The sequence below is a fragment of the Dendrobates tinctorius genome, unplaced genomic scaffold (genome assembly GCF_039654945.1).
Source record: "Dendrobates tinctorius isolate UK_male_01 unplaced genomic scaffold, ASM3965494v1 ptg000059l, whole genome shotgun sequence".
Lineage (NCBI taxonomy): Eukaryota > Metazoa > Chordata > Amphibia > Anura > Dendrobatidae > Dendrobates > Dendrobates tinctorius.
In genome coordinates this window covers 13414755-13486843 of record NW_027361727.1, presented here as the reverse complement: position 1 = coordinate 13486843, position 72089 = coordinate 13414755, and the positions used below count along the sequence as shown (strand labels likewise).

Below are 72089 nucleotides of genomic sequence, written 5' to 3'. Positions count from 1 at the left end.
ATGGGCCTGAGAGAATCCTTCAGTGTCCTCAAAGTCTGACAGAGATTCCAATTCTCCCCAGCCCTCTATAGACATTTTTTACACCATCAAAATTCAGCCTGTTATATAGAGGTGTAATATACACTGGGCCTGAGACAATACAACAGTGTCCAGAAGTGTGTAAGTAGATTCCAATTCTCCCCAGTCCTATATAGACATTTTTTACACCATCAAAATTCAGCCTGTTATATAGAGGTGTAATATACACTGGGCCTGAGAGAATCCTTCAGTGTCCTCAAGTCTGTAGAGAGATTCCAATTCTCCCCAGTCCTCTATAGACATTTTTTACACCATCCAAAATCAGCCTGTTATATAGAGGTGTAATATACACTGGGCCTGAGACAATACAACAGTGTCCAGAAGTGTGTAAGGAGATTCCAATTCTCCCCAGTCCTATATAGACATTTTGTTAGGAGTCTGAGTTCTGCCACGTCTATACAGGAATCTAGATCCTCACATCCTGCAGTCTCCTGCTCATTATCCACTGCTGAGGAGATTGCAGAGGAGATTTCCTTTCAGCAACTCTCCCCGGAGGCTAAGTCCTTCTTTCCTCCATCTGAGCATGCTCATGGGATGATCTCCCATTGGAGTTCGGGAGTCAGGTGCTCAGGTCCTGCTCCTAATTCCTTTGGTTCAGCTCAGAGTTCTGGAGACTTCCGGAAGGTCCCATTTGCTATAAAAAGCGCGCATGGCTCTTCCCCCATGCGCTAGTATAGTCATACTTGCTGCTGTGTGTATGTTGATGGATGCATGATTTGGTGAATGACTCATGTGAAACCCCCATTCCTTTGGTATTACGTCTGTGTGAGGGATTGAGTTATAGCCAGTACCAGCGCCAGCTGCCATTGCTCCATTGCCACAGCTCCTAAGCGTCTACATCGCGCCTGCGTCATAGCGGTGCCTAGTCAGCGGCTCAGTTCAAACGCGACATGGTGTCCGATAACGATTGAAGCTAATTTTCCATTCAAAAAGTCAAAGAGCGCTCCTTCCCTTCCGGACCCTGCCGTGTGCAGAATGAACGATACGGGGCAGAATGGATGAGACATGGGGGCAGAATGAACAACACAGTGGGCAGAATTGAGGCACAGGTCAGAATAGATGACACAGGAGGCAGAATGGACGCAAGGGGGCAGAATGGACGACACGGGGGGCAAAATGGACGACACGGGGGGGCAAAATGGACGACACGGGGGGCAAAATGGACGACACGGGGGGCAAAATGGACGACAAAATGGAGGCACGGGAGCAGAATGGAGGACATGGGGCAGAATGGATGACACGGGGCAGAATGAACAACACGGGGCAAAATGGAGGCACGGGGCAAAATGGACGACTCAGGGGGCAAAATGGAGGCACTGGGCAGAATGGATAACACAGGGGGCAGAATGGATGAAACGGGGCAGAATGGATGACACAGGGGGCAGAATGGATGACACAGGGGGCAGAATGGATGACACAGGGGGCAGAATGGATGACACAGGGGGTAGAATGGATGACACAGGGGGTAGAATGGATGACACAGGGGGCAGAATGGAGGCACGGGAGCAGAATGGATGACACGGGGCAAAATGGATGACTCAGGGGCAAAATGGAGGCATGGGGCAAAATGGACACAGGGGGGCAGAATGGACACAGGGGGCCAAGAATGGACACGGGGCCAGAATGGACACAGGGGGGCAAGAATGGATATAGGGGGCAAGAATGGACACAGGGGGAAGAATGGACATGGGGTCAGAATGAACACAGGGGGAAGAATGGACAAAGGGCAGAATGGACTACATGGGGCAGAATGGACACAGGGAGCAGAATCAACACGGGGGCAGAATGGACACTGGGCAGAATGGACACTGGGCAGAATGGACACTGGGCAGAATGGGCACGGGGCAAAATGGAGGCACGGGGGCAGAATGGACTAAACGGGCAGAATGGAGATGGGGCAAAATGGAAGCGCGGGGCAGAATGGAAATGGGGCAAAATGGAAGCACGGGGCAGAATGGACATACGGGGCAGAATGTGACAATGGAGGGGGCAGGATGGGAGACACATGGTGCAGGGTCATAGGGCAGAATGCAGACGGATGGTGCGGCAGAATCATGGGACAGATGGGCCAGGATTGGGAGATCATATGGGGCATAACGGATACTCATGAGGGCAGGACGGGAGAACATATGTGTCAGGAACACCGCACTGCACTTGCTCACTGTGCCAGTGCGGGTGTCCTGAGTACAAAGACAGTACTCACAGATACCTGTGGAGCAGGGCAGCAGCGGTAACGATGTGTGCTTCAGAGTATCAGGACCTGAAGCACATGACTGCTGGGGGTGTGGCCTAAGCTCCACAGATCTAGGAGCTGCAGTGAAACTCCTAGAAAGGTAACTACGGGGCAATGTTACCAAGGGGCATAGACAGAGAGAGAAACCAGACGAAGCCAGGGTCAAAGCACCAGATAGCAATACAGTACCACGGGGTTTAGACAGAAAGGATAGTCAGGATGTAGCAATAGGTCAGAAAACCAGAACGGGCAATAGACGGTACAATAGGGACAAACTGTAACGGAGTAACGATAGCCAAGCCAGGAGGTCAGAACCGGAGAAGACAGTAGTACCAAAGCGAGAGACGGAGTACAGAGTGAGGGAACAGGCCAGGTCATACACGGGAATCAAACAAGCAACGCAGAATACACGCACACCAGGGGTCAGACACACCAGAACAACAGTATAGCTGACAGAGAACCCTGGTAAAGAGTGAGTATAAATACCCCTCCCAGATCCAGAAAGAGGCCACGAACACTTAACCCTGTGAGTGCAGGGCAAGAACCCTGTTCAAACCATGACAGTACCCCCCTCTTAATGGGGGGCCACTGGACCCCCAGGCTTGTCTGGGTATCTGGCGTGGAAAGCCCGCACCAGACGATCGGCATGCACCGAACTGGCCGGGACCCATGACCGATCCTCCAGAGAGTACCCCTTCCAGTGTATCAGATACTGGAGTCTCCGGCGCACCCACCGGGAGTCAACAATGCGCCCTACTTCATACTCCAGCTGCCCCTCTACCAGCACTGGCGGAGCATTTGATGAGGGATCCTCTCTCACTGTCCCCACAGGCTTTAACAGGGACCTGTGGAAGACATCAGAAATTTTAAAGGAGGTGGGCAGCTGCAGTCGGTAGGCTACTGGGTTAACAACCTCCACAACTTTGTATGGGCCAATAAACTTGGGGCCCAGCTTTATAGAAGGTATCTTAAGCTTGATATTGCGGGTGGATAGCCACACCTTCTCCCCTACTGCAAATGCTGGACCTGGCCCCCTCCTCCTGTCAGCAAACCGCTTATAGTTTTCCTGGGCCTTGGAAATATTCCTCTGAACCTCCCTCCAAAGAATTCTAAGACGTTGTGTCACATCCTCAGCACCAGGACAACCTGAATCCATACGGGAAAACTCTCCAAAATGTGGGTTAAAGCCATAGTTGACCTGAAAAGGAGACTTCCCAGTAGACTGACTCACACGACCGTTGAATGCAAACTCTGCCATGGGCAATACCTCACACCAGTCCTCCTGCCTGGAAGAGGCCAAGCATCTCAGAATCTGCTCCAACGTGGTTCGTGCGCTCCGTCTGTCCATTAGACTCTGTGTGGTAGGCAGAGGAGAAGGACAACGAAATCCCCAGCTTTTTGCAAAAAGCCCTCCAGAACCTGGCTACAAACTGTACCCCTCTGTCTGACACCACATTCATAGGCACTCCATGTAACCTAATTATATGCTGCATAAATAAGGGGGCCAGGGTTTCAGCAGATGGTAACGCGGGGAGAGGTACAAAGTGAGCTTGTTTTGAAAACCTATCCACCACCACCCATATCACCGAGTTGCCCCTGGAAGGGGGAAGATTTGTGATAAAATCCATGGACAAATGTGTCCATGGTCTATCCGGAATTGGCAAAGGCACCAATTCCCCGGCCGGCCGGACCTGAGAACTTTTAGAACGAGCGCACACCCCACATGCAGTCACAAACTTTTTAATATCTGTTACCATAGAGGGCCACCAGAAATCCCTCGCAATTGCCCCCGGGTAGCTGCAATCCCAGGATGAGCACTCAACACAGAATCATGAAATTCCTGCATAAGTCCGAGACGGAAACGTTCCGGTACAAACAATTTACCCGGGGGTTTACCACCAGGAGCCCGAGCCTGGGCCTCCAAAATCCCTCTCTGTAACTCAGATGAGATTTCGGCCACCACTACTCCTGGCTGAAGAATGGAGGAGGGAGGTTCTGGAGGGGACACCGAATCAAAGAATCGGGATAAGGCATCAGCCTTGATGTTTTTAGATCCCGGGCGGAATGTGATGGTAAACTGAAAACGAGAAAAAAAAAGTGCCCACCGAGCCTGTCTGGGGGTCAATCTCTTGGCAGACTCGATATAGGCCAAATTTTTGTGATCAGTGATGACTGTAATGGGATGAACAGACCCCTCCAGGAAGTGCCTCCATTCTTCAAAAGCCAACTTTACCGCCAACAACTCTCTATTGCCGACATCGTAATTTCTCTCAGCAGAGGAAAATTTTTTAGAGAAGAAGGCGCAAGGCCTCAGGTTAGTAAGGGTAGGAGGGCCCTGAGACAAAACTGCCCCCACCCCCACTTCCGAGGCGTCAACCTCCACGACAAAAGGTCTTGACGGGTCGGGTTGTACAAATACAGGGGCTGAAGAAAAGCATTTTTTTAATGTCATGAAAGAGTTTTTTGCAGCTACAGACCAATTTTTTACATCAGCTCCCTTGAGAGTGAGGTCCGTTAGAGGCTTTACCACCTGCGAAAAGCCCTTAATAAATTTCCTATAAAAGTTGGCAAAGCCCAAAAATCGTTGCAACCCTTTCAAGTCATGAGGTTGCACCCACTCCGTAACAGCCTGGACTTTCTTAGGATCCATGCCGAACCCCTCTCCTGACACAATCAACCCCAGAAAGGATACTTCTTGCATGAAAAATGAGCATTTTTCCAGCTTGGCATACAAATGATTCTCCCTCAGTCTCATGAGAACCATCCGCAAATGGTGCAAGTGAGATTGACTGTCCACCGAGTACACCAGAATGTCATCCAAATAGATAACCACAAAACGTCCGATTAAATCAGAGAAAATTACATTAATAAAATTCTGAAAAACAGCAGGAGCGTTGGTGAGACCAAAGGGCATAACCAAGTTTTCGAACAGCCCTTCAGTCGTCAGGAATGCTGTTTTCCATTCGTCCCCTTCACGGACTCTTATAAGGTTATATGCCCCACGTAAATCCAGTTTAGAGAACCACTTGGCCCTGGTGAGTTGGTTACATAAATCAGGAATTAGGGGGAGAGGGTATTTTTCACAGTAATTTTGTTTAATTCCCGAAAGTCGAGGCACGGCCGCAAACCACCATCTTTTTTCTTAACAAAAAAGAAGCCCGCTGCCACAGGTGAAACAGAAGGCCTAATATGCCCTTTGCGGAGACTCTCAATAATGTACTCCTTCATGGCTAGACGTTCGGGCCCGGACAAATTGAACAGGCGAGCCTTGGGTAACTTGGCTCCAGGGACTAGATTAATGGCACAATCAAAGGGTCTATGTGGTGGTAGCGCCTCAGCCTCACTTTCAGAAAATAAGTCTTGAAAATCTTTCAGGCACTCCGGAATACCTTCCAGATCGACAGACGACACTGACACAGATTTACTGGGGTGACAAGGGTTGTCAAGTTACAACATAGACCATTAGCCATACAACCCCACTGAATGATCTCCCCTGTGACCCAGTCAATAGTAGGATTGTGACGCTGAAGCCAAGGCATACCCAGTATCAGTCCAGCCGGCAGATTATTTATGACAAAACATCTTAATTTTTCCACGTGAGTGGAACCCACTTTCAGAGAAAAGGTATCAGTCATGAAACAAATTCCCTCCTGGGTGATAGGAGAAGAATCAATTGCCACGATTTTAACAGGATCTTTTAACCTGACTGTCCCTATCTTATGAAAAGTCACAACTTTGGCATCAATCAGATTAATAGAAGAACCACAGTCAACAAAGGCGGTAGTCCCAACCGGACCGCCTGTAAGTTCCAGTTCCACCGGAAGCAGAATTTTAGTAAGTGAGGAAAAGGGTACCTGGGAGTCTGGGCAACCTCCTCGATTGTTACCCAGACTCAGTCGTTTTCCTGACGGCTTCACTGAAGAAGGGCAAGAAGGACAGTTCCTTCTCCAATGTCCAGCGGATCCACAGTAAAAGCACAATTGGTTGTTTCTTCGGTGTCTCCTCTCTTTTTCCTCCAATGACGTGGCACCAACCTCCATGGGCTCAGGACTAGATGCAGAGTCTCTCAGATTGGAGAATAAAGGGGTCTCCTGCAGCATGACTAGTGGCGGATTATAATGAGGTCAATTTGGGCAGTTGCCCCGGGCCCAGTGGGGTTAAGGGGCCCACAGCCCAGGCCAGTAAATTGCCCCATTATAATCCCCCACCGCACGCCACACGACTGGACCGACCGACCGCTTAGGCTGACAGTTCCGCTCCGCCCCTTTCTTCCTCTTGCACAGACGAGACCGTACGTCATGACGTCACGTGACATACGAGTCCGACGTGCAGAGGACGTTGAAAAGACCGCGAGGTGAGGCACAGTCAGATGCGCAGCCCGCCTCAGTCTTACCTCACTCGGCCATAGAGGATCTGAAGACTGAGGAGAGCTGGCTGCTGCAGTGCTGACAACCTGCTCCTGGCTGTGCTGCTTGCTTGATTCTGCCGGGATCCTCTGAGTCCTGCTCCAGGAGGATCCAGGGCAGAAAAACACTTCCTTGGCAATTGCAGACAGGCTGACTGAGTCTGAGACTGACTTGTGACTCATTGCCGCCCGTGACCCACCGACCTTCATCTCCTGTTATCTCCTGGGCCCTCGCCTCAGCCTGCAATAAAGGGAGTCTGAGGAGAGAGGTACTGTCCATCCCCCAATGCTGACACGCAGCACAGGGAACGTGAGTGAGTGATCAGTCCTCCTGACTAGTCCTGCCCTGCTGCAGCAGCTGCCTGTGGCAGTGCTCTGTGTGTGCACTGTCTGCTGCCAGCCAGACCTCCTGGTGGCTGCTGAATGACAGAGAGGACTCAGTCTCTCAGACTCATTGAGTGTAAAAAAAAAAGAATCCTAAGTAATTAAATGATTTGTGTACTCAGGTTGGCTTCAGACTTGCTGATGCCTCCGCAGCATTCTGCGGAGGGCATCCGCAATCCCACCGCAGCTCCATCTGTATCATGGAACGCACGGTGGCTGCAGACAGCTGCGCGTTCCTATTGCCGGCAATGAGTGATTTGTGCGCATGCGGATGCTTGTGCACAAATCACACACTCTCGTCCACGCTGAGAATGTGACATGTCGTGTTCTCGAGAGTATGTGATTTGTGCGCAAGCATCCGCATGCGCACAAATCACTCATTGCCGGCAATGGGAACGTGTGGCTGTCTGCAGCCATCTGCAGATACCGTGCGTCCCATGATACAGATGGGCCTGCGGTTGGCTTGCGGACATCTTGCAGATGCCCTCCACAGAACGCTGCAAGTGTGAACCCAGCTTAAAGGCCCCGTTACACGCCGCGATGTTGCTGGAGATCTCATGAACGCGCACATCGCTGCAACATCGCTGAGGAGAAGTCGCTGAAGACTCTCCTGCGATGTTGCGCGCAGAGCTGCGTTCAGTGATCCAGCGATCCTGCGGGCGATTCCGGTAGCTATCTTTATCATGGCACTTCCTCTGCAGAGTTGCCTCTTAGATCGCTATTGTGGTGTCACACTCAGCGATGGGCCAGATTGCTGGAGTTGATATCGCCAGGATCCCCAACATGCACAGAAACCTGTCAACTCCAACCACCAACTTATCAGGGTTGAAATCGTCCTGTTACACGCAGCGATGCAATGTCGCTCAAGCCGTGATGCAGGAGCAATGTCGCCAGCGATATCGCTGTGTGTGACGGATCCTTTACGGCCCTTTCACATCTGAATTTTTTTTGAATTGCGGCAGATTCACCACATCTGCTGCCTAACGGCCGCACTTCCGGCGCACTTGTGCCAAGCCCCATGCATTGTCTATAGGGCTTGCGGTCGGGTGTGGCAAGTTTAATTCTGCCGGATGCGGCAGATCCAGCACTTGCAACAGTGAAGGAAAACTGCTGCTGACCACGTTGTTTTTCACGAACGCAAGTGCCGGATCTGCCGCATGTGGCAGAACCGCACTTGCCGCACCCGACCGCAAGCCCCATAGACAATGCATGGGGCTTGCCACATGTGTGCGGCAAGTGCAGCCGTTAGGCAGCAGATGTGGTAAATCTGCTGGATCTGCCGCAATTTGTAAGAATCAGTGATGTTAAAGAGGCTTAACTAAGGCTGCTTTCACATCAGCGTTTAGCTGATGTTTGCGGCCGATCCGGCAGGTGACACCACATGTGCTGGATCGTCCGCCTAACTGGGCAGATCCGGCACTTGCGGACGCGAAAAAAAAACGCTGTAAGCTGTGTTTTTTTTTCGCGGCCGTAAGTGCCAGATCTGTCGCACCCGACAGAACTGCACTTGCTGCACCAGACCGCAAGCCCCATAGACAACGCATGGGGCTTGCCGCATCTGGGCTGCAAGTCGGCCGTTAGGCGGATGAACTGGCGCCACCTGCTGGAATGGCCACACATAAGCTAAACCGCTGATGTGAAAGGCCCCTTAATCAGTGGAGTGGTGAGGGAGGGTGAGGAGACAATACGGGACAGAGGACTGTCTGTCGTGAAACTACATGGGGCAAATGTACCCCATGTAAACTGTGCCCCCCCTCTTGGATAACACAAAAGCATGTGAAATTGCTGTACATGCTGTATCATGTGCCACTCTTAAGTGGCCATCTTCCTTGGATCATGTATGCATGGAGTCCATACATACATACATACATTAGTCAAGCAAAATATCCACATAGTGGGGCACATTCAGCATGTAGAGGTATTTCACATGTCTATACAAGGATGGAGGGGTAGTGGGTGTGCACGTTGTGTATTTGGTGAGTTTGTAACTTATTATTTGTAAGGTCTTGTGCAGATGTTCAGTATTTGGTCAGTTTGTCCCTCAGTATTTGTAAGGCCTCGTGCACACGCTGAGTATTTGGTGAGATGTTACCTCAGTATCTGTAAGGCCTCGTGCACACGCTGAGTATTTGGTGAGTTGTTACCTCAGTATCTGTAAGGTCTCGTGCACACGCTGAGTATTTGGTGAGCTTTAATCTCAGTATCTGTAAGGCCTCGTGCACACGCTGAGTATTTGTTGAGTTGATACCTTAGTATTTGTAAGGCCTCGTGCACACGCTGAGTATTTGGTGAGTTGTTACCTCAGTATCTGTAAGGCCTCGTGCACACGCTGAGTATTTGGTGAGTTGTTACCTCAGTATCTGTAAGGCCTCGTGCACACGCTGAGTATTTGGTGAGTTGTTACCTCAGTATTTGTAAGGCCTCGTGCACACGCTGATGCTGCATTATAAGACGCAGGCTATTATGCCCTGAATGCTCCTGTACACAGAATAAATAACTTGTAAAAATCTAGTGCCCTGTATTCTAACCTGTTACCAGTCCAAAATTCTTGCTTGCACATTGGTCCACCCAGTGTCACGTCACCCACTCAGCTAAGGTCCACGCCCCCAGGACCTACTGTATAACCAGTCCCAGATACAAAAGGTGTATACTGCTGAGCTAATGTTCCCCTTGTATTCCAGACTCTGCAATTCCCTCCTCCACCTGTGACTAGAGAGGCACTGCACCTTCAACTTAGGGTGCAGTACCCCCCTGTGGCGCCTCGCCATAGGGGTGCCACACTTTTGTTAACTGTGCTAATGAGCGCGGCAGCAAAACGCATGCCCACAAAATCGCGGGAAATGCACACTGTGTGAGCGTCGCGTATTGTTTTGTGATGTCTATTTTTTTGAGTCTCTCGTTCTTCCACTAACGTTATCTTTTTGGGGTCTTTTATCTACAGGAACTTTTCTCATGACTAGGATAATGAAGGGAAAGGGGTCAGGAGGCAAGACAAAGAACGAAGCTGCTGGATAAAGACAAAGCTAAAGAGGAACAGAGACCCAGCAACTTTCTAGTAAGTGTATGCTCATACCACGTACACACACCAAAGCCATTAGGTGTATACAGATATTAGAAACTTAGGCCAGTTTCAAATCATGATTTCTGAGCTTCCAAGTGTATCCGTTTCAAATCGGATACACTCGGATCTGAATTCGGCTCCCATGTACCCCTATGGAGATCAGATAGGATGTGTGCCTTTTGGCATCCAATTTTTGCACCATCCGATCCTGTCCGATTTAGTCACGGACACAAAATCGTAGCCTGCTGCGATTTGGTGTCCGTGCCTCAAATTGGACAGCATCGGATCCGTGCCGATCCGACCACCGATAAAATGTGAGCCTATGGACATCAGATCAGAGTTTACCTCAGATCTGATGTCGGCTCCGTGAGCCCTGTCTGTCCGTGTCCTCCCTGTTCTCCTTCCTCCATCTCCTCTATTCTGCTCCCCCGCTATTCTATTCTGTCACCCCGCTACTCTTCCCTGTTCTATTCCCTATCCTGTCCCGTGTTCTCTCCCCTCTTTTTGTTTAAAAAAAAAATAAAATCTCCTCCTGGAGGATACATCACCTTCCCGCCGGCTCCGGGGATGCAACGGTCACCAACAGGGGAGAAGAACCTCTGGTGATGTCACAGGGGTGATCAGCTGACCTGTCATGTGATCGGCTCTGTGACATCACCAGAGGTCCTTTAGCCTCGATGGAGACTGTGGCATCCCCGGAGTCGGCGGAAGGTGATGTATCCTCCAGGAGGAGATTTTTTTTTTTAACACACGGAGTGAGAAAACAGATGACAGGATAGGGAATAGAACAGGGAAGAGGATAAAGGAGAGGAGGGAAGAAGATGGAGGAGGCAGGAGCAGGGAGAGACAGGGACCACAGGATCCACACGGAACCTGCATAGACTCGGATACAGGTGGCTATTTGCCATCTGAATGCAGGGATCCGTGTGGATCTGTGGCTGTTTGTGGGATCTTGCAAAAACTCAGATCCCCACGGACAGCCACAAAATCGTGATGTGAAACTGGCCTTATAGTTCTTGCTTTATTTCTTTTAGGTATTCAATACTCAAGTACACACCATTGTGCGCTTCCTCTGGAAAGTACCAGCCAAACTGTAAGTTCTTCACAAAAAACACACACAGGCTGACACAGCATCCATGTTTAGTTTACTAAATGATTCCTTCTCTTACACTGTGTCATCCTATGCCCCTAGATGCATTCTTTACACAAATCGGGTGCTCAGAAAAGAAAAGAGCTACGACAGAGAACTCAACAAATGCACGAAGAGATTTCCAAATTTCCTAAGTTAGAGACTTTCTTTAAAAGGAAATCTACAGAATCTGACGAGCCAAGTCAAATTGATGTAAATAACAACAGCTGTGATAAATATACATCTCCGACTCCATGTCACTCATCTGATGACACAAATTCTTTAATTACATTGCCCCAAAAACCTGATGGAGAGACAGAAAATGTAATGGATGAAATTGAGCATGCTCAGGAAGGGGTGGAGGATGTTTCAGAGTGTGCATCAGATATTGGGCTGTGGGGTGAACACATTTCAAAAGAAATGCAAGAATATTGTATTGCTAAAGGAGCTACTTTTTTCCAAAATTCTGAGGCAGACTTGCACAACTCTGCTGTGCTTACCACTGGTAACCATCATAGGTACTGTAATAAAAAATGCTTCACACATGTAAACCCCAAAACTAATGAAATTTCATCACGAAATTGGCTATGCTATTCACCATCTCAAGGCAAATTGTTCTGTTTTCCATGTAAACTGTTTTCTAGCAGGCGTTGTGCATTTACATATGGTTTTAATGATTGGAAACATGGTGAGGACAGGCTAGTTAGGCATGAATGTAGTGAGATCCACAAACAAGCTGTCCTGTCAGTAGTGAGCAGACAACAGACAACATCTCGGTTAGACAGTCAGGTGCTTTTGCAAATGGAAAGCGAAAAAATATACTGGCGTAAAGTCTTAAAGAGATCCCTTTCAGTTATAATGTTCCTTGCTGAAAGAGGGCTTCCTTTTAGGGGGAAAAATGAAACAATTGGTTCTTCTCACAATGGGAACTATCTTGGGTTCATGGAAGTAATGGCGAATGTGGATGAATTCCTAGATGAACATATAAAGCTACATGCAAATAAAGGCAGGGGGCATACATCTTACTTGTCTTCGACTGTGTGTGAGGAACTGATACAGATTTTAGGAACCAATGTCCTCTCACTTATTGTGCAGGAATTGAAGAAAGCTAAATTTTTTTCACTGTCTGTGGATTCTACACCAGATGTTTCTCACTGTGACCAACTAACATTTATTGTCCGTTATGTTTTGCCTTCTGGACCTGTTGAAAGATTTTTAGAATTTATTCCTGTTATTGGTCACACTGGCCAACAAATAGCAGAGTTGATTGTTGGTATTCTATCTAAAAATGATATCAATATTAAAGATTGCCGTGGCCAGTCCTATGATAATGCTGCCAATATGAGTGGAAAATACAATGGGGTCCAAACACATGTCAGGAATGTATGTCCTTATGCCACATTCATTCCTTGTGCGGCCCATTCCCTTAACCTGGTAGGGAAAAATTGTGCTGAAAGTATTCCAGAAATTTTCAGATTTTTCAATGTTTTGGAACACCTTTATGTCTTTTTTTCGTCATCTACTGGGAGATGGAGAGTGCTGGTAGACAAATTAAAAGCCCTTGGGCTACCAGTTGTAAAACAGCTTTCTGCCACAAGGTGGTCCGCAAGATATGAGGCAGTTTTGGCTTTGTACAAAGGTTAAGAGCCAATATGTGATCTTTTACACAGCATGATTACAGATCCAGACTTCAGTTCATGTAAAAATGAGGCAGAGGCTTTGGGTGAGAAGTTAAGCGAACTTGATTCAACCTTTATTCTCGTGGTATGGCATGCAATTTTGGATCGGTTTCATAAAACCAATTTGTCCCTTCAAGAGGCAGGTTTAAATTTAAATACTGTTGTGGCTTTACTTCAGTCTTTGTTAGACTTTGTCAAGAGTCTGAGAGAAGAGTTTGATAAATATGAAAATGAGGCTGTCAACATTTGTGGCCATAATATGTATAATTCTTCGGTACATCGATTTCGGAAGAGAAATCGTCAGTATGATGATGGTAACTCCGAAGCAATTGTGTTATCCCCAAGGGATAAATTCAAAACTGAAGTTTTTTTTGGTCTCATAGACAATCTAATGAGTGGCCTGTGCCAACGTCTTGGAGCATATTCAGATGTTTGCTCCAAATTTGGCTTTTTGTCTAATTTGTCAAAACTTTCTCCATTGGAGATTAAAGAGGCTGGAAGCAATCTTGTTTGTTCATATCCTGAAGACCTAATGCCTGGTGCAACCGAAACAGAGCTAGTTCAGTTTTCAAAATTTTTATCCACCTCCTTTATAAGAGAGAAGACAGGAAAAAACGAATTGTCTGAACTGAATTTGTTCCTACTTCTACACGAACATAATTTAACTCAGACATTTTGTAACACTGAAATTATACTCAGGATATATTTGAGTATGATGGTGTCAAACTGTACTGGCGAAAGGTCTTTTTCCAAACTCAAAAGAATAAAAAATGAGCTAAGGAGCCAAATGGGCCAAGAGCGGTTAAACCACCTTTCTCTTTTAAGCATTGAATGCAAACTTTTGAAAACCCTTGACTTATCCAAAATAATTGATGAATACAGCGCAAAGAAATGCAGGAAAAAATTGTGTTAATTTAGGCTAAAAAAAGGCTTATTGAGGGTTTTACATTCCGATGACACATAAATTAAAAGCGTTATGTTACCCAAAGCAGGAAGAGAGGATTATAATGCATATAGAAATAAGGAGGGAGGGGGAATGTTTACTGTGGGAAAAGCATCCTGATAATATATTTGAATACTGACTTTCATCAGACTTTGTGAATTACTTTTACTTGTATCAAAGACTTTATCTAGTGTTTGGTATATGGTATTTTGTGTACTGTATTACACCATGTTCCAAATTATTATGCAAATGTTCTTTTTCTCTGATTTTCCTAAATGGTCGTTGCAAATGACAGTCAGTGTAATAACAGTCACTTAATATATACCATCAATGCATTTCATTGACAAAAAAAACCCCCCTATGACACTGAAAAAGAACACTTGCATAATAATTTGGAACATGGCGTAGTACTGATGTACCTGAAACTAATGGTGCTGTGCTTGATTTTAGATATTTTCAGAGGATACTTGAATATATAGTTTCTGGTAAATGTGTGTGTATAAGTAATATTTATATAAGTTATGCATTTGACACTTTTGTCATTGATATGACTGTATTGTAATAGGAATGTGACAATTTCAATGTATTTTCCACTGTTTAAGTTGCACTTTTGATGAGAAACCTGTGAAAATTGTCAATCTTGTTTACAGATTAAAATTGGACTGTTCAATACTATGGCTTAAATTTTTTATTTTTTTTCTCTTCCTAAATGAAGGGTAAATTAACTAGATCAATGGATGTTTGACAGGTTATAGCTTCACTCAGCAACAATTTTTCTGGAATAATCTATTTCAGGTATATCGTGACCCCCGTCACGTGACGAGGGGGGCCCACAGAGTCTGAACTGCCCCGGGCCCTGGCTACCCTTAATCCACCCCTGAGCATGACCCCTCTTGCCCGCAGCCTACGGTCCATGCGGACAGCCTGGATCATAGCGTCCTCCAAAGAATCCGGTGGAGGATGAAGGGCTAGGGCATCTTTCAAACGTTCGGACAGGCCTCTACAGAACAAACCCCGGAGGGCAGCGTCATCCCAGGAGACCTCCGCTGCCCAGCGTCTGAACTCAGAGCAGAACCATTCAGCAGAGTTCCTCCCCTGTGTCACACTCATCACCATATCCTCTGCCAGACGCACTCTATCAGGCTCATCATAAATGTGCCCCAGAGCCTCAAAGAACAAATTCACAGACATGCGTTCAGGAGCAGAGGAAGAGAGAGAGAGAAAGCCCATGCCTGTGGAGCCCCCCGAAGTAGGGAAATGACGACCCCCACCCTCTGGAACTCATCCCCGGAAGAGCGGGGCCTCAGAGAAAAAAAAAGCTTGCATCCTTCTCTGAAAGACCTGAACTCCTTTTTATCCCCTGAGAAAAGGTCTGGCAATTTGACCGGAGATTCTGGGAATGCCAATGACACATCTCTATCCCCAGCACAAGAATCCCCTGTAGAGGCAGCCCCCTGTACCGTATCCACCAACTGTTGCTGGGTCTGGGCCATCATGCGCTGTTCCACATTAAGTTTGTGGAACATTTGGGTCAGGTGCTTGACCTGATCAGCCAAGGCTTGTATGGGATCCATGAGGATAACACACTTTTTTTTTTTTCTCAGAGGGGGAGAAAAAAAAAACCTGAAATGGTCAGCTATAATGTCAGGAACACCGCACTGCACTTGCTCACTGTGCCAGTGCGGGTGTCCTGAGTACAAAGACAGTACTCACAGATACCTGTGGAGCAGGGCAGCAGCGGTGACGATGCGTGCTTCAGAGTATCAGGACCTGAAGCACATGACTGCTGGGGGTGTGGCCTAAGCTCCACAGATCTAGGAGCTGCAGGGAAACTCCTAGAAAGGTAACTACGGGGCAATGTTACCAAGGGGCATAGACAGAGACAGAAACCAGACGAAGCCAGGGTCAAAGCACCAGATAGCAATACAGTACCACGGGGTTTAGACAGAAAGGACAGTCAGGACGTAGCAATAGGTCAGAAAACCAGAACGGGCAATAGACGGTACAATAGGGACAAACTGTAACAGAGTAACGATAGCCAAGCCAGGAGGTCAGAACCGGAGAAGACAGTAGTACCAAAGCGAGAGACAGAGTACAGAGTGAGGGAACAGGCCAGGTCATACACGGGAATCAAACAAGCAACGCAGAATACACGCACACCAGGGGTCAGACACACCAGAACAACAGTATAGCTGACAGAGAACCCTGGTAAAGAGTGAGTATAAATACCCCTCCCAGATCCAGAAAGAGGCCACGAACACTTAACCCTGTGAGTGCAGGGCAAGAACCCTGTTCAAATCATGACAATATGGCTGGAGCCAGAAATGAGATACAGGAGGCCAGGATGGGGGATATTATTACCATAGGGGCTAATTAAGGGATATTATTACTGCAATGATGTATTTATTTTATTTTTTTGAGGATGCTGTTTTAAATGGGGGGAGGTCCTGTTACTGTGCAGAGCGACATTGTTTTGTTTTTTTTCTTCATCTTGGTGTAGTGTAGAAGTTGGGAAAAAATTAAGTAATGTGTTCTGCAAGTGGAGTGTCACGGTCCAGTCCGGAGTTTATCTTCTGCTGTCTTCACTCCGGACTGGTCATGTGGGGGTTAATCTCCTCAGCCTCGTTCTGGAGCTAGCTGGGCTATTTCAATCCCTCACAGCCTGCTGACCAGTGTTAGTGATAGCTCAAGCTTCCAGTTTAGAGCCTCTGACCCTTGTACCCTGGTGATCCTCCTGCCTTTGACTGATATTCACGTGTATGACCCAGACTGATTTCTGACCCCGTCTCTTGGTATTCGTCTCTGCTGTTACGTTCCCTCTCTGGCATCTGACTCCCTGGCTTGTACCCCGACCACATATTTCGTCTCACGTTTTGGACCCCGTGCGCATGTTCTGGCTTTCTGACTCTCGGCTTTGGTATTTTGACTACATGTATTGCTGCTCCTTCTGGTACGTCTGCTCCTGCTAGTTTCTGACTCGGTTCATCTGACTATTCTCTCTCGTTACCTGTGGCACCTGTGCTGTCACGCAGGGTTGCTGCTCTTAGTGTGTAACCTCTCTTCCCTCACCAGCTCCCCCTGGTGGAGGTTTCACTACATGGAGCTCTAGATAACTCTGCTAATACCTGCAGAGACCAGCCCTGGCTGGAAGACGGGATGGCGGTCAGTGCTAGATGAAAGATGAAAAGTGAAGCTGAAGGACCTCACCTAGAGACGTCACTGGTGAGTCAGTGTGTTACCTGTACACTGACACTATACACTATAAACAGAGTTCCTGTGTACATGTCACCAGTGATTACTGTATTACCTGTACACTGTCACTATATACAGAGCTCCTGTATAATGTCATCAGTGATCATTGTATTACCTGTACACAGACACTGCATACTAAGTACAGATCTCATGTGTATAATGGCACTTATGGTAATAGTATTGTGTTTTTTTTTAATTAATGATCAGTATTATAGTATTCAGTCACCATGTGGTGGTAGTATGTGGTCTGGACATGGTGTGGCTGAATTTGTTCTTTGTATGTGGTATTACTATGAGTAGGGAAGGTGACCTGACGGACGGACGGACTAGTCAGAGTGAAGAAGGAAAGGTTTGCACAGTTTAGGTAGGTGTCAGTTTATTACAGTGGGGAACAGCTAGGAAAGTGTAGTGGACGTGCAGTACCTTGGGTTGACCATTAGATGGCAGGGAGGAGTGTGAGCAAAGGACTTGACAGCAGCATAGGGCTTTAGAAACCGTTGGTCATGGGGGCGGGGTTACAGTGACAGGGGACCAGGAGAGCTATAAATACTGAGGGAGGGTTCCAGAAAGTTCCAGTCCCCAGGGGGAGCTCCAGTGACAGGAGGACTGCGACAGTCTGTGCGCTGTGAGGAGAATCTAAACCAGGGATACTGAGGAGAGGAAACGTCAGGGGGGTGGTCCTGACAGGAAGAACCGCAGAAGGGACGAGGCACTGGGTGTGAGACACCGTATTTGACACGACGACTGATCAGTGGAAGCGCTGTTGGTTTACGGGCCTAAGGCGGCCACAGTGACGGACCTGTCAGGAGCGTCGACGAGTGAGGAGGGGACGGTGTGTGCATACATGTCCCCAGTTTAACATACGGTGTGTGAGAAGCGGCCCTGGAAACGGAGGGCAGTGAGTTGAAGAAAGTACAGTGTGCTTTTGAGGCCGTCAGGCGGACGGCGAGCGTGAATAAACTTGGACCTGTTGCACCCAGAACCTGCCTCCATCTTGTCTCTGTTACATCTCTGCGCGGTATAAAGAGGGACCACCCCCCAGCCCGGCCCACCGACCCTACATGTGGTATTACTATGTGGTGGTAATATGTGATCTGGACATGATGCGGTGGTATTTGTTCCTTGTATGTGATATTATTGGTCATTTTAATAATTGAAAAATAAATAAAAATATACATAAATTGTATTGGATATTGTAACAAATGTTTAATAGGTTAGAGTAGAGTAGGGCCTGGCCAAAAAAGTCTGCCTTGTGGTGGTGGATTTAAAAAATCTTTTGGCCAGAACAAGAGCTGCTGGCTATATGTGTGATCTGTAGATGGGAACTGTTAATGTGTGATAGGTGAGAAGTGGTTTTTACAAGAGAGAGTGGTGGGACTGTGGACAGTTCGAAAGGTGGAAGCGGGGCTGGGGTGGAGCCTGGGCAGAGTCTCAAGGGGGCCCCAAAAATTTTGCCAGTATGGGGCCCCGAAAATCCTAGTGGCAGCCCTGCTGATGAGAATTGTATTTTCTCAAGGTCCTCCAGCCAGTTTTGCACCAGGAGCTTATTTCGCCAAGAATATCTGATTTCTATCAGTGCCGGACAATCAGTCCCTATATAAATCAGATCTTTTGGGCCAAATAAGCTTCTGGTGCAGGACTGGCTGGAGGACTGGCCATTTTTAGTAGATGGACCATCCCTATAATTTTTTCTTTATGTGGTGATATCATTAAGGACTCGTTCACATGATTGATGACAGAGAATCGGATCGATTATGGTAATGACATTGTTCACATTCTGATCAGAGTTTGATCAGTATCAGGATACTGTGATCTGAATCTCTCACATAAAAGATAACGGTATCACAGGTGCGGAGGAGACTGAGAATCTACATTATTCCATCTTCTCCATTCTCTGTATCCGCTTAGATCAGACTGTAGTCTGATATGTCACAAGCACCCATAGACTTGTATCGGTGCGCATGATCTGATTTGGGAGCCACTCGTAGCATGCTGCAATTTTTTTTTTCTTCTCAAAACCAAAAATGTCAGCAGGGTCACGGGGCATATGTGCAGTCATAGAATGCCGTATCTCCCAACTTTTAAAGACAAGGAGGGACATATATTGTAATTTTTCACCTATTTAACTCCCTTAGTGTTCTCACCCACAAACTGTACAGAAAAGGTTGCATAGAAGAAACACTCCTATTTAATTGATTTGAATGTGGGCTGCTTTGGCTTGTGTGCCAGGGCTGATTTTCAGTCCCAGTCTGGCCCTGACATGCATGGATGCATCCTCATGCTAATACTGCTGCATGCCTCCCAGGCTAAAATTTACCAGTCATCCCATTACCCATCTCAGATGTTTGTGTTTAACATTATCCGGATAATGAACTGCAGTAGAAATACTATTTCAGTTAAGTTTGTTGAACTTTTATTATTTGCTGGTCTGGTGGATAATGCTTGCTTGTTTTGTATGTAAATGTGTTAAAAATAACACATCATACTGGTAGTAAACCCATAGAGGAGGACGCTTTGACCTCATCTCTGGAGTCGATGTCTCGGCAGGCTGCATAGTCTCGGACATTGATGAGGCCAGGGACCACACAACAACTTAAGTCTCTGCGGTAGATATTCATACCATGGACATCAAACCACTTATTTGCTGTTTCATCATAGCATTCAACAATGAATGTGGTGGTAAGTCCAATGTTTCCACCTATAACAAAAAGAAGGTCATCCATTACTGCCATTCCAAAGTTGCTACGTGGTATGTCCATGCCTGGCACCTCACGCCAAGTGTTGTCAACAGGGTTGTAAGCCTCTGCACTTCTTAAAAAAATTGTTCCATCAAAGCCTCCTACCTGAAAAATAAAATAAAGATAATTTGATTTGACTATTTAGGCTTTTTCTGGTTATTGTGGGGTCCTATTCTATAATGCCACATTTTTTGTATTTAGAATAGGTTATACACACCTGGTCAAAATTGTTGGTCCCCCTTGTTTAATGCCAGAAAAACCCACAATGGTGACAGAAATAATTTGAATCTGACAAAAGTAATAATAAATAAAAAATCTATGAAAATGAACAAATGAAAGTCAGACACTGCTTTTCAGCCATGCTTCCACAGAATTTAAAACAAAAATAAAACTCATGAAATAGGCCTGGACACAAATGACAGTACTTTTGAAAATAATGTGACAAAAGGGACATGTTAAATCAAAGTGTGTCCACTAATTAGCATCACAGGTGTTTACAGTCTTGGAATCAGTGAGTGGGCCTGTATAGAGGGCCACAGATACTCACTGTGCTGTTTGGTGACCTGGTGTGTATCACACTCAACATGGACCAGAGGAAGCGAAGGAAAGAGTTGTCTCAGGAGATTAGAAAGAAAACTTATAGAGAAACATGTTAAAGGTAAAAGTTATAAGGCCATCTCCGAGCAGCTTGATGCTCCTGTGACTACAGTTGCACATATTCAGAAATTTAAGCTCCATGGGACTGTAGCCAACCTCCCTGGACGTGGCCACAGGAGGAAAATTGATGACAAATCAAAGAGATGGATAATACGAATGCTAAAAAAGAGCCCAGAAAAACTTCTAATCAGATTAAAGGTGAACTTCAAGCTTAAGAAACATCAGTGTCAGATCGCACCATCCGTCCTTGTATGAGCCAAAGTGGACTTCATGGGAGCCGACCAAGGAGAACACCATTGCTGAAAAAAAATCATAAAAAAGCCAGACTGGAATTTACCAAACTACATGTTGACAAGCCACAAAGGTTCTGGGAGAATGTCCTATGGACAGATGAAACAAAAATAGAGCTTTTTGGCAAGGCATATCAGTTCTATGTTCAAAGATGGAAAAATGAAGCATATCAAGAAAAGAACACTGTCCCTACTGTGAAACATGGAGGAGGCTCTGTTATGTTTTGGTGTTGCTTTGCTGCATCTGGCACAGGGCGTCAAAAATCTGTGCAGGGTACAATGAAATCTCAAGACTATCAAGGGATTCTAGAGAGAAATGTGCTGTCCAGTGTCACAAAGTGTGGTCTCAGTCGCAGGTCATGGGTCTTGCAACTGGATAATGACCCAAAACACACAGCTAAAAGCACCCAAGAATGGCTAAGAGGAAAACATAGGACTATTCTGAAGTGGCCTTCTATGAGCCCTGACCTAAATCCTAGTGAGTATCTTTGGAAAGATCTGAAACATGCCGTCTGGAAAAGGCAACCTTCAAACACGAGACAACTGGAGCAGTTTGCTCTTGAGGAGTGGGCCAAAATACCTGTCGAGAGGTGCAGAAGTTTCATTGAAAGTTAGAGGAATTATTTGATTGCAGTGCTTGCCTCAAAAGGTTGTGCAACAAAATATTAAGTTAAGGGTACCAACATTTCTGTCCAGGCCTATTTCATGAGTCTTATTTTTTTTAAATTCTGTGGAAGCATGGCTGAAAAGCAATGTCTGACTTTCATTTGCTCATTTTCATAGATTTTTAATTTATTATTACTTTTGTCAGATTCAAGTTATTTCTGTGACCATTGTGGGTTTTTCTGACATTACACAAAGGGTACCAACAATTTTGACCATCTGTGTACATGGTTTCACATGCGTACATGGTTTCACGTGCTGCCCCATAGTGGCTGTTCATCTAATGAGAGACAATCTTCTGCCCTATTAGGATTGGTGAACCTGCAGTCAAGATGAGGATTTAAGTAACCTGGGAACACCCTCTTTATATAAGGTCCCTATGTGACTTAGGTCATAAAGTGGAATCCAATAGATGTGCATGAAAGTAGAGACAAATACAATCACAAAAGAAGACAACATTTTGGGTATTAGGCAGACTTTTTCAAGCCCAGATTGATAACATGGGACTCTGATTCATCAATCAGTTTTTTTATTTTGTATCTTTTTATGCTGGTGGATTTGGTGCCAAATTCATCAAAATTGTTCACAATGTTTGATGAATTTAGTGCAAATTTAAAGGTGCTATTTTTTTTACCTACTGCTTTGTTTGTACCATCTTTGACTAAAATGTTACACAATACTTTCAATAAGCTTTAAAATGTTGCATGTTAGTCTTTAATCATGCAAAAACAAAGAAAAGAAATACAGTTATGTACTACACTAGGACATAGAAGGAGAATTGCACAAACATTTAGCAACATTTCAAAAATTCTTTAATCATGAATTAGCTGAGAAAATCTGGAGAATGAAAATTATGCTCACATTGTCAAGTAAGTACATGAGAGGACTGCAGAAGCTGATGTAAAGATTAAAGCAAGCCTGTCAGTAGGATTTTGCTAAGTAAACTACAGACACTGTCAGGTTGCCACTGTTAAACTGTTTAAAATGATACCTGGGGTGATGAAATTCGTCTCTTGTGGTTCTTGTGAAATGAGTGTTTTCAGCTAATGATATGCCCGTGCTCCGGGGTGGGACTATAGGCAGAGTCTTATCTTGCTGCTCTTAGCCAGAGAAACCAAGGAAAGAGCTGACCACAGGCCCGCCCTGAAGTACAAACAGTTTGTCTCTCTCTGTGTCTCTAGGACGAGGAACATGCTTGTGCTGCAGGGTGGCCTGTGGGCACGTAGATAGATGCTACTTCTCTGGTGGTACCGCCGGTGCCAATTTGACAGAAAAAAAAGCTTCATCAGGATGGCACCCACGGCACCAGAGCAGTTGTGATAGATGGTACTGCACAGGTGCTGGCACCATTTGAATTGTAAAGTGCTGCGGAATATGTTGGCGCTATATAAATAAGATTATTATTATTAGAAACAAAATTAGGCTCCATCAACATGGAGCCGGTGATGCTACTGCATAGGTGTGGCCCAAGCCATCTTCATGAAGCCTAATTTTTATTTTCTCTGCCACGGAACATGATAGATGCTACGGACAGGCGTAGTCGCTGGTGCCATTTTGTTTGAAAACAATTTTTTTTTAAACAAAACAGTATGTGCATATAAAAAGAAAATATGCATATTATCCCCTGTATCATGCTGCAGCGCAGGCACGTGCCTGATGAATGTGATTTTTTTTTCTCAAACCATATTGTATTCAGTATGCAAAATAGGGGGCAGGTCACTGAGGGTTCAGTGAGATGTCATAAGCCATACAGATGAATACGTAGGCAGAGCATCACATAAAGCCCTGCCCACAGGCCCGCCCGGAGCACGAGAATCTCATTAACGGAAAACTACACCCTCCGTCAGGCGCAATAGATCTGACAGGCACACAGTAATTAGTTTCACTTCTCTCTCCTTGCCCACTTATCAGAAAACCCCACCCCTCCTAGTTATCTCCTGACTCTACAGGCTCTGTGAAACCTGATATCACAGTGACTCAGCAGACCTTCTAGTGAGCAGATATCAACACTTTGGCTTCTCAGGCACATTGCGCCTGATTTCAACACAAATTGAAAGGTTAGTATTATCTTTTTTTATTCATCACGATTGTGTATTTAGCTTGTTTTATGAAGGATTAATGCTAAGTTAGTGTACATAAGTACTGTTTTCTTAGACAAAAGGAGGGTGGCTTCTAAGGCACATTGCGCCCTAACACATACTCTTTCTCTCTTGCTTCAGATTTTCTGCTGCAATGGCCAGAAAACAGTATGATTCATCTAAACCCCTTCATTTAGAAGAAATGAAGATTTTTTTGTTAGAAGATGATGAGGAAGAACCAGCAGTAACTGAGGATTTAGAGGAATCTAGTGACATTTCATCTGAAGATGAGGTAGCAGAATGTAACACTGATTCTGGAACAGAGCAGGATGGTGATGACACTGATACAGAGGAAACAGACACAGATCTAGCTTATTATTTGGGCAAAGATAAAAATACAAAGTGGAACAAAAAGGCACCCAAGAACAAACAGCGCAGAGAATCCCACAATATTATTACACACCTTCCTGGAGTTATTGGAAGTGCTAGAAAAGCTAAAACTGCAGTGGAATGTTGGAGTAATCTAATTACAGATAGCATGTTGGAAACTATTGTTCGGTTCACTAACCAGTATATTGACACAATCAAAGAGCAATTCTCCAGAGAGAGGGACATCAAAAACACTGATGTGATTGAACTCAAGGCATTTATTGGCTTGTTATACCTAGCTGGTGCTTTCAGAGCAAATAGGCAAAGTTTGGAGGAGCTGTGGGGGACAGACGGTGATGGCATCGAAAAATTCAGCCTTGTGATGAATCTGAAACGATTCAAAGTCCTGATCCGTTGCCTCCGTTTCGATGATCGAAGTACCCGGACAGAACGAAAAGGTTATGACCGGCTTCTTTACAATGCTGAATGTGGGTGGCATCAACTCACAAGTAATTTACCTCGGTAATGAACTTAAACAAATGCGCAGGAGAATGTACCTAAAACATTTGGCTAATGAACTGGTGAGTGGAGAGCTAAGCCTAAGAAGTACAAAGACGGTTGGAATGCCCCTTGCCCTGCAACACCGGTTGAAGAGATATCGTCCCAAGGACGTTCCAGAACAAACACCGACTCTACCACCTTCTAAAAGACGCAGTTGTACTACCTGCTCATTTGTATCTGGTTTCAGAAGGCTTTCTAAATATGACTGCAAAATATGTAAAGAATCAATCTGCCTTTCCCATGCAACTTTCGTCTGCCAGCCTTGCTTTTCTAAGTGTACCTGTGCTGCTTCTGCTGCAATTGAAACCACTGAAGATGAGTAGAAAATAATTAAGTAACATCTAAGTGCAATATCCTTTAAGTTTTTTTCCATAATTTTATATTTAACCCCTTCATGACCCAGCCTATTTTGACCTTAATAACCTGGCCATTTTTTGCAATTCTGACCAATGTCCCTTTATGAGGTAATAACTCAGGAACGCTTCAACGCATCCTAGCGATTCCAAGATTGTTTTTTCGTGACATATTGGGCTTCATGATAGTGGTATATTTAGGTCAATAATTTTTGCGTTTATTTGTGAAAAAAATGGAAATTTGGCGAAAATTTTGAAAATTTTGCAATTTTCAAATTTTGAATTTTTATTCTGTTAAACCAGAGAGTTATGTGACACAAAATAGTTAACAAATAACATTTCCCACATGTCTACTTTACATCAGCACAATTTTGGAAACAACATTTTTTTTCGTTAGGAAGTTATAAGGGTTAAAAGTTGACCAGCAATTTCTCATTTTTACAACAAAATTTACAAAACCATTTTTTTTAGGGACCACCTCACATTTGAAGTCACTTTGAGGGGTCTATATGGCAGAAAATACCCAAAAGTGTCACCATTCTAAAAACTGCACCCCTCAAGCTACTCAAAACTACATTCAAGAAGATTATTAACCCTTCAGGTGCTTCACAGGAACTAAAGCAACATGGAATGAAAAAATGGACATTTTAATTTTTCCAACCAAAATTTTATTTTAGCATCAGTTTTTTCATTTTCACATGGGTAACAGGATAAAATGTATCCTAAAATTTGTTGGGCAATTTCTCCTGAGTACACTGATACCTCATATGTGGTCATAAACCACTGTTTGGGCGCACGGCAGGGCTCAGAAGGCAAGGAGCGCCATTTTACTTTTTGAATGTAAAATATGCTTGAATGTTTAGCGGTTGCCATGTCTTGTTTTAAGAGTACCTGTGTGCCTAAACATTGGAGCTCCCCCACAAGTGAGCCCATTTTGGAAACTAGACCCTCCAAGGAACTTATCTAGATGCATAGTATGCACTTTGAACCCCCAGGTGCTTCACAAATTGATCTGTAAAAAAAAACAAAACTTTTTTTTTTTCACAAAAATTTTATTTGGCCTCAGTTTTTTCATTTTCACATGGGCAACAGGATAAAATGGATCCTAAAATTTGTTGTGCAATTTCTCCTGAGTACATCAATATCTCATATGTGGTCATAAACCACTGTTTGGGCGCACCGCAAGGCCCGGAAGGGAAGGAGCGCCATGTGTCGTTAGCGGACACCATGTCGCATTTGGAGAGCCCCTGTGTGCCTAAACATTGGAGCTCCCCCACAAGTGACCCCATTTTGGAAACTAGACCCCTGAAGGAACTTATCTAGATGTGTGGTGAGCACTTTGAACCCCCAAGTGCTTCACAGAAGTTTATAACGCAGAGCAGTGAAAATAAAATAATAATTTTTTTTCCTCAAAAATGATTATTTAGCCCGCTATTTTTTATTTTCCCAAGGGTAACAGGATAAATTGGACCCCAAAAGTTGTTGTCCAGTTTGTCCTGAGTACACTGGTACCCCATATGTGGGGGAAAACCACTGTTTGAGCGCACGGCATGACTCAGAAGGGAAGGAGCGTCATTTGACTTTTTGAATGGAAAATTAGCTCCAATCGTTAGCGGACACCATGTTGTGTTTGCAGAGCCCCTGTGTGCGTAAACTTTGGAGCTCCCCCACAAATGACCCCATTTTGGAAACTAGACCCCCTAAGGAACTTATCTAGATGCATAGTGAGCACTTTGAACCCCCAGGTGCTACACAGAAGTTTATAACGCAGAGCCGTTAAAATAAAAATATTTTTTTTCCCTCAAAAAATAAATTTTTAGCCTGCTATTTTTTATTTTCACAAAGGTAACAGGATAAATTGGACCCCAAAAGTTGTTGTCCAGCTTGTCCTGAGTATGCTGGTACCACATATGTGGGGGGGACCACTGTTTGGGCACACGTTGGGGCTCAGAAGGTAAGTAGTGACGTTTTGAAATGCCGACTTGATGGAATGGTCTGTGGGCGTCATGTTATGATTGCAGAGCCCCTGATGTACCTAAACAGTGGAAACCCCCCACAAATGACCCCATTTTGGAAACTAGATCACCCAAGAAACTAATATAGATGTGTGGTGAGCACTTTGAACCCCCAAGTGCTTCACAGAAGTTTATAACGCAGAGCCGTGAAAATAAAAAAATATTTTTTTTTCCTCAAAAAATTATTTTTAGTCCACTATTTTTTATTTTCACAAGGGTAACAGGATAAATTGGACCCCAAAAGTTGTTGTCCAGTATGTCCTGAGTACGCTGGTACCCCATAAGTGGGGGGGACCACTGTTTGGGCACACGTTGGGGCTCGGAAGGGAAGTAGTGACGCTTTGAAATGAAGACTTGATGGAATGGTCTGTGGGCGTCATGCTACATTTGCAGAGCCCCTGATGTACCTAAACAGTGGAAACCCCCCACAAGTGACCCCATTTTGGAAACTATATCACCTAAGGAACTAATCTAGATGTGAGGTCAGCACTTTGAACCCCCAAGTGCTTCACAGAAGTTTATAACGCAGAGCTGTGAAAATAAAAAAATATTTTTTTTTCCTCAAAAAGTGATTTTTAGCCCACTATTATTTATTTTCACAAGGGTAGCAGGATAAATTGGACCCCAAAAGTTGTTGTCCAGTTTGTCCTGAGTACGCTGGTACCCCATATATGGGGGGGACCACTGTTTGGGCACACGTTGGGGCTCGGAAGGGAAGTAGTGACGCTTTGAAATGCCGACTTGATGGAATGGTCTGTGGGCGTCATGTTACGTTTGCAGAGCCCCTGATGTACCTAAACAGTGGAAACCCCCCACAAGTGACCCCATTTTGGAAACTAGACCCCCCAAGAAACTTATCTAGATGTGTGGTGAGCACGTTGAACCCCCAAGTGCTTCACAGAAGTTTATAACGCAGAGCTGTGAAAATAAAAAAATATTTTTTTTTCCTCAAAAAGTGATTTTTAGCCCACTATTTTTTATTTTCACAAGGGTAACAGGATAAATTGGACCCCAAAAGTTGTTGTCCAGTTTGTCCTGAGTACGCTGGTACCCCATATATGGGGGGACCACTGTTCGGGGACACGTTGGGGCTCGGAATGGAAGTAGTGACGTTTTGAAATGCCGACTTGATGGAATGGTCTGTGGGCGTCATGTTACGTTTGCAGAGCCCCTGATGTACCTAAACAGTGGAAACCCCCCACAACTCATAGACTGTAAGCTTGCGAGCAGGGCCCTCACTCCTCTTGTTATTTGTTATAATCTACTGTATGTGATTATTGTTATGCTGTAATGTCTATTGTCTGTACAAATCCCCCCTGAAATGTAAAGTGCTGCGGAATATGTCGGCGCTATAAAAATAAAATTTATTATTATTATTATAAGTGACCCCATTTTGGAAACTAGACCCCCCCAAGGAACTTATCTAGATGTGTGGTGAGCACGTTGAACCCCCAAGTGCTTCACAGAAGTTTATAACGCAGAACCGTGAAAATAAAAAATCTTTTTTTTCCACAAAAATAATTATTTTAGCCCATTTTTTTATTTTCCCAAGGGCAACAGGAGAAATTAGACCCCCAAAGTTGTTGTGCAATTTTTCCTGAGTACCCGGATACCCCATAAGTGGGGGTACACCACTGTTTGGGCACACGTCGGGGCTCGAAATGGAGGGAGCACCGTTTGACTTTTTGAACGCAAAATTGGCTGGAATAAATGGTGGCTCCATGTCGCGTTTGGAGAGCCCCTGATGTGCCTAAACAGTGGAAACCCCTCAATTTTATCTCCAACCCTAACGCCAACACACCCCTAACCCTAATCCCAACCCTAATCATAACCCTAACCACAACCCTAATCCCAACACACCCCTAACGAAATCCCAACTCTAACCCTAACCACAAGCCTAACCGTAATCCCAACCCCAACCCTAAATTCAACCCTAACCCTAAATTCAACCCTAACCCTTAGTCCAACCCTAACCCTTAGTCCAACCCTAACCCCTAGTCCAACCCCAACCCCTAGTCCAACCCTAACCCCTAGTCCAACCCTAACCCTAACCCTAACCCTAGCCCTAACCCTAGCCCTAACCCTAGCCCTGGACCTAACCCTAATGGAAAAAAAAAAAATATATATTTTATTATTTGTCCCTACCTATGGGGGTGATAAGGGGGGCGGTGATTTACTTTTTATTTATTTTGATCACTATGAAAGTTTATCATAGTGATCAAAATAAATGAATGAATCTGCAGCGTTGCAGATTCGATTCGGCGCACTGCGCATGCGCCCGCCATCTTGCAAGATGGCGGCGCCCATGACGCTGGACGGCAGGACACCGGGACGGATAGCGGGAGATCGGAGGCACAAAGGAGGGTGAGGGGGTGATCGGAGGGTGAGAGGGGATGATCGGAGGGCTGGGGGGGCGGAGGGAAGGCGGGGGGGCAGATCATGACGGCGGCTGCCGATCAGTGCCGTCAGAAGGTGGCGGCAGCCGATCGGTGCCGTCAGTCGGTGTGGGGGGGGGTCGGGTCTCGGTGTCCAGCCATGTCCGATGCTATTTCAGCATCGGCCATGGCTGGATTGTAATATTTCACCAATTTTCATTGGTGAAATATTACAATCGCTCTGATTGGCAGTTTCACTTTTAACAGCCAATCAGAGCGATCGTAGGCACGTGGGGGCTAAGCCACACCCCCAGGTGTTAACTCTGAAGGGTCCTTTGTGTGCGGGTCGGGTGACCTTTCAGTGACCCCGGTCACCCGACCCGCAGCGGGGCTATTTATAGCATGACGCCTACGTAGGCGTCATAGGTCGTTTGGGCACTGCTTTTCATGACGCCTACGTAGGCGTCATAGGTCGTGAAGGGGTTAAGCAATAGTTAAGTAAAGATAACTGGAGCCTATTTGGCGGTACTACCGAAAAGTGGTACTTTTAGTTTTAATAAGTTTATGGTTAATAAATGTTTTTTTTTGCATCTGATTTGGTGTAATCTCTTTTAATACATTCCTATGAAGGTCACTGACTACTTCTATAGTCCTGAAACTGAAATATGTAGCTACTATAGGTGGTTTTCTGACCTGTGCTTGTCAGGCACATTGCGCATGAACTGAGGAGAATCTATATTGCGCCTGACAGAGGGATAAAGATTAAACAACAACCACAAGATGGATTTCATCAACTAAGGTATCACTTTTAATCAGTATAATCACCTGACACTGTCTGTAGGTTACTCAGCACAATCCTGCTGACAGGTTCCCTTTAATGACAAAAAAGGGCATTTTAAATATGAGTCTGACAGGTTGGACTTTACAAACTACAAAAAGCTAACTAGAATCTGTAAAAAAGTAATACAATCAGATAAAATACAAAATGAATGGCAGATGGTAAAAGGAAAACAGGACAAATTCCAAGAAATTCTTTAAACATATAACTACATACAACTAACTAGGTGGGTCCCCTAAATAATGGTAGCGTGCAGTTGGTCACTGTGAATCAAGAGAAGGCAGAATTATCAAATGAATTCTTTAGAAAGAAAAGTGTGACAGATGAAGTTAATCCCAGTATCCTCAATACGACATCTAAAATCAATGTGAAGAAGGCCCCAGGCTCAGATGGGCCTCATCCAAGGGTTCTTCAGGAACTCAGCTCAGATATCATTAAGCCACTGTAGTTAATTTTCAGTGACTCTCTAGTCGGTGGTAGTGTAAAGAGCGATTATCGCAAAGCTAATGTAGTGTCCACTTTCAAAAAGTGTTTTAGGTCTTTCCTAGTGCAAATTGCCTCTTCAGAGAGAGAGAAAGAGGACTTGAACTCTATAGCGCCACCTGTTGGTAGTAGCGATCCTACCAGAGGAGCATTGCACGACGAATAGGCCTCCTTACCTTGACAAGCCAGAGCTGGTATGTCACTCTCCACAAAGAGAAACCTTACCCCTTAGACCTCATGTCTTTCCTGGGTAATTATAGACTAATAGGCTTAACGTAAGTTGTGGGAAAATGGTTTGTGGGGTTTGTAAGGGATAATATACAGAAGTGCATGGTAGAAAAAAATATAGTAAGTGATAGTCTGATTTGTAATTATTAAGAAGTGAGAAGATACCTGGGCAGAAGGGTTGCTGTAGAAATAGTATATTTTGTATGTTGCCAAGGCATTTAACACTGTCCCACATAATGGGTACAGTGGCATGTAAAAGGTTGGGCACCCCTGGTCAAGATTACTGTTATTGTGGAACAGTTAAGCAAGTTGAAGATGAAATGATCTCTAAAAGGCCTAAAGTTAAAGATTAAGCATTTCCTTTGCATTTTAGGTAAAAAATATACATTTTCATCTTTTACATTTTAAAAACTGCAAAAAGAAAAATGGGCTGATGTAACAGTTTGTGCACCCTGAATGGCTAGCACCCAGTAGCTCCCCCTTTTGAAAGTATCACAGCTTGTAAGCACTTTTTGTAGCCAGTGAAGAGTCTTTTAGTTTTTGTTTAAGGGTTTTTCATTCATTCATCCTTGGAAAATTTTTCCAGCTCTGTGAGATTCCTGGGTCATCTTGCATGCACTGTTATTTTGAGGTCTAGCCACAGATTTTCAATGATGTACAGATCAGTGGACTGTTAGGGCCTGTGACGGACTGAGCTTCTGCTGAGCCCATTTTTTGAGTGGACCCTCTGGGTTGTGGCACCCACCCACCGAGGGCGAGCTTACCTTGTGAGAAACCACCCCCTATACAGGGAGCGTCAGGGGCAAGACCAAGGGGGTGAGCCACCACGACTGCTGAGACCAGACGGCTGGCTCAAGGGAACAATATATGCAAGTGTCTGGCGACAAGGACGAGCAGGAAGCAAGACAAGACGTAAGTGCAAGGTGTCTTCATTAAGAACTTCAGGTTAACATTCAGTGCAAAAGTGAGAACAAGCAAAACGTGCAAAGTGCGTGCTTGGGCACGCCAAGGTCCATAGCATGGTACGTGCCAGGTGGCACGCCTAGGTACAGGTAAAGGCACAATGGCATCGGACTCCGGACCGCTGGCAACAATCGACATGATCAAGGAATCAGGCTGCGGACATCAGCTCCAGACATCAGGCCTCAGTCATCCAGCTTACGATCTCTGGCAGCGATCGGCAGGTTCCGGGCATCCGGCAGGCAAACCAGGGTTCAGGCAAGGAGGCAAGACAGATATCCAGGCATTGTGCGTGTTAGGGAACACGCCAAGGTCCAAGGCTAGATGCGTGTATAGGGGACACACCAGGGTTCAAGGCTAGGTGCGTGTGTAGGGGACACGCCAGGGTTCACAAAACAAGACAGGGTGCGTGTGTAGAGACACGCCAAAGCACAAGGTACAAGACAGAGTGCGTGTGTAGAGACACGCCAAAGCACAAGGTACAACACAGAGTGCGTGTGTAGAGACACACGCCAAGGCACAAGGTACAAGACAGAGTCCTGCGCATGCAAAGAGACACGCCAGGGACAGGGTTCAAGGCAGGGTGCGTGCTAGGAGCCACGCCAGGGTTCAGGGCAGGACACGTGCTAGGAGCCACGCGGGACGCACACCTCACTGGCCAGTGCACAAGGCTGTAACGCCAGCATGAGGCATGACTAAGGCACAGGAGGTGGGCAAAGGAACCTTCGTGCTAGGAGCCATGCCAGGTTCAGGGCAGGGTGCATGCTAGGAGCCATGCCAGGATTCAAGGAAGGGTGCATGCTAGGAGCCACGCCAAAGTTCAAGGAAGGGCTGCGTGCTAGGAGGCACGCCTAACTGGCCAGTGCACACGGCTGTACACAAACACAAGGCACTTACCACAGCACAGGAGACGGCCAAGGGGAGTTACCCACGCCGGGGTTCAAGGCAAAGACAAGGCAAGGAACAAGACAAGGAACAAGGCAAGGAACACGGCAAGACTAGGCAAGAAACAAGGTACGGAATACGGAGCGGAACATAGGCAGAAACAGAGCCAGGTCAGAGCGAGGACAGAGTCTAGCAGCGGAGCGTAGGCAGAAGCCCAGAGCCGGGCCAAGGGAAGACCTTGGGGCTAGACTTGGAAATGTGCAAGAGAGCACCAGAGGACAGAGTGCGGAAAACCAGGCTGAGACAAGAACATGAGAAGTACTACCATTCTCAGAATATCAAAGACCAGACATGGCAAAACAGGCAAGGCAGAGAACAGAGGAAGGACTACAAGTCAAAGAATAGCTAAGGCGAGACATAGCAAAACAGGTTAAGGTAGAAAACAGCGTAAGTACTACAAGGCAAAGCAAGGCAAAGAAAAACATGGCACGGGAGACAAACATAAGACAAGGCACGAGACAAGAGATGGAGTACGAGCACAGAGTGTGTGCAGAGACGCACGACAGAGCAAAGTGCAAGGGCACAGAATACAGGAAGCGACCATGCAGAACAAACAGCCATGCAGGAAAGCAACACAATCAGGCCCTGACCATAGGGAGGGACGGTCTGATATAGGGCATTAGCACCTCCACTTCCGGGTCAGGACCAGAGGAGAACTTCCGGTTTAGATCCTCAGGATCACAGAGCAGTCACATGATCAGGATTCCAGACATGCAGGCATGATTGCAGAACCAGTGCTGAAACCTAGGCAGGTCACATGATCAGAGTTCCAGACATGCAGAGATGATTGCAGAACCAGTGCTGAAACCTAGGCAGGTCACATGATCAGAGTTCCAGACATGCAGAGATGACTGCAGAACCCGTGCTGAAACCTAGGCAGGTCACATGATCAGAGTTCCAGACATGCAGAGATGATTGCAGAACCAGTGCTGAAACCTAGGCAGGTCACATGATCAGAGTTCCAGACATGCAGAGATGATTGCAGAAGGCAGAGCAGAAACGCAGGCATCCCGCAGCTCAACAGCCATGAGGTGAGTGTGCACACTGCTCTAGGGAACATGCAGGATAGCAGACATGAGATGCACGTGCACACCGCTCAAGGGGTCATGAGGCAAAACAGACATGGCAGACGTGACAGGGCCATTGTAAAACCCTCAGCTTGTGCCTCTTGAGGTCGTCTATTGTGGATTTTGACTTGTATTTAGGATCATTATCCACTTGTAGAAGTCATCTTCTTTTCAACTTCAGTTTTCTTACAGATGGTGTTATGTTTGCATCAAGAAATTGTTGAAATTTCATTGAGTCCATTGTTCTCTCTACCCGTGAAATGTTCCCCATGTCATTGGCTGCAACACAACTCCAAAGCATGATTGATCCACCCCCATGCTTAATGGCTGGCAAGATGTTCTTTTCCTGAAATTCTGTTGCCTTTTTTCTCCACACATTAATCATTGTGATTAAAGAGATCTATCTTGACCTTATCAGTCCACAGGACTTGTTTCTAACGTGCATCAGGCTTGTTTATATGCTCTTTTGCATACTTTTGATGCTGAATTTTATGGTGAGGATGTAGGAGAGATTTTCTTCTGATGACTCTTCCATAAAGGCCATATTTATGCAGGCGTGTCTAAACAGTAGAACAATGTCCAACAACTCCAGAGTCTGCTAGATCTTTCTGAAGGTCTTTTGCAGTCAAGTAAGAATTCTGATTTGCCTCGCTAACAATCCTACAAGCAGCTCTCGCTGAAATTTTGCTTGGTCTTGCAGACCTTATCTTGACCTCCATTGTTCCTATTAACTGCCATTTCTTAATTACTTTTCAAACTGAGGAAAGGGTGGCTTGAAAACACTTTGCTATCTTCTTATACCCTTCTCCTGCTTTGTGGGCCACCACCATTTTCATCTTCAGAGTGCTAGACAGCTGCTTAGAAGAACCCATGGCTGCTGTTTTTTGTCACAAGGTTAGAGGAGGCTAAGAAATGTGAATCACTTGGCCTTTCCCGACGATGATAGTGCCCAAGCCATAACCCTAAATGGGTAATTAAGGTCTGAATCCTAGGTCAAAGTTATCTGAGCACACAGATCTCCAAGGGTGCCCAAACTTTTGCATCAAACCTTTTTCCTTTTTGTAATTTTTATAATGGAAAAATGACAATATACAGTATATGCAGTCAAGGTAAGATCTTCATAAGTTACATGCTCACTTGGAGAAACTGAGTCTGGATCCAAAAGGCAGATTTGGTTCAATGTGGAAAAAATGTAAAGTTATGCACATGGAAACTTAATAAAATGCGGACTTCATAAGTTTTAGGGAGAGAAAAACTTAAAGAGTCACTCACAGAAAAGGATCTGAGTGTACTTGTTGCTCACAGACTAAATAATATAATATAGAACATCAGTCAGCAGCTTCTAAGGTCAATGGGATACTGTCATACAGATGTCATCATAGTTAACAGAACACAGATACCACAGTACTGGGAAATCAAACCACAAAAAATTTTGTTTGACAACTAGGTTTTTGGTATAGTGTAACTAAGCTTGGCTACAAGAACGTACTTTTCAAAGCATTAGTGTGACCTCATTGGAATACGCAGCTCAGTTCTGGGCACTATTCCATTTCATATCCAAATGGTAATCAACTGAGCCACCCTGCATGTATTTACTCCATTCACTGCTAGCAAGCAGCCTGAATGATACAACTTCCCACCTCTGCTGCCTCTATTCTCTGCTGTAATATATCCAAATGGTAATCAACTGAGCCACCCTGCATGTATTTACTCCATTCACTGCCAGCAAGCAGCCTGAATGATACAACTTCCCACCTCTGCTGCCTCTATTCTCTGCTGTAATATATCCAAATGGTAATCAACTGAGCCACCCTGCATGTATTTACTCCATTCACTGCTAGCAAGCAGCCTGAATGATACAACTTCCCACCTCTGCTGCCTCTATTCTCTGCTGTAATATATTCAAATGGTACAACTCCATACTTCTGCTGCTTTACCATTTTGCTGCATATTTAAATGTGCTTGCTAAAGCTTTGGTATAATTCATTTGTTGCACTGTATGTAATACTTACTGCTTTAGATCTGTGACTGGGGCCTTTCTAGATCTTATCAGGTGGAAGGTGCTATAGCATATTGCCACATCTTGGTCTAGTGCCTTTGATCATCTAACCATCCCCTGGTGTGCTGGCCCCAGCTGCCAAATTATACCCAACCAGCTCCCACAATCCCTCTCTCCTGACCCTGTAGTGTGGCCTATATATGTAGTAGTTGCTAAGGGGAAGCACGCAGTGTGGGGTTCAGCACGCAAGCATCCCATAAGCAAAGCATCACAGAAGATAAGCATCCAGCAAAACGGCAGTTATACATGGCAGTTAGTTAGGGCAGGAGTCAGGTAACCCACACTTTGCCTTCCCCTTTAACCATGTGCTTTATTTTTATCCTCCTGTGTTCCCTTGCCATCCACATTCACCACCCTATCCCCCCTCCATCACGACTCATACACATCAGCCCCTCTATACTTCCTTCTCCCATGTACAGCTCCCATACACTCCTCACCTTCCTGAGAAACCTCAGCCCATCTTGCCCAAACACATCGCAGAAAAAAACTACTTACAATTCCAACAACTATTGGCTCATTATCTTCCTTCTCCTACTGATTTCAGGGGACATCTCCCCCAACCCTGGTCCACCATCCCCCAACCTCAACCCTTACCCTACCTCATATCAAAACCACAATAATCTGATTAACATTACTTGCACTCCCTCATCTCAATCTTTTAATTGTGCCCTCTGGAATCCACGGTCTGCTTGTAACAAGCTTCCTTTCCTACACAACTACTTTCTGAACAACTCTCTTAATCTGTTGGCCCTCACTGAAACCTGGATTCAGGATTCTGACACTGTCTATTCTGCTGCCATTTCCTACGGTGGCTTACAATTCTCTCACTCCCCGAGACCCACAAACAGACGTGGTGGTGGAGTTGGCATACTACTGTCCCCACAATGCACTTTCCAGGTCATCCCCCCAGTCCCATCACTCTTATTCCCTTCTTTTGAGATCCACACCATCAGGCTCTTCCGTCCCCTCTCCCTCAGGTAGCGGTCATATACCGGCCCCCAGGCTCACCCACCCACTTCCTTGACCACTTTTCAGCCTGGCTGCCACACTTCATGTCCTCAGAACTACCAACCCTCGTCCTGGGAGACTTCAACATCCCCATTAACAGCCCTAATTCCACATCTGCATCCCAGCTTCTATCACTAACCACCTCTCTAGGCCTCTCACAGCTTTCAACCTCTGAGACACATAAGGACGGTAACACCCTTGATCTGGTCTTCTGCCGCCTCTGTTCAATCTCCCACCTAAACAACTCACCGCTTCCACTCTCTGACCACAACATTCTCTCCTTCACGCTCACAAATCCTCGCCCACCCCAGCTCATTCCTACCTACCACACAGTCAGAAATCTACAAGCTATTAACGCTCAGACACTTTCAGATTCCCTACACTCATCTCTGTCCCCAATCTCCTCTCTTTCCTGTCCTAATCTGGCTGTTCATCACTACAATGACACTCTTAGAAGCACCCTTGACCAAGTAGCTCCCCTCACCCTCAGAACCTCCAAACACAGAGTAAAACAGCCCTGGCTCACATCGCAAACTCAACTTCTCCAGCGATGCTCCAGGAGTGCTGAACGCCTATGGAGAAAAACCCGCACACCAGAAGACTTCATACACTTCAAATTTATGTTAAGAACCTATAACGCTGCCCTTCACCTTGCCAAACAGACCTACTTCACCACCCTGATCTCCTCACTAGCCAACAACCCCAAGAAACTTTTTGACACTTTTCACTCCCTCCTCAGGCCAAAAGCACAAGCCCCTATCACAGACATTTGTGCTGATGACCTGGCCTCCCACTTTACAGAAAAAATAGATAATATCCGTCAAGAAATCTGCTCCCAACCACCAAGTGCTGTGACTCCCATCCCTTCCTGCATCTCCCCTGGCTCACTCTCCACATTTGATCCCATCACAGAAGAAGAAGTCTCCAGACTCCTCTCTTCTTCTCGTCCGACTACATGCACTACCGACCCCATTCCCTCACATCTCCTCCAGTCTCTCTCTCCAGTCGTCACAACCCACCTAACTACAATCTTTAATCTCTCCCTCTCCTCGGGCATTTTCCCATCCTCCTTCAAACACGCCATCGTTACTCCATTACTAAAGAAACCTGCTCTCGACCTATCCTGCACAAACAACTACAGACCAGTCTCCAATCTCCCCTTCATCTCTAAACTTTTGGAACGCCTAGTTTACTCCCGCCTTACCCGTTACCTCTCCATTCACTCCCTTCTAGACCCTTCACAGTCCGGCTTCCGCCCCCTACATTCGACTGAAACTGCACTCATCAAAGTGACCAATGACCTTCTGACAGCAAAACGTAACGGTGACCACTCTCTGCTCATTCTTCTTGACCTATCTGTAGCTTTCGATACTGTTGACCACCATCTCCTACTCTCTAGGCTCCAGTCACTAGGCATTAAGGACACTGCACTCTCCTGGTTCTCTTCCTATCTCTCTGACCGCTCCTTCAGTGTTTTGTTCTCTGGCTCCACGTCATCTCCTCTTCCTCTTGCTGTCGGGGTACCTCAGGGCTCAGTCCTTGGCCCCCTTCTTTTCTCTCTCTACACGGCCCCAATTGGACAGACCATCAGCAGATTTGGCTTTCAGTACCATCTTTATGCTGATGACACACAACTATACACGTCTTCCCCCGACCTTACCCCCGCTATACTACAGAACGCCAGTGACTGTCCGCAGTCTCCAATATCATGTCCGCTCTCTATCTGAAACTCAACCTCTCCAAAACTGAACTTCTGCTCCCGCCGTCTACTAATCTCCCTAAATCTGACATTTCCCTCTCCGTGGGTGGTACCACAATAACACCCCGGCAGCAGGCGCGCTGTCTGGGTGTTATGTTTGACACCAATCTCTCCTTCACATCCCATATACAATCCCTTGCCCGCTCTTGCCGCTTACACCTAAAGAACATCTCTAGAATCCGCCCTTTTCTCACTATGGAAACAAAAACCCTCACTGTTGCATTGATCCACTCTCGCCTGGATTACTGCAACGCTCTATTAATTGGCCTCCCCGTCACTCGACTATCCCCTCTCCAGTCCATACTTAATGCAGCGGCCAGGATCGTCCATCTGGGTAATCGGTACTCGGACGCGTCCGCTCTTCGCCAGTCCTTACATTGGCTGCCCATTCATTATAGGATCCAATTCAAAGTACATGTTCTCACCCACAAAGCTCTCCACAGTGCGGCACTCCCTTACATCTCTTCTCTCATTTCTGTCTGTCTATCGGCCTAGCCGATCGCTGCGCTCTGCAAACGACTTTCGACTAACCTCTGCACTAATCCGTACCTCCCACTCCCGACTCCAAGACTTCTCCTGTGCTGCTCCTATCCTCTGGAATGCTCTACCCCAAGAAATCAGGACTATCCACAATTTGCATAGTTTTAGGCGCTCCCTCAAAACACTCCTGTTCAGAGCGGCCTATCACATTCACTAATCAAAGTCATTCTCTGTGTAAGTGTGCGTGTGTAGCCCATTCACTATCTCCATCCATCCTTCACTCCCGCAAGATGGCTGGACCTTCATTGTAAATACACCATGGTAAATACACACCTGTACTCTGTATCTCCCTCACCTCATTGTAGATTGTACGCTCTCACGAGCAGGGTCATCTTATTTCGTCTTATTTTGCTTTAATTATTGTATTGTTAGCGTTGTTACTTATGACTTGTGTTTTGAAACTGTTAAACTGTAAAGCGCTGCGGAATATGTTGGCGCTATATAAATAAAGATTATTATTATTCATATAAAGGATGCCCTGGAGTTGAAAAAAAGTACAAAGAAGAGCCACAAAACTGGGGCATGGAGGGTCTTAGTTATGAAGAAAAGATTAAAAAAAATTATATTCACATTTCTTGAGAAGAGACATCTAAGGGGGGCATTGACAAACTTGTACAAGTACATAAATGGCCCACACAAAAATATGATTTTCTTGTAAAATCCCTCAAAAGACAAGAGGGCAGAGGCACTCCCTCCACATAGAAACAGATAGGTACAATTTGCAGAGGAGACAGGCTTTCTTCACTATAAGAACTATTAATCTTTTGAATAGTCTACCACAAGAGCTGGTCGCAATGGGAACCATCAATGGTTTGCAAAAAGCTTACATATTTTGTTTCAAGAAAATAACAGAAATTCTTATGTACATTTATAAAATGTTTGTTTGGAATGTTGATCCAGTCGATCGACACACTTTGATCAGAAGGTAAAAATCTTCTCTTTTTAAGGCAGATTGGCTCAAGCATTTTGGTTGTACTTAAACTCCTTCCCTGCATTCATTTCCATCCCTCATTTGAACTTGATGAATTTGAGTCTTTTTTCAACCATACAAAGCATTGTAACTATGTAAATTATGTAATGGTGTCATGCAAAACTACAACTTGTTCCGCAAATCCTTAAATGGCTATTTATGTCAGCGGAAAACTGAAAAAGATATGGCCCTTGAAAAAAGTGGAGGAAAGAATGACAGTGTAGAAAATTGGTAGGAATGATAAGTTACGACAAATATTGGCTACACTATGGGTCTATCTTTAACTATACATCGGCCCTGATCCATCATTGCTGTGCAACAATGTTTTGTCTAGTTTTGGGCTTTTTTTGTTTGCACCCAAATCTTTGTTCTATTTTTGCTGTTTTTAAGTGCATTATACTGTACAATTGTTCACCGATTTTTTTTTGTTTTGATTTCCGCTTTGTAAAGTCTAGTAATTCCAGATGTTTTATGCTCATTCATTAATTAAGTGACACTTTTTAAAAAAAATCACAGAATTTGGCACAACTTGATGCATTTGTGGAAGAGAGAATCCGGCTGCAAGTGCTGCTGAAGCAAAAGGTCCGGAACTGCCGAGGCCACGCCTCCTGTTACAGGGAGGAAGGAAATGGAGGATGGAGGAGCCCCATGACCTGCAGAGAGGGGGCGTGGTGAGTCAGGGGCATATAAGGAGGTTTTCGGGGGAAAAGAGAGGGGCTTCCCACCAGAGGGCTGAGTGAGTGAGGACATGCGCCATGAGCAGCGATATGCTGTGCAGCAGCAATAAGAGTCGGGGGGCAGTAAGGACCCGGGGAGCATCGACGAGCGTGCAAGTCAGAGCACGCTGAGTGGGTGTTTGTTGCGAAAGGCTCCCAGCCGCAGAGCACAGATCAAGGACGGGCGCTGTAGTGACTCACAAGTATCAGCGGGCATGCAGGGAGACGCGTGCCAAGCAGAGCATCGAGGTGCAGACATGCAGGTATCGGCTGGTGCACAGAGAGACGTGCGCTGAGCAGAGCATTGCGGTGTGGACATCCAGGTGTCGACGGGTATGCAGACAAACATGCGCCAAGTGGAGTCTTGCGGAGAGCTTCACTCTTCTGCTCCGCAGTTAAATGGACTAGGGGCTCAGCGGGCAAAAACCGGTGACACCTGCCGCCGCCGCCAGAAGTTAGACCTTGTGTTGGGCGAGGACACCTGAAGACGCTGCACCGGCCTCCACTGGTATCTCATCACCTGTTAGACCTTCAGAGAGTAACGGACAGCGGAGCTACGATAAGTTAAACCTGATATAAAGAGTGTATAGTTGAATAGCAGTTATACTGTTTACCCTGCATACCCTTTTTCCCTGTTATCTCCCTGCAAGGAGTTTAGTACTGTTAATTAAGAAAAAAATAGTTAACCCCGGCTCCGCGCCTCTGTGTCACAGTGTAAGGAGATAGCTGGTCCCCTCAGTTGTGGCCCCACCTTCTGCCATGTGACCCCCTGTGCACTTCTTATATAAATAAGTTATGTACCTGTACTGTTTTATGTGTGTCCTATACCTTTCAATGTACTGTATTATATTGCGGATGTTCCCCTTTAAAAGTATTAGAGTTAGGCCAAGAAATGGTTAATGTGAGGGGTTGGGTCAGCAGCAGCACAGAGATGAAGCTGCTGTTTCCCTCCAGTTTTGCCTGGATCCTTGACAGGTGGAGACGTGTCAGACAGACAGGGCACTGCCAGACCCCTAGATGGGAGAGGTCTGTTGACCCAGACTAAAGATGGCCATGGACTAAAGAGGACTTCAATAAAGGCTCTCTAGACTATAGAGGGGCCTCCACTAAAGGGGTCTCAGGTGCCCAGATACCAGCGGATTGGATGACTGGGATTCTTGGCTGCTGCAGCCATAGTGGGTGCAACTGCAGTTCATGTCAGAGAAAGAATTGGAAATCCAGTGTTTGGGATTGTTATTGATGTCAATTCTTCACTACCTGTTTTCAATAAAAGTTATGTTTTCCCTGTTGGAAAACATAACACAGCTACATCTATGGACTTTTAATCACCTGGACTGCTGTGACAAAAGGAGAGAAGGTAACTTCATTTGGGGGAAAAACCTAATCCATCTCACATCACATGTACAAGGGGCCGGGGTGTATACAGACTGTGTTTAGTGGGTGAGTTCAGTCCGGACTACCACCCCAGTGCCCCTGTATTACAACTGGGTCCAAGTACCTGTGTTATATTTGGCGTAGTCGGCAGGATGCAGTCATTGGACACAGATGCTGCAGACCAGTCCACTATGAGTACCCCCAAGTTTGCCTTGCCATTGGGGTTGATGCTTAGCAATGTCCCAAAGTTCACGGGGAGCAACATGATGTTGTGGGACTGAACTGAAAGGGTTAAGAGCATGCTGCAGATGCACCAAATGGCTCCTGCGCTGCAGGCAGAGAGAGCGTTAATTACCCTAGACAGTGAGGCCCGGTATTCTGTTATGTTTCACCCTCCACATGAGCGGGTTATGCTGGATAAAGAGGTACAGATCCTGCAAGAGATGCATGAGGATCCCACTGATGTTGTGGAGCTGCGAATGCGTTTGATTGGCCGCGTTCAGCGAGAAGGGGAGACAGTGACGCAGTGTATCAATGTGTGCACACATTGCTAAGAGCAAAGATGTGAGGACCATGGGATTGGGACCCCTGATAGGGTCTTGAGAGACCTGTTTGTGTTGGGTCATAGGGACGAGCTGCTTAAGCAGGCTTTGCGAGAATGCTTGGGCACTAGCCCACATATGACCTTCTTAGAAGTGGGAGCGGAAGCGCCCATGCAAGAGCAGGATCAGGGGGTGGTGGCCCTAGCAGGGATGGTCCGGATCAATTAAGTACCTACCCCGCCTGCAGCAGAGCTGGAGTGGGCCCGTGAATTATGGCAGAAAATGCGATAAATTAATGCAGAAATAAGGAACATAAAAGAAGCCCTCGCTGCTACCATGGAATCCAATCCCATACCCCGGAGTAACTTACGGCAGGAGATATTAGAAATTAGAGGAGAGATACGGAGCGTAGGAAAAACTCCAGCAGCAACCTCAGAATCTAATCCTATATCCTGGGATAAAGAACGATTACTGAGAGGGTACTCCTGACAAGAAAATTCAAGAGGTTCCTCAAAGTATTCAGTGTGCCCATGCTAGTGTCCTGCCCATTCAATATGTGCAGAGCGATTTTTTTTGGTAAAATGTAGTGCAAGAGAGGCAGAAATGGGTGCGGAAACTGTAGGCATCTGGCCCACCTCCAAAGAACATAAAGGGGCACAAAGAGCTCTCACCCATGGAATGGTGAGCTAAAGGAGAGCGGGGGTGTAGAAGAGAGAACCAGGCTGCAAGTGCTGCTGAAGCACTGGGTCCAGAACTGCCGAGGCTGCGCCTCCTGTTGCACGGGGGAAGAAACTGAGGGCGGATGAGACCCATGACTTGCAGAGAGGGTGTGTGGTGAGTCAGGGGAGTATAAGGAGGTTTGAGAAGGAAAACAGAGGGGCTTCCCATTAGAGGGCTGAGTGAGTGAGGACCTGTGCCGTTCCACGAGCAGCAATAAGGGTCAGAGGCAGTAAGAACCCCGGAAGCGTTGCTGAGCGTGCAGGTCAGAGCACGCCGAGCGGGAGTTTGTTGTGAAAGTCTCCAGGCCACAGAACACAGATCCAGGACGGGCGCAGTAGTGACTCACGAGTATCAGCGGGCGTGCAGGGAGACACGCGCCGAGCAGAGCACCTCGGTGTGGACATCCAGGTATTGGCTGGTGCACAGAGAGATGCACGCAGAGCATTGTGCGTACATCCAGGTGTCGGCGGGTATGCAAATGAATACACGCCAAGTGGAGTCTTGCGGAGAGCTTCATTCTTCATCTCCGCAGTCAAATGGACTAGGGGCTCAGCGGGCAAAACCGGTGACCGCCTGCTACCACCAAAAGTGACACCGTGTGTTGTGGGAGGACGCCTGAATACGCTACACCGGTATCTCATCACCTGTTAGACCTCCAGAGAGTAATGGACAGAGGAGCTAAACCTGATATAAAGACTGTATTGTGGAATAGCAGTTATACTGTTTACCCTGCATCCCCTTTTTCCCTGTTATCTCCCTGTGAGGAGTTTATTACTGTTAATTAAGTAAATAATAGTTAACCCCTGCTCCGTGCCTCTGTGTCACTGCATCCAAGTACCTGTGTTACACTTTTTTTAGTACGCCAGTATTTTTTATCAAGTTTTGTGATTTCTTTTGTGCCATCATGCAAATTTTAGTGCCAAAGACGTACAAATGGTTCAAGACAGGAAGAAAGCTCATTGTTAACTTTGCACCAAATTCATTAATCTTATAGGCCCTTCTGATGAATTTGGCACAGTAAACGGCCAATGCCACAGGACATAAACAAAAAGTAACTTAAAAAATGCTAATGATGAATCGAGGCGATTGTTTTCAACGGGAGAAATAGGTTCTAGAATTATAAAATTCTGATTAATGAATAGGTTAGCTTGTACATTTTTGATATTTGCCTCATGTCCATTAATAGCAGGTTTTACATATAATTACATCCATACCACATATACTTTTTCTTCATAGGCGGCAACTCCCATTTCTCTACGTCGGCTCCTCATTGGAGAAATTGTACTCCACTGCATGGTATCAGGGTTGTACATCTCAGCAGTGAACAAACACTCGTTCCCATTGAATCCTCCGCATATATAGATCTGTGAAAAAAATAATAGACATAAATACACATAAATTGTATACATACAATTTTTTTATACATAAAGAAGAAGGAACTACCAAAATGTACTTGCACCTCAAAAGAATAGTAGAGTTAGAGAACAAGAATAAGGAAGTAACCATCAAGCGTGTTGCTTCTCGGTGTGTGAAAGGGAACGTGTCTGTTGATCCATGCTGCCCAAGCCATGGACTGTTGTATCAGAGCCAGGCTGCATAATTATAGGTCTGGTTTAAAATATTAACCACTCTAGGTGACCGACAGGTCTTTCCCAAGGTGCACATATGAGAGAGACCTATCAGTTAACTAGAACAGTGAAGAGAGCAGTGATCGGACCAGTCTCGTCTCTGTGGGCTGGATCTTTGAATTCTGCTTTCTCTGAAATGCCGGAGCTTTTCAGAGTAAAATGTGCATCCCTGAGTGAGTGAGTGAGTGTGTGTGACAGTAATTGGGCAGTATTTGCATTAAAGGACTCAACAGGGGTTCAATACAGTTCCAGGAGACGTCCAAGTGTTATTTTCAAGCAATTAGATATTTTGCAATATTGAGATTCAATGCGAATTTAAAAAATCTAACCTTTTGGGAAAATTTAGAAAAAGCTGTCAAATTTGAATTTCACACGATCCGCTTATCTCTATTTAAGATGAATATCTCCTTACCTTATCATTCAGTGTGGTGGCTCTTGCATCACTTCTTTGCTCATTCATCGGTGCAATCAAAGTCCATTGGTTGGTTTCTGGCTCGTATCGTTCAGCAGTCTTTAGATGAAAGTGGCCATCAAAGCCTCCCATTGCATAGATGTTTTCATCCAGAATTGTGACACTGACATCACATCTCTTTGAATGCATCGGTGCTACTTGCTTCCATGTTTTCTTGACTGGGTCAAAACGGTTTACATTGTTAAGATGATCCACACTATCAAATCCACCAATAAGGTACACATAGCCCTTTAAGTATGCTGTTCCATGACGAGCTCTTGGACTTTCCTCTTCACATGTAAGACTGATCCATTTGTCAGCACGAGCATCATATGATTCCATGGCATTGGTTGGTCCATCTACACTCCAACCACCAATGGCAAGCAAGATTGCATAAGGAAGACGGGGTATGCTCATAAGGTTTGAGGGGCCATTAGCATTGAGGTTCTGCATGGCTTTGAAAGCATTAGTTAGAATAGGTTGGCACATTTCATTGCCTCTTATATAGATGTTGGATTTAACATTGTTGTCATAATATTCGGTGGGCATGAAGGCAAAGCGAACCTGGAAAGAAATGTAATGGTTAATGTTCTTTAAAAAAGCTGTTAATAAATCAGTAGCACAAGAAACTTTGTAACATTTTGTCAAACAAATATGGCTTTTTCTCCACCTATTAGCCTTGTGTCATACCCTCTGCCTCCTGAACTTATAACTCGCGCAGAAAAAATCTGTCTCAATCGAAAGATTGTCAGTTCATCAAGGGATCAGAATACAGCGGTCTATTAAGTCTATTGAGGGGAGAGAGGGAGAAAGGGTGTGAAACAGAATTACAGAAAGAGGGGCTGCTTCTTTGTAGTAAGTGTTTTATACCCCTCCCCCTTGTAATGGATTCACAGCTACACTGCTCTCTACTGCTATATAATGTCCTCCATGATGCTGCAGCTTGTGTCTACATTCTACAAAGTGATAGGGAACATGAATCCCTATTGTCTCTCCTGTCACCATGTATAGGAGACATCATAGCAGCTAGTGTAATCCCACAAGTTCATAGACAACTGGAATTTACAGATGGGAAAACTTGTGAAAATGCAGGCTTAAAATCATATAATAGCCAGAAATAATGTTTTTTTCTGATATACACACACACATGAAAGCTTGTTTTGAGGTCAGCTGAGAAGACAGGTGTGCTTTAAAAAAAAAAGAACCAATTATATCTCGAAAAACAATAAAAAGTATGATAAAGGCAACGAGAACAATGTGGGATCAAATATCTACTGTACTATGCAGAAATGTGTGCAATATATTTCTATCATTCTATCTAAGCCCGAATGTGAACACAAAGCATCGATGTAGGTGGCATAGTGCTTAGTAAAAAAACAAACATTTAACAGCACGTTTTTCTTCTTCTGAGCCAATGATCAGACCGAGGTCTAAGGGGTAAGGTTTCTCCTTGTGGAGAGTGACATGCCAGCGCTGGCTTGTCAAGGTAAGGAGGCTTATTCGCAGTGCAATGCTCCTCTGGGAAAATAATATGCAATGATCAGACCTTCACTGATATCAGCTACATGTTTCAGTCAGCTTTTGTTCAGAATACTTTTAACTCTAGGTGAGGACTTCATGATCAAAATTCAGCCTTACCTCTGGAAGAAGAACTGAGATATACTCTTGCCGGCTTGCTGGGTTATGATTGATCCACTTTATGATAGCTTCAAATGCAGCTTCCTCCCGTTTAACATTAAGTTCATCTTTCTCTAAAAGACCTTTCAGTTCGGTAGGTGACAGTTCAAGGAACTCATCTGAGGTCTTCATTATATTTTCGAAGTTATGCAAGATGTAAGCATATGCCTTCTGGTGGAGCTTGGAGCAATAGTAATGCTCGGTAAACTTGTAGATACCAATACTATTTTTTGGGCACAGTTGGTTTATCATAAAATCAGAGCAAAGTTGAAGAAGACCCAGAATGTTGAAGTAATCTGCCGCAATGAAGAGATTTTCCACATTGTTGGCATTGATTGGGACCATCCATGTGTAGGCATACTCTAGAACCAATTTAATTATCTCGGGAGAGAAGCCAGAAATGTCATGTACCTTCTCCTCACTGTTCTTCCAGCTATTTGTGAACAATGCTCTGCAATTAGAAATAAGGTAGAGATAAAAGCATTATCTAGGTGAGAATTGCATTTACCTACAAGAAATTATTAAATGGAACGATATAGATTAAAAGTTAAAACCTTGATTTTAGGTGAATTGAATTTGCCTCAAATTTTAGCAAACAATTGCCCAAATCCAAATATCTAGAATTCTCTTTGGGTCAATCCAGCAAAATGTTGTCTGTCCAGCCACCATTTCTTATATTATAAATAACCATGAAGAGGTTAAAAAAATACACACCCGACCCTTACATATCCTGACGCACATAATTCTCATTCCATTTGCATAGCTTAAGTTTCACACAAATCAAATTCCATGAAGAAATTCAAGCAAAGCTGCAAATTTTACATTTTTGCCAAATTCGCCCATCTCTAGTTAAAGGGTTCTTCTAGAATTTCTGGCCTTTCCTTATGATGTCACTGTTTGGGGTTTTTTAGGTCACACTAGAGTCTGAAAACATTCTAGATCAATTTGACCCTCTTAATGTACATGAAAGGGCCTGTGAGTTCTGTTATTTAGTGAGGGTCTCATATTGATTAAATATTTAATTCTGGAAAATCCCTTGACTATCCATACAATTCGAGTTTACAGCCAATTTTGAGCATTTTCATACATTTAAATTTCCCTTTGAGCATCATAAACACTGACCTAAAGTACGGACTGCAGCCACACAGGATGTTCTTATGAGCATTGAACTCTACACCACCAACTTTGATAACAATGTCACACAACTTGCCCTCCATTCTAAGCTCATTAAAGATGGTGTAAGCCATTTTGTCTTCCTGGTAGCTGGTGTAAAAGCTTTCCTCAGAATCCATGGAGAATATATGGTGGCCTTTCCCGTCACTGCACATTCTAATCTCCAAGCTGTTTAGCTAAAGGAATCAGAATCTGATGGTCTTTTATGACATCACAGTCCGCATTGTGACGAAATTCTGAATGGAATGGTCATTGAGGAACATCAGAGTCCTATTCCTGTCACTTTTCTATGCAATGCAAATATAGAAATAAACTATTTTCTGGTATCTTTTTTGTTTCTTTTTTTACAGTTCAGTGTTCATATTTAATATAAAATAATGTTTAGCGTGCATTTTTCAAGCTATTACAATCAATTGGATACCTAATTTTGTATAGTTTTTTTATGCACTATATATGTACTAATATTAAACACACAATTGCCAAAATCAACCAAAATTAGCTCAAGAACTAACCGTAAAATTCCACCATATGGTAACATCATAGAAGTACCAAAACACATAAGCATATAAACGAGTAAATATTGAAAAATCTCATTTTATTCATAATGAATAAATACAATGCTACACAGAGATAACATACAGAGTACAGAAACAAAAAGAAATATATCAGATTGGCTCCACCAAATAGATATAAAATTACTGCATGGTAAGTAGTATCCTGGCACTCATGTCAATCCAACAAGTAGATTACTGAATGCCTTGCCTCAGAGTGCAAACTGCCTTGTACTCACAATAGCTCAGCGCGACACACATGAGAGCTGTAAAATACGGCATTACCCTTCCCTAACCAAATGAAATACTATTGATTCATGGAAAGAACCCTCTCACGGAAGTATGTATAATAACAAATAGCAGACATGGCAGGGGAAAAAGTTCAACCACTGTAATTAATAACCAAATAGGGTGCAGAGTGTCACAGGAACATTACCTGGATCCTAGTATTATAAAGATAAAGTAGGTGGGGAGCCCGGTCATAAACCCCGACGCGCACGTTTCGCCCTGCTTTCTCCGGGGGCGTGCCCAGAAGGTGGGTGTGCGTCCTTTAAATATGGGACCGAGCCAATAGGAATACCGCTCTGATAAATTGTAATTACTCAGCCTGTTTCAAGAGTTGACGCATGCGCCAACGGAGCACAGCTCCTGTGAATGGCAACATCCAAGCGCGGTCACGGTGGACCTCCCCAACCCACCACGTCATATGACACTGTCAGAGCGTGCATGAGCCAGCGTGTAAGACCGCTGCATGAATGTCACGGGCGCACACTAGTCCGCACATGCGCATTAAGGCTACTTTCACACATCAGGTTTTTGGCGTCAGGCGCGATCCGGCGTCGTGCCGGAATGCCGGATCCGGCAAATGTTTTGTAAAACCTGAAGTGCCGGATCCGGTTTTCTGCCGGATCCGTCTTGTTCTTGACAGACAAAACCGGATCCGTCTCATCCGGTTCATCCGTTTTTCTATCCGTTTTTCGACGGATTACGCCGGATCCGGTTTTTAAAATTTACCCTTGTGGCCTTCCGAACGGGATTGGCTACTGGAAAACTAAATATAGCATGTTCCTACAGCCCTTCTTTGACAGGTTGTAGAGAAGAAAGTGCAGGTTGGAGAGAAGAGCAAGTTACTGGCGAAGATGGATGTTGTCATTGGAAATATTACCACTAGAAGTTCTGTGACGGTTTCAGTAATGAGGGACAATTTTGCACTATACTTTATGTCACCTCAAGGCAGAGTACACTGGCAGGATGACAGAGTGTGAAAGATTTCTGCCCTAACCAAACTTGTGTACCTTCTGGACCAACAGTATATACCTTTGCCAACCAAAGTTGGCTATCTTGTCATGGTCTTACTATTTTTACCTTTAGGCCACAGGTGTGTACCTGGTTGTGTTTTATGCAAAGTATTTCACCTTTTAACAAAAGTTGTGTACATTGGTAGGAAATCACCAACAATAAACACAACTTTTTAGGTGAAATACTTTGCTTCAAACACAACCAGGAACACAACTGTGGCAAAAAGCTAAAATTTACCCACAGTTATATACCTAGTTTTGAATACCATTTCACCTTTGAAATACCCTGTATTTAACCTTTTTTTAAAACATAGTTCGCCGCAGAAAGAAATGACAGACAACCATTGTGAAACGATAATTTAACTTTTATTTAAATTTTTTTTTTTTTTGTAAAATGTTTTTAAAGTGCAAAAAACTTTTTTAATAAAGGTTTTAAACCCAATGGGCATTTTTATTACAAAAAACACACATTACAAATCTGTGTACTGTGGGGTGGAAATACTGCTGGAGGGGCTGCGGGACACTTCGACACTGGGTGTGTGGAGAGAGGATTGGGATCGTGGTGGGGAAGGAACAGTTAGAGGTGAAGGTGTGGAAAAAGATACAGAATGGGTGGACATGTGGGAGGCAGTAGAGATGGTGGGCGGTGGAGTGGAGGGTTGGGCAGGGACTGTAGGAGCAGATGATGTTGATGGAAAGTTGTATGGGGAAGGAGTTTGGTACGGGGAAGGAGTTTGGTACGGGGAAGGAGTTTGGTACGGGGCAGGTTGCTGGTACTGGGGAGGTTGCTGGTACTGGGGAGGTTGCTGGTATGTAATAGGAGGGGGAGGATGGAAAGTGGCTGGAGGGGGTGCAGATGTAATAGGAGGGGGAGGATGGAAAGTGGCTGGAGGGGGTGCAGGTGGAGGAACTACAGTGGTGGGAGGAGGAGGTTGGGAGGTAACTTGCTGGAGAGCACCGTGGCACGAATGCATTACATGCATCTGCTGGGTAGGAGATAGCGTTTCCATGCACTCCACAACAGACCTGAAAAAGGTGTGGTTTGGCAAAGATCTTGCTTCTGAATGCATGGTTTGCAGAAGTGTCTTCACCTCCAGAATGCTGGAGTTGATCTGCTGAAAGCCTGCGGAGATTTGCTCTGACAAGACTTTGAGACAGTTCTGGAAAGATGCATTCAGATGCAAGAACTCTTGCGCATAACTCTTTTCCTGACCCCTCTGCCGCTGCCGCCCAGTACCCGCAGGTGTACTAGAGGTGGCAGGGGCAGAAGGGTGGGGTAAAGGGAAAGCGATCTCCTCACCAGCAGCTTCATGTAATGTAGGCGGCCACGATGCTCCTGTGCTGGTGGATGGGACAGATGGGTCAAATGTGTGGGAAGGCTGGGAAGGTGCAGATGTACCGGGGCGGTCGAAGTGTCCCTCGGTGCCGGTCTCCTCAGGGATCGCCTCAGAAGGGTCCAATCGTGCAGGCTCCCGAGTGCTGCTCACCGTGCTGTGTAATAAAGAGAAAAAAAAACAATTAAAATACTGACATGGTATGGCCCTGGCTGAAAAAAAAAAGTTACATCTAACATTTTTTTCACATGTGGTGTGTAATATTTACCTTCTGGTGAGCATTGTTTCCCGGAGGAACGACAGGGCTTGTGCGTACTTGTACTTGCTCCTGCGTCCTCCAGATCCACTCGGGGCCCGCATCTCTTTATTGAACTTCTTCTTGAAACGATCCCTCACAGACCGCCACCGATTCACAATTCTGTTCCCTGAAACGAGTAAGGAGTGGTTAGTATACAACATCAGTGTTTCACAAACTCCAGTCCTCATGGTCCCCAGGGGTCATGTTTTCAGGATTTCCATAGTAAATAGAAATCCTGAACACATGATCCGTGGGGACCACGAGGACTGGAGTTCGGGAAACACTGGTTTACATCAAGCAACCGGTACTGTATATACTTACGCTCTTTAATCTGGGCCCGAGCTTCGAGGTCCTCCCAGCGGCCTACAAGGAGAGAACAGATTTCCTCCCAGAGTCGTCGGGTAACGATCAGGTCAGCGTGGCGGCGGTCAGCCATATTCCAGAGCGGCTCCCTTTCTCTGACGAGATCGATGAGGCGGTCCACATCAATCCCTCCATCCTCACCGTCAGAGTCGGAAGCACGCTGTGAAGGCTGTTAAAGAAAAAGACAAAAATAACATAATTAGCCTCCACAAAAGAAATGAAATAAAAAGTGCAAAAAAACAAAGCAAAAATATTTATACTTACACGCTGGTGACCGCCGCGTTGCTGTCGCCGACGACCCTGGGAGGCACTGCAAGGACCTCTTGGCCGAGCACCAGATTGGGAATACTAGAGAAGAAAACAAAAAATGTTATGTCTTTGGATGTAGGCATTTGTTTGCTGTGTGTGGTCTGCAGAACATTGTTTTCTATGTGTTGTGTGTAGTGTGATGTTGTGTTTCTGCGTTTGATGCCAAAAACTTACCAATTGTGAGCCCACTCCAGGTGTCTGTCCACCCCTTCCTTCTTCTTCTGGGAGCTCCTCTTCATCTTGTGATTCCTGTTTTGAAATAAAAGTCAATGAATAGACATATATTACAGAGATGATGGATTTTGGAAATAAAAACTTACCGTCAAACGCTGACGATGCGAGGGAGGGCTCCCAGAAGAAGATGTGCTGTCCTGTTGATGGCCAGACTCCATGGCTGTGGGTATTGCTGCTGCTGTTGCTGCTGCCAGTGATGCCATTTCTGCTGCTGCTGCTGCATCTCTTTGGCGGCTGTTGAATAAAGAGAAACAAAGGGCCAATGAATATCTTGATATTCCATGGCCCTAGTTTGGAGGAATGGGGGATTTGATAATTACCGTCTCTCATCTGCTTCTGGACTCCCCTCCTCAGCATGTTCCATTTGCTGCTCCATTTGGGGTGGTGCTGATGGTGCTGATGGTGCTGCAGATGTCTGCTGCCTTCTCCTGGTTCTTGGCTTGGGTGGCATGTTGGGTGTGGCTGTGGGTCCCACTGTCTTGCTTTTATATATGTCTTGTGGGCAGAGCTACGGAGCATGCTCAGACCAAAAAAACCGGATCCGGCCACCGGATCCGGCGCATTGCGGCGCTCATAGGCTTTCATTGTGTGAAAAAGCCGGACGCGCCGGATCCGGCGTGTCCGGCTTTTTCGCCGGAGACAAAAAACGTTACAGTAGACGTTTTTTCCAGACGCCGGATCGCGACACATTGCCGGATCCGGCGAAAACCGGATGAAACGCATGGCCATCCGGCGCGATCCGGCGCAAATGCAAGTAAATGGGGGGGAAACCGGATCCGGCATTGCATTTCGCCGGATCCGGTTTCTGTCAAAAGCGCCGGATCGCGCCTGACGGCGAAAACCTGATGTGTGAAAGAGGCCTTACAGTAGACGTTTTTTCCAGACGCCGGATCGCGACACATTGCCGGATCCGGCGAAAACCGGATGAAACGCATGGCCATCCGGCGCGATCCGACGCAAATGCAAGTCAATGGGGGGGAAACCGGATCCGGCATTGCATTTCGCCGGATCCGGTTTCTGTCAAAAGCGCCGGATCGCGCCTGACGGCGAAAACCTGATGTGTGAAAGAGGCCTAAGAGAACACAGGTCTAGCAGGGATAAAAATACAAGTATGAGCTCAAGGTAACTCATAATTGTGGCTTCTGTTAAGTTTATATGGTAACTATATATAAAGCGCTCAACAATACTACAAATATACAATATATTTTGATGACTATCACATGGCAAGGAACAAATGTTCACTAAGCATATATCACCAATCAGGATTAAAATAAACACATCGTAGCCAAATATTTAGTGCAAACTTTTAAAGTGCTAAGTACTTCAGTTAAACAAAACAACCTACCTAGTATGAATATTAGTATTGTAAGCCCCACATGAAGGTATGAATTATCAATCAATAAATATAAAGTGCAAAATTTTGGAATACCTCCATGTGAATAAACCCGCCATATAATCCTATGAGACACCAAAAAATAATCTTTACAAATAACTAGACCTATCAATATTCAAAAAGGCTGTCACTCCTCGAATAAAATTTCTGTGAGCCTGAATTTAATATTACACTATGATAACCCAAGACACCAACCGATGTAATGAGGTCAACCCATCTCCTAGATCTAACATGAATCAAATTCTACTACATCTAAAATATAAAGCTCAATGTGTGTATGTATGTGTGTGTGTATGTGTGTGTGCATGTGTGTGTATGTATGTATGTATGTATGTATGTATGTGTGTGTGTGTGTGTGTGTGTGTGTGTGTGTATGTCCGGGATTGGCATCTGCACCGTTGCAGCTACAGCCACAAAATTTGGCACAGTCACACGTCTGGACCCCGAGAGCGTCATAGGCTATGTTGTGCGGTGAAATTTTACCCCCGTGCGTTCCAATTCACCAAACAATTTTGCCCCTATCTACATAATGGGGAAAAAGTGTGTGTGTATCAAGCCCTGCCCCTCATTATGATGTCATAATGGTTGCCATGGCGACGCTGATTCATCATAGGTTGCGAGCCCCGCCGCTCATTATGATGTCATAATGGTTGCCTATGGGATGGAGGATGTGTGATGGGTATATGGGCACGGGACTATGGGATGGAGGATATGTATGATGGGTATATGGGCACGGGACTATGGGATAGAGGATGTGTGATGGGTATATGGGCACGGGACTATGGGATAGAGGATATGTATGATGGGTATATGGGCACGGGACTATGGGATAGAGGATGTGTGATGGGTATATGGGCACGGGACTATGGGATGGAGGATATGTATGATGGGTATATGGGCACGGGACTATGGGATAGAGGATTTGTGATGGGTATATGGGCACTCGAATATGGGATGGAGGATATGTATGATGGGTATTTGGGCATGGAACTATGGGATAGAGGATTTGTGATGGGTATATGGGCACGGGACTATGGGATGGAGTTTGTGTGATGGGTATATGGGCACTCGACTATGGGATGGAGGATATGTATGATGGGTATATGGGCACGGGACTATGGGATGGAGGATATGTATGATGGGTATATGGGCACGGGACTATGGGATGGAGGATAATTATAATTTGTTATAACTAACCACAGTTAGTTACTATGCTCGGGCAGCGCCGGGCTCTTCAGCTAGTAATAATATATACTAAAATCCAGATCACAAAGATTTTCTTTCATGATGACCAAAGGGACGACCGGGAATAATTTTTTCACAGTCAGTGTCATTCTTATATCCTCTCCCAGATTCTTCCTACAGATGAACAAACTCATAGATTCTTCTCCAATGAAGTATATCAATCCGGAGTGACCAGCTCACATGACCCATATCAAAAGGACATGAAAGAAATGAAAAAAGACAAATAAGACAAAAACCAAAACAAACAATAAAATGTAGTGGAAAACCACCAACCTAAAATAGACATGAAAAATTGTTAAAAACAAATATAATACAAAATGCATGTCACTAAAAGTATATTAACCCCTTCATGACCCAGCCTATTTTGACCTTAATGACCTGGCCATTTTTTGCAATTCTGACCAGTGTCCCTTTATGAGGTAATAACTCAGGAACGCTTTAATGCATCCTAGCGATTCCGAGATTGTTTTTCGTGACATATTGGGCTTCATGTTAGCGGTAAATTTAGGTCGATTATTTTTGCATTTATTTGTGGAAAAAATGGAAATTTGGCAAAAATTTTGAAAATTTCGCAATTTTCACATTTTTAATTTTTATTCTGTTAAACCAGAGAGTTATCTGACACAAAATAGTTAATAAATAACATATCCCACATGTCTACTTTACATCAGCACAATTTTGGAAACAAAATTTTTTTGTTAGGAAGTTATAAGGGTTAAAAGTTGACCAGTGATTTCTCATTTTTACAACAAAATTTACAAAACCATTTTTTTTTAGGGACCACCTCACATTTGAAGTCGCTTTCAGGGGTCTATATGGCAGAAAATACCCAAAAGTGAAACCAGTATAAAAACTGCACCCCTCAAGCTACTCAAAACTACATTCAAGAAGATTATTAACCCTTCAAGTGTTTCACAGGAACTAAAGCAACATGGAAAGAAAAAATGGACATTTTAATTTTTACAACAAAAATTTTCTTTAGCATCAATTTTTTCATTTTCACATGGGCACCAAGATAATATGGATCCTAAAATTTGTTGGGCAATTTCTCCTGAGTACACCGATACCTCATATGTGGTCATAAACCACTGTTTGGGTACATGGCAGGGCTCAGAAGGGAAGGAGCGCCATTTGACTTTTTGAATGGAAAACATGCTGGAATATTTAGCGGTTGCCGCATAGCGTTTGGAGAGCCCCTGTGTGCCCACAATTGACCCCACTTTGGAAACTAGACCCCCCAAGGAACTTATCTACATGCATAGTGATCACTTTGAACCCCCCAAGTGCTTCACAAATTGATCGGTTAAAAAAAAGTACTTTTTTTTGACAAAAATTTTCTTTTAGCCTCAGTTTTTTCATTTTCACATGGGCAGCAGGATAAAATGGATGCTAAAATTTGTTTGGCAATTTCTCCTGAGTACACCGATACCTCAATGTGGTCACCATTCACACATAGCAAGATTAGTCTACACTAGCGCATGGCCGAGCCGCCATGCGGGCTTTTTATAGCCATGCGCTTCCGGGACCTTTCAGTCCTCTGGGAAGGACCAATCAGATCCGAGGCAGGACCTGAGCATGTGACCCCCGATCTCCACTGGGAGATCGTCTTGCGGGCATGCCCAGTAGCACGGCGAGAGGACTTAGCCTCTGGAGCAGTTCCCTGCAAAGCAGGTTGCGCATTGCTGGGCCAGAGGTGGCAGCAACATCCAGACCCAGAGAGCGGGTCTGAGCCGTGTGCCTGGATCGCCGGGATTGCTGTGCAGGTCTCTGAGCGGTCGAAGGGGAATGGGAGACCACTGGATGTATGGCTCTGGATTCCTGTTGTGCAGGCTCAGAAATCCGACGCCTAACACCGGCAATATATGTTTGGGGGCTATCTCTTCCTTTAGGGTTCTACTCTGGGGTCGTTTAGTTTTCCCCTTTCTTGCTTTAGGTTTAGTTAATTCTGTGGCTGTGCCGAGGCATCTAGGGCATCATAGGTATGTCCCACAGCTAATTCTAGCTGTGTTCTTAGTTTTAGGGGTCTGCAATCTGCTTAGATGCCAACCTTTCTGGTTATCTGGTTGCCTAGCTTATTCCCCGGCTATCCTCCTCAGTGACCTAATCATAACAATCATTATGTCGAAGCGATCGCTCGCGCTCACGGCAGTAGGTGCTAGGAGCAGTCACAGACCGCTCCCCGCAGTTTATGCCCTGAAATACTGCGATCAAACAAGATTGCAGCATTCTGGAAGCCGGCACAGGACTGACAGCCCCCCTCTGTCTTTGGATCAGACACCCCGCGGCATGATGCAGGGTCCAGATCATTGCCATGGTGAGCCAATGTCGTCATCATGGCATCAGGCTCACCAGAGCTAGGAAACTTGTTGATCATGCACAGTGCATGATCAGCAAGTGTCCCTGTCAGTGCAGCAATCGGCCTGCAAAAAATGATTGTCCAATAGCAAAAAACTCAGGAAAAAGTAAAAAAATTTTTTTTAAAAAATTGTAAAAATATTTAAAAAAAAATAAAAAATCAATATACTGTATATTCTATCACTAAATAAATATTTGAATGAAAACAAACAATATAAACAATAAAAGTGCACATATGTGGTATCGCTGCGTCCACAACTCGACCTATAAAACTGTCCCAGATTACCCCTGACAAAGGTAATCTTCCAAAACGCGCGTCAGGGCGCGTTCAACAGGCACACCGCTTTACCCACCCTCATAGGTATTACGGCCTTACTAACCTATTATTGACCTTGTGTCTTGACCATTCAGCCCACATGTCCAGCTGTTGTTCAGCACATCTTAAGTGCACGGAATTATATATTGCACATTTATCTTTTTTGTATTTTTATACACTGCTGCAGTTTGAATGTTTGCAGCACTGTTTCACTTTGCACTTTTGCATAATCTGCAATTTTTCACAACTTCAGAGCAATTACTTTTTGCACTATTTTTGCACTTTTTAATACATATATTGTTAAGCCAAATTATTGGTTAATTACATAAGGATTTTAAACTGGGACCGAGGTGTTTGGGTATATATGATATAAGAGCATATTGTTGTTTGGTCCGCTATATTAATTTATTTTATTTATGGTCCTATATAAATTTATAAACATAAGCTTTATTACAGCGGTATAAACTGCCTTTTTATGCACTAATTTTATACTAATTGTTGTTGTGCCATTCTTATAATAAAGGCTATTTTATCTAGAAATCTTATCCTTTTCACATTCATGGCTTCTGCTAGGTTTTTTCTTTCACCATTCTCAGTTGGTTCTTTCACTATATCAGTGGTCGTAGCCATGGAAACTTAAGGTCCTGCAATGCCTCCACATGAGGAAATTGACATAGCAAATCAGAAGAACTATACTACATATCTAATTGGAGGAATTTGCTAATAACATTATTATTGCACCTACTACATACTGGGACAGGATCTTAGAGATGGGAATACCCCTTTTAATGTTAGTTCACATGTAGAGGTGAAATTCATGTCATATTGTTTGGCGCACAGTGTTGCGGTAAGACTACGTTCACATGTTGCAGTGTTTTTAAGAAAATTTTAAAAAATCACAGCAAAAGAGTGCATTTAAAATAGCAGGGGGTGAATGCAGCCTCAGGCTATGTTCACACGTTGCGTTTTTGCAGCCTTTTTATGCCAGATGAAAGCTGCTTTTAAGGGTGTGTGCACACGCTGCAGATTCTGCTGCAGATCCGCAAGCAATGTACAGTACAATGCTAAGCAATGGGTTTTCAAAACCGCAGTGCACAGGCTGCGGATTTGCTGCAGTTTGAAATCCGCAGCATGTCAGTTCTTTCTGTGGATTTTGCTGCATTTCGACACCTGTTCCATTATATACAGGTGTCAAAACACAGGGGCAAACCACAGGCAAATCCGCAGGTAAAACAGCAGGTCATTTTAACTGCGGTTTTACCTGCAAATCCGAGCGGAAAAATCTGCAGCACAATCCGCACCGTGTGCACTCACCCTTAGGCTGTGGGCCCACGTAGAGTTTTAAAACGCTCACTATAAACCGGACTCCTTCCCAGAAATCGCGCGTTTTTTCCCGCGCGATTTCACCGCGATTATGATCGCGATTTTGCCGCGATTTTCACGTGCGGTATTCAAGCACTTTCCAAGCGATTTGAAGCATCGCTTGGAAAGTGATTGACAGGTTGGTCACACTCGTCAAACATAAAATGTTAAAAAAAATAAAAAAATCGGGGTATATTTACCTTCCGGCGTCCCGCGCTGCATTCCCGGGCCTCAGCGTTCCCAGTAATGCCTTGCGAGACCTGTGATGACGTAGTCTCGCGTTGCTATAGCGATCTCGCGAGACCACGTCATTGCAGGGCCTTGCCGCAAGGCATTACTGGGAACGCTGAGGCCGGGAATGCAGCGCGGGACATCGGAAGGTAAATATACCCCGATTTTTTATTCTTTTTTTTACAGGGGTATGGTACCCAGGGCCTGGAGGACAGTCTCCTCTCCTCCACACCGTGGGTACCAACTGCACATGAGACGCTTAACTTCCCGCATGGTGGGCATAGCCACATGCGGGAAGTAAGCGATTCTCATGCATTCCTATGGGTGCGGAATCGCGGCAAAAACGCTTAAAAATCACTACGTGGGCACACAGCCTTACAGTACCAGCAAAAGCTGTGAGATTTCAGAAACCTCATACTGACGCTTGTTATTTTTTTCCTGACTGAATTGTAAAACGTCTGCTTATTTGAAAACCGCATCATGTCACTCCCTTCAGCATTTTTCCCCCATAGAAAGCAATGGATAAGTGCAAAAAAGCAGCAAAAACATAGCAAGAAACGCCATCACTTCTTACAGTGTTATTAGTGAAAAAAGCAGGTACAGCAGAATGTGATTTTCCCAAAATTAAACCAAAATATCTTGGTGTCCTCACCTGAGAATGGCGGTTACATTAGTACAATTTAATCACATTATTGATATCTCTGACCGATGTGTGAAGTTGAACAATACCTGATCACCCCAATGCACTGCCAATGTCTTAGGTAAACTATGCCTGACCAATTCACCTCCCCCTGCTGGATTTACATTTGCAAATGTGTATTTTTTCATTAACTCATAGGAACTGTTTTGCTCAGAATAGTCACTATTTTTTCAGACATAAAACTCTTTCTAAATATTTCTATCAAATTTCCCTTTTTTCCCCAAATGTTTTCTGGTTTCACCTACATCTTGTATCGGTGGCCTAACACCTCGCATTGTTCATGTTTGTACGGTGGAAGCAAAGCTGAACTTTGGGATCCTTAAAAACGCAGCAAGAAAAGCAGAATAAAAGCCAGCAAAAGCTGTTTTTTGTGTCTGCAGTTTTTTTTTTTTGCTGCCAAAACATTAGGTTTTGGCTGCAGAACAAGAAAAGCAACGTGTGAACATACTGTAAAAATGTGAAGCCTTAAACAAGTCCAATTGAAAACTTTTGTGGTAAAACTGCATGTAATACGGCCATATTGGGGACTTAATCTTCACAGCAAGTGCCATAAACCAGCAATCCCCCCGCTGCATTCTCCATATACTTCGGTGGAGCTATAACTACACAGAGAAGAACTGTTAGGAACGGCGGAACGCACTAAATAAAAATAATAACCCCGCTCGGGGTCCACCGTGCAGTAGGTGGTATAACCGCTGCTAAGTGGTGGCAGACAAGCAATATGGCGGTATAATGCACACTGGTTAAACTTCACCCGGAGTGCGCAGAGCGGGCTCTCTTCACACACAGAGGTGCCGCAACAAAAAGCATACAACACGCTGAACCGGTTAGTGGCACAGGCTTCAGGTAGATGCACACACGGTATCTGGTCACAGGAGCAGGACCCAAAACAGAGGAGCTGCGTCCCTCTAGACCTACCGTGTGTGCGGCAGCGCTACTGCAGACTCCAAGGATTGCTGCAACTGCAGCGTGGCGTAGTACACTGCCGCTCGGCGACAAAGCCAGAAGCAAGCGCAATGTCAGACGCTAGCATAGCGGTGCGGTGTGCACAGTGGCTTAAGGCTTGCCACTGACTGCTAAACTAATTCCCTATCCACAAGCGTAATATCAAAGGGAAGGGGGTTTCAAATGAGTCAGTCACCAGAACCATACATCCGTCACCATTCACACAAGCGTAATATCAAAGGGAAGGGGTTTCAAATGAGTCAGTCACCAGAACCATACATCTGTCACCATTCACACATAGCAAGTATAGTCTATACTAGCGCATGGCGGAACGGCCATGCATGCCTTTTATAGTAGCCAGGACCTTCCGGAAGCCTCCAGATCTCCGAGATGGACCAATGAGATCTGGAGCGGGACCTGAGCACATGACTCCCGATCTCCAATGGGAGATCGTCTCATGAGCATGCTCAGGAGGGGCACAGAGGAACTTAGTCTCTGGAGAGATTTGCTGCAAGGCAATCTCCTCTGCGGCAGATAAGCAGCAAGCGACCACAGAATGTAAGGGTCTGGATTCCTGCAGAGCAGACGCAGGAACCTGACTCCTAGCAAGAACCTCCTCATAACATTTTATGGAGAATGTGGCTGGAAATTTGTGATTAAGTGTCAGATAATAACTGCACGTAGCTGTAGGGTGGCGTCAGCATCAATGTAACTGGTGGGCCCTTAGCAGCAGGGCCTGGAGCAGTGATATCATAATGTGGAATTCGATGACATTATCTACTCTATGACATCACAATGGGAGTAAAGGAGTAAAGCTTATGTAAAGCCTGACCACAGAGCCGAGGCTGTCATTTGTTTGACTCCCTATTGGATACACAAAGCTGCAGGAATATGAAGGAGAAAGAAAGCGACGACATCATGAAGATTCATACATGTCCCCATTGTGCCCAGCGGCTGCTGGTCAAGACTCTCTCTTCCTGCATGACAACTGGCTTTAGTCTTCTGACCCGATTTAGGAAATTCCAATGCAATTGCAGAGCTCAGCGGAAGGTGTTACATACTACAGAACCACTTAGCACCCAGAATATGTTGTGCAGTTATATGTATGGATAATAGGTTCTATGTGAGATGTATGTCCCTAATGTATCAGCAGTGTCCGCCCTCCCCCCACCTTTGTAATTTCCACAGTAAACATGGCAGGCTCCGGCCACCTGCGGCTTTTGTAGTGCGTGTCTGGCTTGCCCTCTGTATTTGTGTGATATATTCTGTGTCCTGTGAGTAAAGTGTGTCAGACTGGAAATACATGGAGAAGCAGTGATCTTTTATATGCGCCCATGCACTCAGAGGAATTCCAGCCAGCGTCATTCATTCAGACTCCAGCCAACGCAGAGCGGACCTCCGAAAACACGGGGTGGTACTGAAAGAGGTACCCCAGCTTGGTAGACCCCGTTACACTGGTGGCAGGCGCGGGATATGATACCCCTTCTACAGGAGGAAAGGAATGAATGCAAAATAACTACCAGAAGTTAAAGAGGACTACATTAAAAGATCTGGTGGAAGCCCGAGGGTTGATCGCCAGCAACAAAACAAGAGCGGATTTGGTAGCAGCCATCATGGAACACGACAGTGCAGCGCCCCCCAATGTGAACGTGGAGGAGACCGAATTCCAGAGGGAGGTAAAGAACAGACTGGCGTTCTATGGCCCAAACCCTGCAGTGGAGATCATACGAGAGGTAATAGCTGATGTGCGTACTGATCTGAAGGAAAAGATGGCCGAGCAGACCAGGATAGAGCTAGCCAAGATGGAGATAGCAGAGCGGACCAAAGTGGAGCTGGCCAAGATGGAGATGGCAGAGCGGAGAGAGAAGAGCCAGCGAGCAGGGGGAGCTCTGGCCTTTGACCAGGTACCTTCAACAGTAAGCCACAAAAAGATCCAGTACAATGCCTTCCGACAGTTGGGGGAGGCAGAAGAAGACATTGATGGCTTTCTGCAGGACTTTGAGCGGCAGTGTGCCCTTCATCAAGTGAAGCCGGAGGAACGGGTTCAGATTCTGGCCAGCAAGCTGACAGGCCGAGCAGCGGACGCCTATCGCACGGTACCTGATGAGGACTGTATGGACTATGAGCGGATCAAAGAAGTGATCTTGGCCCGGTATGCGCTGACACCAGAGGCCTATCGCCAAAAGTTCCGCGGACTTATAAAATGCGTAACCGATACCCACGCTGAATGGGCCTGTAAATTACGGCGGTCACTGCTACAGTGGGTACAAGGGAGCCAAGCAACCACTAAGGAGGACGTCCTCCAGCTCTTCCTGTTAGAACGATTCTTTAGTGGACTAAACCCCAAGACACAGGAATGGCTTCGGGACAGGCGGCCAATGACTCTTGAGGAAGCCGCTCGTCTGGCCGATGAACATCATGATGCCAGGAGGCCGCAGTTCTCCGGATCAAAGGTGGTCACTAGGGGCCCGCCCATGGACCTGGAGGGCCCCAAACCACCGAAGATTGTAGGGGGATTAGCTAGAAACCCGGCCTATCGCAGTCCCCCTGGGGGGCGATGCCACACCTGCCGTCAGCTGGGCCACCTGCACAGACAATGCCCCAACTGGACTCAGCATACCCAGTGGCCAAAGGCGGGAACAGCTACCTTCAGCCGGGCTGCTGTACACTGCTACCAAGGTGAGGCTGACCCGGCATTGGGGTCTACGACTAACCAAGGGGTGGAAGAGATGGAGGAAGTGCTGCATGAAGTTGACCCCGTGCAGGCAGCAGGGGCAGATAATCGACAACAGCATCGACAAGTCGTGTGTGTTAATGGGAAACGTATGCAGGGACTAAGATTCCGGAGCAACTTTGACCCTTGTGAAGCCTCATCTCGTCCGGGACCAAGAGAAGACGGACCCTACAGTGGCAGTCCGTGTAGCAGGGGGAACTATGCATCGACTACCCACTGCCAGGAATCACCTGAACTGGGGAGTCGGGGATGGCCTTGTTGAGGTCGGCTTGATGGAGGATTTGCCTGCAGACATCTTGCTGGGAAATGACTTGGGGCCCATGTTGTCTGCATTCTCGGTGGCCCCTCAAGCTGAGACCTATCTTGTGACCACCCGGAGACAAGCTCGAGCTGCGGAGGCGGAATCACACTCAGAGGAGGCCCAGGTAAGACATCCCAGCCCTGCACGTATTCCCATAGCCAGACACATTTCTTGGGCCACCCCAGATGAATTTAAGAGGGAGTTACTTGAAGATCCTTCATTAGAGGGATATCGTGGGAAGGCACAGGAGGGGAGAGGAGTACTGGAAGGGGAACAGTTTGTATGGAAGCAGGGACTCCTCTACCGGATCACAGAGCAGCACCACACAGGGACGAGCCTCACTATAAAACAACAGCTGGTAGTTCCCAAGAAGTATAGGCAGGAGCTACTGCGAATCTCTCATGATCTACCCTTGGCCGGGCACTTCGGCGTCAGTCGCACCAGGCATCGTCTGACACAAAACTTCTTTTGGCCGGGGGTAACCTATGATGTTCGTCAGTACTGCCAGACCTGTGACAGTTGTCAGCGCAATGGCAAGAGGGGGGGATCGATGCAAGGCCAAATTACGCCCCCTCCCCATTGTGGAGGAACCATTTAGCCGAGTAGCGGTCGATCTGATAGGGCCGTTAGCCAAACCCAGTCCGTCCGGGAAAAAGTATATATTGACCATGGTAGATTATGCCACACGGTATCCAGAGGCAGTTGTGTTACTTAACATACTGGCAGAGACGGTGGCGGCCGCCCTGCTCCAGGTTTTCTCACGGGTTGGATTTCCCCGGGAGATTATCTCGGACCAGGGTACCCAGTTTACAGCAGAGGTGACCAACCAACTGTGGAAGCTGTGCGGCGTAAAGTCCATTAGAAGCGCCCCGTACCACCCGAAAACCAATGGGTTGTGTGAACGCTTTAACGGGACATTAAAACAGCTCATTGAGACTTTTACCAGGACCTACAGGGACTGGGAGAAATTCTTGCCACACCTCCTGTTTGCCTATCGGGAGGTGCCCCAAGAATCCACGGGGTTCTCCCCGTTCGAGCTGGTATACGGGAGACGGGTAAGGGGACCCCTAGACTTAGTGCTGGAACACTGGGAAGGGGAGGGCCTCATAGAAGGGGTACCTATTGTACCCTATGTGCTGGAATTCCGAGACCGCCTACAGAAGCTGACTCAGACTGTACGTGAGAACATGCAGGCGACCCAGCGGCGCCAGCGCGTATGGTACGATCGGAGGGCCAGAGAGTGCACTTTAGAAATAGGACAGAAGGTCCTGGTGTTAGAGCCCACTAAGCAGAATAAGTTTCAAGCTGCATGTCAGGGGCCCTACCAGGTAGTGGGGAAAATAGCCGACACAACCTATAATGTCGCCGATTGTGATGACCCCAGGGTTATCTGCATGTTCCACGTGAATATGTTGAAGCCCTACCGGGAGCACCCTGAAGAGGTAGTGGCCATCTGTGCACCTGAAGCAGAGGATTTAGCAGGACTTCCCTTGCCGGATGTCTTAGGGGAAAGGACTCAGTCTAAAACATGGGACCAGGTACACTTGGGTGAAGATCTAGGCCCCCGGGAGAGACAGCAGGTGGAGGCATTGTTGAGGCTGCGACAGAGGATGTTTTCAGAGAGACCGGGGTACACTCGCCTGGAACAACACAAGGTTGAGACCCAGGATGAGACCCCCCTGCGACAAAACCCCTTCCGCGTCCCTGAGTCTGTATGAGAGGGGATGCGACAAGAGATACAAGAGATGTTGCGTTTAGGGGTCATTGAAGAGTCAGATAGTCCCTGGGCATCCCCCGTAGTGTTAGTGCCCAAGAAGGATGGGACTACACGGTTTTGTGTAGACTATCGTAAGCTCAATGAGAAAACAGTGACGGATGCATAACCCATGCCGCGTGTGGATGAGTTGTTAGACCAGCTGGCGGGGGCAAAGTATTTGACCACCATCCATCTATGCAAAGGCTACTGGCAGATTCCCCTTAGTCCTGACGCTATTCCCAAGTCGGCATTTGTCACCCCGTTCGGGTTATTTTAGTTTCGAGTTATGCCATTCGGGATGAAGAATGCCTCGGCGACCTTCCAAAGGCTGGCTGACCGGCTTCTGGATGGTCTCCAAGACTATGCTTGTGCCTACCTGGACGACATCGCCATCTACAGTGCGACATGGGAAGAGCATCTAAATCACCTAGAGACAGTATTGGACAGGATCCACCAGGCCGGAATCACCCTGAACCCAAACAAGTGTCACGTGGGCAAAGCAGAGGTTCAGTATTTAGGGCATTGGGTGGGAAGTGGAAAACAGCAACCAGAGCCAGCCAAGATTGAGGCCATAGCCAAATGGCCCATCCCACGCACTAAAACCCAGGTCATGGCGTTTCTAGGGACATTGGGGTATTACAGGAAATTCGTTCCCAATTACAGCAGCGTAGCCAAGCCCCTCACTGATTTGACCCGTAAGAACCAACCCCGCCAGGTAACCTGGACCTCAGAGTGTGAGGAAGCCTTCCGCCAACTAAAGGACGCCCTCACCAATACCCCTGTATTGGCCGCACCCGATCCAACTAAACGTTTCCTTGTTCATACAGACACTTCTATGTTTGGATTGGGGGCAGTACTGAGCCAAGTCGGGCCGGACGGCCAAGAACACCCGGTAGCTTACCTGAGTCGGAAACTACTGCCCCGTGAAGTAAGCTATGCAGCCATCGAGAAGGAGTGCCTGGCGGTAGTATGGGCACTCAAAAAGTTGCAACCATATTTGTATGGACGACAGTTTTCCCTCCTAACGGACCATAATCCCCTAGTCTGGCTTAATCGGGTCTCCGGAGACAACGCCAGATTGCTGCGGTGGAGTTTAGCCCTACAACCTCTGGACTTCACCATCCACCACAGACCCGGCAAACAAAACGGTAACGCCGATGGACTAAGTCGACAAACGGAACTTGTACCAACCCCATAGACTTCGGTCATCCCCAAACCGATCCGTTGAGGATCAGACTGTGTATGCCGATCGCGTCGCTGAAAAGGGGGAGCCGTGTTACGTACTACAGAACCACTTAGCACCCAGAATATGTTGTGCAGTTATATGTATGGATATTAGGTTCTATGTGAGATGTATGTCCCTAATGCATCAGAAGTGTCCGCTCTCCCCCCACCTTTGTAATTTCCACAGTAAACATGGCAGGCTCCGGCCACCTGCGGCTTTTGTTATGCATGTCTGGCCTGCCCTCTGTATTTGTGTGATATATTCTGTGTCCTGTGAGTAAAGTGTGTCAGACTGGAAATACATGGAGAAGCAGTGATCTTTTGCGCCCATGCACTCAGAGGAATTCCAGTCAGTGTCATTCATTCAGACTCCAGCCAACGCAGAGCGGACCTCCGAAAACACGGGGTGGTACTGAAAGAGGTACCCCAGCTTGGTAGACCCCGTTACAGAAGGATTCTTTCCAGGCCATCAAATCTGCCACCATGACAGTGGTCAAGAGCCTCAGGTCAGTTGCTACAAAAAGACGTAGAAACTACGTCAACAGCCAAGACAGCGGTGAAAAGAGCCCAACCAACATAGTAGGTGATACTGAGCCCACTTCTAGCATTGTAGAAAGTGGAGAGGATCTTGCCGATCCAGAATGTGCACAAGATGCACCCGAGGGGCTGCCACAAACAAGACCCCAGGACTTTACCGATCCAGAATGTGCACAATGTGCACCCGAGGATCTTGCCGATCCAGAATGTGCACAAGATGCACCCGAGGGGCTGCCACAACAAGACCCCAGGATTTTGCAGATCCAGAATGTGCACAAGATGCACGCGAGGGGCTGCCACAAACAAGACCCCAGGACTTTACTGATGCAGAATGTGCACAATGTGAATGTGCACCCGAGGGGCTGCCACAAGACCCCAGGATTCTGCTGATCCAGAATGCACACAAGGTGCACTTGAGGGGCTACCACAAACAAGACCCCAAGACAATCTGAAAAGGAAAGCATCAACCTCTGAGGACAGTCAGCCCGAGATGATGCCACCAGCCAAAAGAGCTGCTATAGAAAATATTATTGACCTACTTATAGAAGTAATTGGCTTTAGTCTTCCGACCCGATTCGGGAAATTCCAATACAATTGCAGAGCTCTCCTGAAGGATTCCTTCCACGCCATCAAATCTGCCACGACAGTGGTCAAGTGCTTCAAATTAATTGCTATAAAAAGACGTAGAGACCGTGTCATCAGCCAAGACAGCGGTGAGAAGAGTCCAATCTACACAGTAGATGATATTGAGCCCACTTCTAGCATTGCAAAAAGTGGAGAGGATTGCGCCGATCCAGAATTTGCAGAAGATGCATCCGAGGTGATGCCACAAACAAGATCCCAAGATCTTACCAATCAGGAATGTGCACCTGAGGGGCTGCCACTAGAGTTGAGCGAAACGGGTCGAAAAAATTCAAAAGTCGCCGACTTTTGGCAAAGTCGGGTTTCATGAAACGAAACCCGACCCTAGGATGAGGTCGGCCACGAGGTCGGCGACTTACGCGCCAAAGTCGCGTTTCAAAAGTTTGTTTTGCGCTCTTTTTCAGCCAATCAGGATCCACGGACACTGTGGGCAACATGATGACATAGGCACGGGTCACCACCATCTTTCAGAAGGGCATGCAAGTGATTGGCTTGCTTTGGTGGGCGTCACAGGGGGTATAAAAGGGCGTGCACGCCGACCGCCATCTTACTTCTGCCGATCTTAGTATAGGGAGAGGTTGCTGCTGATTCTGTAGGGAGAGCGTTAGGCAGGGAAGAAGACAAAAAAACTGCTTCTGCTGCTAGCGATTTGGCCTGCACAACACACCAGTCACTGTGTGTGCAGTGCAAGGGGAGGCTATATTGTGGTGTATCAGTGGTGTTGGTTGTTGGGCTGCCTTTTAAGGCTTCCTGACAGGCTGGCATTGCTGTTTACCCACTGCTCCGCAAACTGCTTTTTTAAAAGCAATCCAATCTCCCTTATCCTCTAGTCACTTTTGTCACAGCTGTGCCATCGAGCCTGTCACATAGCGCTCAGATATCAGTGGGCCTCACACAATCCAAAAGTGTCCACTGTCCACAAGTGTGTGCAGAAATTCAAAATCTCCCTTATCCTCTAGTCACTTTTGTCACAGCAGTGCCATCGAGCCTGTCACATAGCGCTCAGATATCAGTGGGCCTCACACAATCCAAAAGTGTCCACTGTCCACAAGTGTGTGCAGAAATTCAAAATCTCCCTTATCCTCTAGTCACTTTTGTCACAGCTGTGCCATCGAGCCTGTCACATAGCGCTCAGATATCAGTGGGCCTTACACAATCCAAAAGTGTCCACTGTCCACAAGTGTGTGCAGAAATTCAAAATCTCCCTTATCCTCTAGTCACTTTTGTCACAGCTGTGCCATCGAGCCTGTCACATAGCGCTCAGATATCAGTGGGCCTCACACAATCCAAAAGTGTCCACTGTCCACAAGTGTGTGCAGAAATTCAAAATCTCCCTTATCCTCTAGTCACTTTTGTCACAGCAGTGCCATCGAGCCTGTCACATAGCGCTCAGATATCAATGGGCCTCACACAATCCAAAAGTGTCCACTGTCCACAAGTGTGTGCAGAAATTCAAAATCTCCCTTTACTCTAGTCACTTTTGTCACAGCTGTGCCATCGAGCCTGTCACATAGCGCTCAGATATCAGTGGGCCTCACACAATCCAAAAGTGTCCACTGTCCACAAGTGTGTGCAGAAATTCAAAATCTCCCTTATCCTCTAGTCACTTTTGTCACAGCTGTGCCATCGAGCCTGTCACATAGCGCTCAGATATCAGTGGGCCTCACACAATCCAAAAGTGTCCAGTGTCCAAAAGTGTGTGCAGAAATTCAAAATCTCCCCTGTCCTATAGACACCTTGTACCTTGTTTTACATTACTATATAGTTTGTTGGATTTTGTCTACATTTCTACCAAAAATGAGGAAGGCTGGTGGAAGAGGCCGTGGAATTGGGCGGGGGTTGGCAGCTGGTAATGATGGTGTTGGTGGTGGATCTGATGGTAGTGGCAAGAGCAAAATAGGACCGAATACAGGAGGTGTTGAGCCTGCGTCATCGTCTGGCTACATAAGGCCTCGAACGCTTAGTTTTCTAGGAGTTGGCAAACCGCTTTTAAAGCCAGAGCATCAGGAAAAAGTTTTGTCTTACATTGCTGACTCAGCCTCCAGCTCTATCGCCTCCTCTTCTTCAGTTGTAAAAAGTAAAAGCACTGAGTCGTCATTGAAGGCTCATGTTCATGAACCACACCTTTCCTTGTGTCCTTCACCCCAACCAAGATTGAAGGATGACGCAGGCCATACTACTGATTACTCCATGGAGCTGTTTTCACATACCATGCCTGGATTATCAAGTGAAATGGTGAATTACCCAGGCCAAGATGAATCTGACATGGAGTGCACTGATGCACAGCCGCTGATGGATGATTCTGCTGGTACATTCACTCAGAGCACTACATTGTCCTCGCAGTGTACAGAGCCAGATTCTGACCCTGATGAGACTCAGGTGCCCCTTCCCGCACACTATACCACCATACACGGTGACACAGAGGAAGGTGCACATGACATAGAAGAGGAGGTGATGGATGACCCAGTTGTTGACCCAGATTGGCATCCATTGGGGGAAGAGGGTGCTGCTTCCAATAGCTCAGATGAGGAGCATCCACAGCAGACATCGACATCGCAACAGCTGTTATCTGGCAGGCCCGGAGCACTCCAAAGACAGGTTCCAAACATCAAAAGAGTTGCTGGACAGCTTGTCCAGAGGGTCAAAAGATCACAGCGTGCTAGGCCGCAAAATGTCTGCCAAAGTAGGAAGAGTGCAGTGTGGCACTTTTTTGAACAAAATCCTCATGATCAGGCCAAGGTTATCTGTAAGAAGTGCGCAAAGACCTTTAGCCGAGGGAAAAATCTGAAAAATTTGAATACCAGTTGCATGCTTAGACATTTAACCAGCATGCACTTGCAAGAGTGGACACAACACCAAACCTCAAGTGCCACATGTGCAACTGATCACAACGAAGGTAGTCATCAACGCTACATTGTTTCCCCCACTGTAAGCCCACCGGTTAGCACAGCAGCAAATGTTGAGGTGTCGTTGCAAGGCCACAGCAGTCAGGGAATCCCACTGTTATATCAACGAAAGACTAATTCTAGGCCATCAGAAAGAACACCAACTCCATCACCATCATCAACCCTCTCTCAGTCCGCCCTGTCCACCGCTACTTCCACCATATGCAGCTTTGAAGTCCAGCTCACCCTCCCAGACACTATGAGTAGGCCAAGAAAGTACTCAGTCTCTCATCCGCGTACACTGGGTTTGAACGCCCACATTGCCAAACTAATCTCGTTTGAGATGATGCCCTTTCGGTTGGTGGAAAGCACAGCTTTCCGCGAACTCATGGCCTATGCAGTACCACGCTATGACCTACCCAGTCGCCACTTCTTCTCTCGCAAAGCCATCCCAGCCCTCCACCATCATGTGAAAGACCGCATTGTCCATGCACTCAAGCAGTCAGTGAGCGGAAAGGTGCACCTCACAACTGATGCATGGTCCAGTCGGCATGGCCAGGGCCGTTACGTGTCCATCACTGCGCACTGGGTTAATGTGGTGGATGCAGGGTCCACAGGGGACAGCGGTGGTGGGACAGTGCTGCCTAGCCCACGGTATAAGAAACAGTTGGCTGT

The 72089-nt window shown here is 45.9% G+C and overlaps 1 protein-coding gene across 1 annotated transcript; it reads right to left on the bottom strand.

Annotated features, from left to right (window-relative positions):
• Positions 1–19572: 19572 nt before the first annotated feature.
• On the bottom strand, positions 19573–48520 carry LOC141092351 (kelch-like protein 10). Its single transcript, XM_073578416.1, has 5 exons — positions 48351–48520; positions 47190–47679; positions 45513–46115; positions 44687–44836; positions 19573–20007 (listed from the first exon to the last, which is right to left on the bottom strand). The coding sequence occupies exons 1-5, from the start codon at positions 48518–48520 to the stop codon at positions 19645–19647; spliced, it is 1776 nt and encodes a 591-aa protein (XP_073434517.1). The 3' UTR covers positions 19573–19644.
• Positions 48521–72089: the final 23569 nt, after the last annotated feature.

What these genes read in the sequence shown, in the direction of transcription:
- LOC141092351 (XM_073578416.1), bottom strand. Translation starts at nt 48,520, where the DNA reads ATGGATTCTGAGGAAAGCTTTTACACCAGCTACCAGGAAGACAAAATG. An exon ending in TCTCAGTTCTTCTTCCAGAG is followed by an intron (nt 46,116 to 47,189) that starts GTAAGGCTGAAT and finishes ATTTCTTTCCAG; the next exon opens with GTTCGCTTTGCCTTCATGCC. An exon ending in CCACCACACTGAATGATAAG is followed by an intron (nt 44,837 to 45,512) that starts GTAAGGAGATAT and finishes TTTTTTTCACAG; the next exon opens with ATCTATATATGCGGAGGATT.